This window comes from Melanerpes formicivorus, unplaced genomic scaffold, assembly GCF_026170545.1.
Source record: "Melanerpes formicivorus ecotype bairdi unplaced genomic scaffold, bMelFor1.0.p_v2 SCAF_77, whole genome shotgun sequence".
In the NCBI taxonomy this organism is placed as follows: Eukaryota; Metazoa; Chordata; class Aves; order Piciformes; family Picidae; genus Melanerpes; species Melanerpes formicivorus.
Genome location: NW_027142429.1, coordinates 59,491 through 128,869, shown reverse-complemented (window position 1 = coordinate 128,869; position 69,379 = coordinate 59,491). Strand labels below are relative to the sequence as shown.

Sequence of the window (69,379 nt, the reverse complement as noted above, 5' to 3'; positions counted from 1 at the left end):
GAGAGCTGCCTGATACTGTTGCTCTACCACTCTCCAGCATTTTTGCAAGGTCATGGCAGACAGGGGAGATGCTGAGGACTGCAGGAAAGCCAAAGTCACTCCAGGCTTCAAAAAAGGCAAGAAAGAGATTGCAGGGAACTACAGAGCAGTGAGCCTCACCTCCATCCCCTGGAAAAATGATGGAGCAGCTCCTTCTGGAGGTCATCTCTAGGCACTGGGAAGAGAAGAATATGATCAGGAGCAGTCAGCATGGATTCACCAAGGGGAAATCAGGCTTGGATAATCTGATAGCATTCTGTGATACCCTAACTGAATGGGGAGATGCAGGCAGACCAGTGGATGTAGTCTGCCTTGACCTTAGTAAGGCTTTTGACACTGTCTCCCATAACATCCTTGTGAGCAAGCTCAGGAGGTGTGGATAGAAGAGCAGACTCTGAGATGGATTAGGAACTGGTGGCACAATAGAGTCCAAAGAGTGGTGGTCAATGGTGCCAAGTCCAGCTGGAGTTCCCCCAGGGATCAGTGCTGGGTCCAGTCCTGTTCAAAATCTTCATCAATGATACTGATGAGGGGACAGACAGACAAGAGTCTGCTCAGCAAGTTTGCTGATGATACCAAACTGGGAGGCTTGGCTGAGACACCTGAAGGCTGTGTGAGACTTGGACAGACTGAGAGCTGGGGGGAGAGGAACCTAATGAGGTTCAACAAGGACAGGAGCAGAGTCCTGCGGCTGGAAAGGAAGAATCAACTGCAGCAGGACAGGCTGGGAGGGGATCTGCTGGAGAGCAACCCTGTGGAGAAGGACCTGGGAGTGCTGGTGGACAAGTTCTGCATGGGACAGCAATGTGCCCTGGTGGCCAAGAAGGCCAATGGGGTCCTGGGGTGCCTTAAGAGGAGTGTGGCCAGCAGAGCCAGGGAGATTCTCCTTCTGCTCTACTCTGCCCTGATGAGACCCCACCTAGAAGAGTGCATCCAGTTCTGGGCTCCCCAGTTCAGGAGGGACAGGGATCTGCTGGAGAGAGTCCAAGGGAAGGCTACAGGGATGATTAAGGCACATACCCTATGAGGAGAGGCTGAGAGGCCTGGGGCTATTTAGTCTGGAGAGGAGAAGGCGGAGGGGATCTGATCAATGGCTATCAACATCTGAGGGTTGGGGGTCAAGAGGGAGGGGACAGGGACAGGCTCTGCTCAGTTGCACCCTGGGACAGGACAACAGGTAATGGATTTTCCATTCCAGGAGGTTCTACCTCAACATCAGGCTCTGCCAAAGCTGTTTAAAAAACTCTGTTCTAGCTTTTTTTTTTTGCAGGAAGAGGACCATGAAGCATAAAAGGGCTTTTCTGCCCCTTAGCTAGGAAAGGCTGAGAAATGTGCCTATTGGAATGTGCTGCCTGGGGAGGTGGTGGAGTCACCATCACTGGGGGTATTTAGGAGGAGACTGGATAGGGTGCTTGGTGTCATGGGTTAGCTGATTAGATGGTATTGGGTGACAGGTTGGAGTTGATGATCTCGAAGGTCTCTTCCAACCTGGTCTATTCTATGCTATGCTATGCTATGCTGTGCTATGCTATGCTATGCTATGCTATGCTATGCTATGCTATGCTATGCTATGCTATGCTATTCTAAAGGTCTTTGTCTTTCCTTAATTTATTTTAGACTGCCTGGTAAGATTAGTTGCTTAGCTGCTGAAGACCAGCACTGGGATAAGACATCTGGAGAGGATGGAGCTGCCATGGTTAGTTTCACACTGCTGGGAGAATTAATGTCTGAGATACTCTTACTGAATTTCAGCTTTATCTGTTGGATATTTACTACACTCCTCATTTGGCTGCAGAATGGAAAATGTGCAAGCAGAAACATGTTGGTGGCTTCTTAAGCTTCCAAGGGCTAAGGTTTGCTGGTGTGTCTATGTCCTCTGCTGGATTCAAGTCTGCTGCCAAGATATCTCTTGGGTGGGGTGTGTCAATGCCAGCGACAAGCAGTGTGAGAAATCTGGCAGTGTGAGCAATCTGGCAGTGCAGGCCTAGAGCCTGACATGGTGGTAGGCCATGCTCAGCATAAATGCAGAGCCAGCTAGCAGTGGAGCAAAACAGTGCTGTGCCTGCAGCATGGAACTAAAACAAGGCACTGGTAGCTATAAACATGGACAGTGATCTTGGGAGAACAGGACATGCACCTGCATCAACAACCTCGTTGTGTCATTAGTAGTTGGACCAATAATCTGTAATAGTGCAATGTGTGGTCACTCAGAGGGAACCAATGGAGCTGTGCCAACAGGGCACTCCGAGTTTATATAAGTTGTAGCAATTGCCTTGCTACGCACTTCTGCCTTTCCTGTCTCCTGTTTCTTCTACACTTTACTGTGCTATACTTGCACTACAGGCCTGCTCCATAGGCCTGCACCATTGGGCTGCAACAATAAAGGAACAATACTCGATCACATTGGTCAGCCGTATTGATTCCTATCTCCGTCATCTACAGTGGGGGGCCACAAAGATGACCTTGTCCCTATTGTGCTGACTTGCCCAGCATGAGGATGTCTTGGTCCAGGACCACACATCTGCAGAGGTACTGGAGTGAATGTGACTGTGTGAGGGCTCAGGGTCTTCTCCTGCCTGCCAGATTGGGAAATGAGGCTGCAGAGTGCCCCAGAGGCTCCTGTAAATGATGGATCAAGAGAAGCACATCCAGAGAGCAACATGTGCCTGCAGAGTCATTGTGCTGGGTGACTGCCCCTTTGCTCCTAGGCAGCCATGGTGCACGGGCTGAGGGTATTTTGGCATGCCTCAGCCCAGGGGAAGCTTTGACCTTCCTTTTGTTCGGGATCAAGAATTATTTAAAGTTGCACTAGAGCCTCAGGAAGGCTTGGTCCATCTTGCCTGGAGACAGGGTGAGGAAGCATGAGTCAAATTTCAGCTGAATTCTGCAGTCTTTAAATTTCAGGCAGCTGATGGCTGCCTGCTTGCATGCCCATCACTGTTGATCCTGAGAGCAGCTTTTTTCCATCCTTCCAGCAGCTCTTTGGATGATTGTTTCCCTCGAACCTGCAAATGTGGAGAGGGGGGAAGTGCTCTCTTTAGGAAGGGAACTGTGGTAATGGTAGCAACGAGCAGTGTGAGCAATCTGGCAGTGTAGGCCTAGAGCCTGCCATGGTGGTAGGCCATGCTCAGCATAAGTGCAGAGCCAGCTAGCAGTGTAGCAGAATAGTGCTGTGCCTGCAGCGTGTAACCAGAGCAGGGCACTGGTAGCTATGAACACAGAGAGTTATGTTGGAGTAACAGGACGCACACCTGCATGAGCAACCTCGCCTGTCATTACTAGTTGAACCAATAATCCATAGTAGTAGGGGGTGTGGTCACTCCTGAGGGACCAATGGAGCCATGCCAGCATTGCCCTCCGAGTCTATATGAGTTGTAAAGGTTTTTTTAACACTCACTTCTTCTACGCACTTCTTACCAGCCTGTCAGCTCTACTGTCTGCTCTGTACTATGCTTGCATTATAATCAAACAACTCTGAAGCAATAAAGGAACAATACTAGATCATATTGATCAGCTGTATTGATTCCAATCTCCGTCATCCATAGGGAACAGACTGGGCAATTTCTGCATAACAGGATGGTGCTTTGTTGTTGCCTTAGATCTCATAGAGCTTGGGAAATGAAGCAGAGCCTGAGCATTGCTGATGGGGAAGGGTGGGAAGCTGTGACAGTGCAGCAAGGGAGGGATGCACAGAGAGGCTGGTATAATGCAGTGGGTTGTTCACTGGTGGGAGTCTCAGTTAGGAAAACATCGCAACCCCTCTCTGGCTTCCCGTGCATGCCAATGCTGCTGGCCTGTGGCTGGTGTGTCTGCTGAGCCTTGCAGGCAGCAACAGCAGCCTGTGCTCCCTCAACTGAGGGACTATCCTCTGCCACGGGGGGTTGGCCCTTAAAGACTGGTTTTGCTATGTCTTAATTCTCAGATTGCTTACCTTGGGTGTCTCTCAGCTACTGTTCCTCTTTTTAGATGGCTGCTGTCAGAAGAAGAGCAAGCTGAAGCCTGGAACCATGAGAGTATTTGGAGCTCAGGGTCACCTCTCACCAGGTTTGGTTGTCTGCAAGTGAAGTGCCTGGTTCAAGTGAGTGTCCATTGTGGTTTTAATAGTTGCTGGAGAAAGACCAGCACTGATCCTTCTGCAGTGTCCTCAGCACCACTGTCAGGGCATGGTGTGTATCCTACCTTGCCAACATTCTTTTGGGTGCCAGGGGTGGGTGAGCACCGTCCCTGCACGGCCCACAGCTTGCTTCCACTGCCCTGGAGATGTGGGTGCCTCTGTGGCTGCCCTCCCACCATCAGGAGCCACTGCAGGGCAGAGCAGTGTCCTCCCTCTGATGGACACATGCAGCTCTCACTCTTCTGTTGGTAGCTTTGAGCCTCCTGGCAGCCCCATGCCTAGGATCTCAGATGGCCCATGGTTTATTTCAGGTACCTTGCTTCAGGACAGCTTCTGCAGTTGTTCTCTGTGTGCTGGTTCCTACTGAATCCTCTGCTCTATCTGCACCTGCCAAAGAACAGCATGGAACAGTTGAAGGAGCTCATTCTGGTTCCTCTTTGCACTCCATGTAAAAGATGAGCAGTGCTTTGTGCTGGTGCTTGTTGCCCAGCAAGATAATTATCCCATGGTGGTACTGGTGCTCTTTGGGCAGGCCTAGACCTAAAATGAGAAGCTTTGCTCACCTGAGAATGGTGAATGGGACATGCAAGTGAAGAATGAGAGCTTTTCCTGTCTGCTGAGACAGGGGTTAATACTACTACTACTACTACTACTACTACTACTACTACTGATTAATAATAATAGACCAGGTTGGAAGAGACCTTCAAGATCATCGTGTCCAACCCATCAACCAGTCCAACCCACCTAAACAACTAAACCATGGCACCAAGCACCCCATCAAGTCTCCTCCTGAACACCTCCAGTGATGGTGACTCCTCCTCCCCAGGCAGTCCATCCCAAGGGGCAATCACTCTCTCTGTGTAGAAGTTCTTCCTAACATCCAACCTAAAGCTCCCCTGGCACAGCCTGAGACTGTGTCCTCTTGTTCTAGTGCTGGGTGCCTGGGAGAAGAGACCAACCTCTGCCTGTCTACAACTTCCCTTCAGGTAGTTGTAGAGAGCAAGAAGGTCACCCCTCAGTCTCCCCTTCTCTAGGCTAAGCAACCCCAGCTCCCTCAGCCACTCCTCACAGGGCTGTGTTCCAAACCCCTCACCAACTTTGTTGCCCTTCTCTGGACTCGTTCCAGCAAGTCAACCTCCTTCCTAAACTGAGGGGCCCAGAACTGGACACAGGACTCAAGGTGTGGCCTAACCAGTGCAGTGTACAGGGGCAGAATGACCTCCCTGTTCCTGCTGGCCACACTGTTCTTAATGCAAGCCAGGATGCCCTTGGCCCTCCTGGGTGCCTGGGCACACTGCAGGCTCATGTTCAGCCTACCATCGACCAGCACCCCCAGGTCCCTCTCTACCTGGCTGCTCTCAGCCATTCTGACCCTAGCCTGTAGCTCTGCCTGGGGTTGTTGTGGCCAATGTGCAGAACCTGGCACTTGGATGTGTTCAATCTCCTGCCCTTGGACTCTGCCCATCTGTCCAGCCTGTCCAGGTCCCTCTGCAGAGCCTCTCTACCCTCCAGCAGATTAAATCCTGCCCCCAGCTTGGTGTTGTTAGCAAATTTACTGATGATGGACTCAATGCCCTCATCCAGATCATTAATAAATATGTTAAAGAGCACAGGGCCCAGCACTGATCCTTGGGGCACACCACTGGTGCCTGGCTGCCAGCTGGCTGTGGCACCATTCACCACCACTCTCTGGGCTCAGCCTCCAGCCAGTTCCTAACCCAGCTCAGAGAGCTGCTGTCCAAGCCATGGGCTGACAGCTTGGCCAGGAGTTTGCTGTGGGGGATGGTGTCAAAGGCCTTGCTGAGGTCCAGGTAGACTACATCCACAGCCTGCCCCACATCCACCAGGCAGTCACCTGGGCATAGAAGGAGATCAGGTTGGAGAGGCAGGACCTGCCCTTCCTAAATCCATGCTGGCTGGGCCTGAGCCCTTGGCCATCCTGTAGGTGCTGTGTGATTGCACTCAGGATGACCTGTTCCATAATCTTGCCTGGCACTGAGGTCAGGCTGACAGGCCTATAATTCCCTGGCTCATCCAACCGACCCTTCTTGTGGATAGGCACCACGTTGGCAGCTTCCAGTCCTCTGGGACCTCTCCAGTGAGCCAGGACTGATGAAAAATGATGGAGAGTGGCTTAGCCAGCTCATCTGCCAGCTCTCTCAGCACGCTAGGATGGATCCCATCCAGTCCCATGGACTTGTGGGGTTCCAAGCGGCTGAGAAGAGCTCCAACTACCTGCTCCTGGAACATAGGGAAACTGTGCAGCCCCGGCTCCTTCTGCCAGCTCTGCAGGCCAGCTGTCTGGAAGACATTCTGTCCTGCTAGTAAAAATTGATGCAAAGAAGGTGTTAAGTATCTCTGCCTTTTCCTCATCCTTTGACACAACTTTTCCCTCCATGTCCACCAAGGAGTGGAGGTTGTCCTTGCCCTTCCTCTTGCTATTAATGTATTTATAGAAGGACTTTTTGTTGTCCTTCACAGCAGAGGCCAGTCTAAGCTCCAAATGTGCTTTTGCCTCCCTGATTTTCTTCCTACATGATCTAGCAATATCCTTAAACATTCCATGGGTTGCCTCCCCTTTCTTCCAAAGATGATACACCCTCTTTTTTTCCCTTAGCTTCATTAAAATTTCATTGCCCATCCAGGCTGGCCGGTTGGTTTGCTTTCCTTTAAACTGATCAAACCCTTAACATATCTGGGAAATGGTACCATGATATGTCCCAGAGGTGGTGGGAAGTGATGATTCAAGAGAGACAGGGATCTGCTGGAGAGAGTCCAGTGGAGGCTACAACTGTGGGACTCTGCTGTGGAGAAGGCTGAGAGGGGATATGATCAATGTCTATAAATACCTAAGGGGTGGGTGTCAGGATGAAGGTGCCTGGCTCTGTTTGGTGGTGCCCAGAGGTAGGATGAGGACCAACAGGCACAAGCTGGAACCCAGGAGGTTCCACCTCAACATGATAAAATTCTTCAGTGTGAGGGTGCTGGAGCCCTGGAGCAGGCTGCCCAGAGAGGCTGTGGAGTTTCCTTCTCTGGAGACTTTCAAAACCTGCCTGGATGTGTTCCTGTGTGACCTTATCCTAGTTTAGAACTGGCCATCTGCACTGAGAGCAGTCCTTGAGCTAAAAACAATCTGTTGGTTTCTGTGGACAGCACAGAATGGCTGAGATTTGAAAGGGCATGGCTTTTACCTGCTGTGAAGCACGGTTGAGTTTGCAAGGAGCACCCACCACCATGGACTACTTGACAGCGTGGCCCCCACCACACTCCCTGGTTCCTCCACAGTCCCCAGCCCTCTTCTCTGGGCTGTTACAGGAAGCAGGCTGCAGCACTGGCTCTCAGATGATGCATCAAATATCTCAGCAGTAAGGGCATGGGATCTTCTCTCATCCTAATACATTTTTCCTGATGGAGAGGGTGGGTTGTGGGTGTTCCAGCCAGCTCCAACACTTGACAGTTCCCACATGCTGAGCTTCCTTTTAAACACCCACATGCTCTGCTCTGCTTCTTCATTTGTATAGAGCCAAATGAAATATCAGAGGAGAGTGAGGTTTGTATGTGCTGGTGAAAGGACTGCCAGATGACATCAGTTAGGGGTCTTGTACCCTGAGTCTTCAGAATTAAAATACAATTCTCAGAAAATTCATGGAGAGGGAGCAGAGATAGACAGGCAGTGTGTGGAACTGGGCTTGTGACTGTTACAACTTGTTTTTCTCTGCTATTTTCTGTACCTTTGCATTTCAAAGCAATCCATGTGCCTTGTTGATCATCACCACAAGGCAAGCAGCTCGCAGCCTTCCCTGCCGCCTGCCCTCAGAGTGTTTTTGCTTGTTTCTCATTGTTGCTCTTCTTTCTCACTAATTTCCCATCTGGCAGTCAGTGCTGTGGCACTTTGTGTGTGTGTGGAGTGTTATTGAGGAGGACTCCATACAGAGACCCTGGCAGACGCTTGGGTTGGACCTGCCCAGAGGAGCGCAGAGCAGCCAAGTCCTCGGCAGACTTCAGAGCTGGAGTGCTCTTAACCCTGCTGGAGAACACTCTGCATCTTAGCTGCCTGCATGTCTTTATCAGTATTGTGAAACCCATTTCAAGTGGGAGTCAGTTCACTGGGTGTGAGCACAAGGGAACTGGAGGTCAGGGCTCACTAAATGAGGAGGGAACTAATTATATCTTCATTCCCCTGCAGTCTTGTCTTGTGGGGATGCCACAAGTCACTTGCTGGAGCAGCCAGTCCCTCCCTACTTATCTTCAGAAGTTTTCATTGCTGAAGTTACAGCCAGTTAACCTCTTACTTGAAAGCCTTGGGGAAATACTCTTTTTTTAAGAGCCAGAATATGTTCAGAGCTAGTCCTCACCTTGTAGGTAGCACCACTGATAGAGCCTTCCCTGGAAGCTTGGTGCTGTGTGGTTAGGTTGCTTTCTGAGTAGCAAGAATCTTGTTCCTAACTCAGATGTGATCAAGAGTGTGTCCTAATCAGGTTTTTCAGTGCTTAGGTCCTCTTTCAGAAACACGTGTGTGGAGACTTTTGCCTATCTCGGATTGTGGAAGAGCTTTATGTCCCGTGAGGCCTGGTTCTATGACAGACCTGTGCTTTCCTGGGTGCTTGGATCCTCTGAGTTCCCATTTGCTGGCTCTTACAATGCCCTCAGCGCTGTTGGCATCTCCCCTCAGCAAAAGGATAGGGTCTTTGCTACCTGGCAAAGGACAGATTTGAAATCAGAGCAGCTAAATCAAAGCTGGGATTGCCATCCAGAATGTGATCCTGGCCCTGTAAGCATGGTGCTGTCCCAGGGAGGCAGGGTTTTGTCCAGGCCTGTGGCTTACAGGTGTCCTTGTTGAGAGCAGCATGATAAGCACTTGAAATTGCAAAATGAAAATGATTTATCCTGGCAGCAGCTTCCCCTAGACTGGATTTATTTCATTTGGTGAAGAATGTGTCCATGCTCAACGGAGGTGCAGCTAGCCCCTATCCCTACTGCATTGTTTCCTTGACTTTGCTTCCTGTGGAGAGAGGAATTTGCCTTCTTGATTCTGTTTCATTTTTTCTCCCAACAGAAGATTGTTTTGTTCACTGGAGAGGTCCAGTGTGTTTGAGTTAGCTTGAAGGAAACAGCCAAAGCTAGACTAGATGTGCTCATGTGTATGAGGATGTCTAATTTGTGTAACAAAGGCATCCAGGGTAAGCCAGCTGGGCTCTGCTGATGCTGGTAGCTGGTGGCTGCAGGGCTGCTCCTGGCATCCTCACACTGCTAAAAGTCACTATTTTACCTGTGGTAAACCAGCCTGTCACTGAGCAGCAGGAGCTGTGGTCTGTGTTTAGCCTTCTCCCCAGGCCAGGAATATGCAGTAATTAATGGTTTCTCCTGGTTTTTTTGTGGGTCAAGAACTCAAAAATGGCAATGCCAGTTTTAGGGATCAGCAACATTGTATTGGTCAGCAAATCCATTTTGGTTTTGCTTAACTGACTGCATTTTTCATTGTGCTACAACAGGGTTTGCTGTGTCTGCCATGAAAAAACAGAATGCAAGGAAGCAGACCATTGTCCTTCAGAACCTCCTGGCACAAAGCTTGGCTCAGTGCCCTCTGTAGTGGGTTAAAAACTGTCTGATGGTTGGGCTCAAAGAGTGGTGGGGATGGAGTTAACCTGCCTGGGGCCCAGTCACCAGAGGTGTCCCCAAAGACCCAGCACTGAGGCCTGTCCCTTTAACGTCTTTATCAATGATCTGACTGAGGGCATTCATGCTCCCTCAGTCAGTTTGCAAGTGGCACCAAGCTGGGTGGCTGTGTCCATAGTGAAGCTTCACAGCAGGGTCTGGGCAGGTCAGAGCCATGGGCCAAGGCTCACTGGGTGAAGTTCGACAAGGCCAAGGGCCAGGGCCTGCCCCTGGGTCACAACCACCCCATGGGGAGCTACAGACCTGGGGATGTGTGGTTGGAAAGCTGTGACTCAGAGAGGGCCCTGGGGGTGTTGGTTGGGAGTCACTGAGCAGGAGCCAGCAGTGCCCAGGGGGCCAAGAAAGCCAAAGGCCTCCTGGCTTGGGTCAGCAACAGGGTGGGCAGCAGGAGCAGGAGGTGACCATCCCCCTGTGCTCAGCACTGGGATTTGAGGCCACAGCTGGAGTGCTGTGCTCAGCTCTGGGCCCTCCCTGCAGGAAGGACACTGAGGGGCTGAAGCCTGTCCAGAGCAGGGCAGCCAAGCTGGAGAAGGGCCTGGAGGCCCTGGGCTAGAGGAGGGCTGAGGGAGCTGGCCATTTTGGTTCACTAGCAGATCGGGACCGCTCGTTCGGAACCGCTCCACTTGAGCTGTGAGTTTCTCTCGGGGTTTTTTTTTTGCCTTCCTTTCGGGGTTTCGCGGGTTGGGAGGACTCCTGGTAGGGGGAGGAGCCGGCAGGATTGTGCTCACGCGAGCCTGCATGGGAACAGGAGCCTGATGTCAGCCCTGGCACTTTTAAATCCCACCTGGGCTGTGCACGCGGCGCCATTGTGGTTCATTAGCTGCCTAGCGGCTGTGGGAGCAGCGCCATTGTGGTTCACTAGCTGTGTAGCGGCTGTGCGCGCGGCGCCATTGTGGTTCAGTAGCTACCTAGCGGCTGTGCGCGCGGCGCCATTGTGGTTCAGTAGCTGCCTAGCGGCTGTGCGCGCGGCACCATTGTGGTTCAGTAGCTGCCTAGCGGCTGTGCGCACGGCGCCATTGTGGTTCAGTAGCTGCCTAGCGGCTGTGCGCGCGGCGCCATTGTGGTTCATTAGCTGCCTAGCGGCTGTGCGTGCGGCGCCATTGTGGTTCAGTAGCTGCCTAGCAGCTGTGCACGCGGTGCCATTGTGGTTCACTAGCTGTGTAGCGGCTGTGCGCGCGGCGCCATTGTGGTTCACTAGCTGTGTAGCGGCTGTGCGTGTGGCGCCATTGTGGTTCAGTAGCTGCCTACCGGCTGTGCGCGCGGTGCCATTGTGGTTCACTAGCTGTGTAGCGGCTGTGCGCACGGCGCCATTGTGGTTCAGTAGCTGCCTAGCAGCTGTGCGCGCGGCGCCATTGTGGTTCAGTAGCTGCCTAGCGGCTGTGGGAGCGGCGCCATTGTGGTTCAGTAGCTGCCTAGCGGCTGTGGGAGCGGTGCCATTGTGGTTCAGTAGCTGCCTAGCGGCTGTGGGAGTGGCGCCATTGTGGTTCAGTAGCTGCCTAGCGGCTGTGGGAGCGGTGCCATTGTGGTTCAGTAGCTGCCTAGTGGCCGTGGGAGCGGCGCCATTGTGGTTCACTAGCTGCCTAGTGGCTGTGCGCGCGGCGCCATTGTGGTTCACTAGCTGCCTAGTGGCTGTGCGCGCGGCGCCATTGTGGTTCAGTAGCTGCCTAGCGGCTGTGGGAGCGGCGCCATTGTGGTTCAGTAGCTGCCTAGCGGCTGTGGGAGCGGCGCCATTGTGGTTCAGTAGCTGCCTAGCGGCTGTGGGAGCGGTGCCATTGTGGTTCAGTAGCTGCCTAGCAGCTGTGGGAGTGGCGCCATTGTGGTTCAGTAGCTGCCTAGCGGCTGTGGGAGCGGTGCCATTGTGGTTCAGTAGCTGCCTAGTGGCCGTGGGAGCGGCGCCACTGTGGTTCAGTAGCTGCCTAGCGGCTGTGCGCACGGCGCCATTGTGGTTCAGTAGCTGCCTAGCGGCTGTGGGAGCAGCGCCATTGTGGTTCAGTAGCTGCCTAGTGGCCGTGGGAGCGGCGCCATTGTGGTTCAGTAGCTGCCTAGCGGCTGTGCGCACGGCGCCATTGTGGTTCAGTAGCTGCCTAGCGGCTGTGCGCACGGCGCCATTGTGGTTCAGTAGCTGCCTAGCGGCTGTGGGAGCAGCGCCATTGTGGTTCAGTAGCTGCCTAGTGGCCGTGGGAGCGGCGCCATTGTGGTTCAGTAGCTGCCTAGCGGCTGTGCGCACGGCGCCATTGTGGTTCAGTAGCTGCCTAGCGGCTGTGCGCGCGGCGCCATTGTGGTTCAGTAGCTGCCTAGCGGCTGTGCGCGCGGCGCCACTGTGGTTCAGTAGCTGCCTAGCGGCTGTGCGCGCGGCGCCATTGTGGTTCAGTAGCTGCCTAGCGGCTGTGCGCGCGGCGCCATTGTGGTTCAGTAGCTGCCTAGCGGCTGTGCGCGCGGCGCCATTGTGGTTCAGTAGCTGCCTAGTGGCCGTGGGAGCGGCGCCATTGTGGTTCAGTAGCTGCCTAGCGGCTGGTTGACAAAAGAAAAAAAACACACAAAAAAAAAACCCCAAACACAAAAACCAAACCCCAAACGTTGCACCATGGTCGTCACTCGGATGAAGGGTAAAAAAGCAGCATCTGCCCAGACAGAACTGTTTTACCAGCATGCTGGAGTCCAGGCTGCCAGCTGCAGAGAGTGCTTCAGCCTGGCACTTGGAATAGAGGGGGAGGGAGAGGACACCTGTGTCAGGTGTGAGCAGGTGAATTTTCTCCTCAGCCTGGTGGCAGAGCCGAAGGACGAAGTGGCTGAGCTGAAGGAGGAGGTAGCTAGGCTAAGGACAATAAGGGAAAGTGAAAGGGAGTTAGATTTGTGGGAGAAGGCTCTGCAGATCTCCCCTGCTGAGGGAAGGGCCCCTGGTAATGGAGAGGGATGGATACAGGTCCCTGCCAGGGATGGCAAGAGAAATCCACCCCGACCCTCTCCTCCTCCGCTGCCCTCACATAATAAGTATGATGCCCTGCAAGCTGAGGGCAGTAAGGATGAGAGGGCTGAGGCTGAGGAGCAACCATCCAGAGGGGAGCCTAAGGCCAAGCGGACCCCACCAGCTATAACGACCAGCTCCACTAAGAAAAGAAGAAGGGTTATAGTTGTTGGGGACTCTCTCCTGGGGGGTACTGAGGGACCCATATGTTGTCCCGACCCATCCCACAGGGAGGTCTGCTCCCTACCAGGGTCACGGGTTAGGGACATTGCAAAGAGACTCCCTAAATTAATCCAGCCCACTGACTATTACCCTCTGCTGGTGATACAGGTTGGGAGCGATGAGATTGACAAGAAGGGCACCAGGGCAATTAAGAAGGAATTCAGGGCCCTTGGACTATTGATTGATGGGGCAGGAGCTCAAGTGGTGTTCTGCTCAGTTCCCTCAGTGGCAGGGGTGTACACTGAGAGGAATGGGAGAACCCACACCATCAACAATTGGCTCAGGGGATGGTGCCAGAGGCAGAACTTTGGGTTCTTTGACCATGGGACAACTTTCACCGCACCTGACCTGCTGGGTCCCGATGGGATGCATCTATCTAGAAGGGGTAAGAGAGTCCTGGCACTGGAGTTGGCAGGGCTCATTAGGAGGGCTTTAAACTAGGTCTGAAGGGGGTGGGTGAGGCAATCGGTCCCTCTGCAGAGGAAAGAGTAGGGCACAAGGTAGGGTCAGTTGAGAAGTCAGGAACCCAGCTGCGATGCATGTACACCAATGCACGCAGCCTGGGCAACAAGCAAAAGGAGTTGGAGGTCCTAATCCATCAGGGCAACCATGATGTAGTCGCCATCTCAGAAACTTGGTGGGACAACACCCATGATTGGTGTGCTACACTGGGGGGTTACAGGCTCTTTAGGAGAGACAGGCGAGGGAGAAGAGGAGGAGGGGTGGCTCTGTATATTAGGGAGTCACTCTCTGCCACACAACTTGAGGTGGAAGATAAGGGAGTTGAGAGCCTGTGGGTTAAAATCAGAGGACAGCCCAACAAATCTGATGTCCTGATTGGAATCTGTTACAGACCACCCAACCAGGATGAGGAGGCTGATGAAGTGTTCTACAAGCAGCTGGAGGCCGTCTCAAGATCATCAGATCTTGTCCTTGTTGGTGACTTCAACCTCCCAGATATCTGCTGGGAACTTAATTCAGCAGGGAGGAGGCAGTCCAGAAGATTCCTGGAGCGAATGGAGGACTGCTTCCTGATACAGCTGTTAAGCGAGCCTACCAGGGGCCAGGCTCTGCTTGACCTGCTGTTCTCCAATAGGGAAGGGCTGGTGGGAGACGTGATCGTGGGAGGCTGCCTAGGGTGCAGTGACCACGAGATAGTGAAGTTTTCAATATGCAGGGAGATAGGGAGGAGCACCAACAGGACCTTCACCTTGGACTGCAGGAGGGCAAACTTCAGCCTATTTAAGACACTTGTCTGCAAAGTCCCCTGGGTACCAGCCCTCATGAACCAAGGGGTCCAGGAGGGTTGGAGCTACTTCAAACAGGAGCTCTTGAAGGCACAGGAACTGGCGGTTCCCACGTGCCGAAAGGCAAGCCGGCGGGGAAGGCGACCGGCCTGGATGAGCAAGCAGCTCCTGGAGGATTTAAGGGGGAAGAAGAGGCTTTATCACCTTTGGAAGGAGGGGAAGGCTTCTCGAGGTATGTTCAAGGAAGCTGTTAGATTATGGAGGAATAAAATTAGGGAGGCAAAGGCCCAGCTGGAACTGAAGCTGAACACCTCAGTCAAAGACAATAAAAAGCATTGTTATAAATATATTAACAATAAGAAGAAGGGCAGGAAGAACCTGCACTCCCTGTTGGACCTGGAGGGGAACACGGTGACTGAAGATGAGGAAAAGGCTGAGGTCCTGAACACCTTCTTTGCCTCAATGTTTAACAGCAAGGCAGGAGTTCAGGACGAGTGGCCTCCTGAGCTAGGCGATGGGGTCGGGGAGCAGTGTGGTGCCCTGGAAATCCATGAGGAATTAGTTTGGGACCAGCTGAGCCACTTGGACACTCATAAGTCCATGGGACCGGATGGGTGCTGAGAGAGCTGGCAGATGTGCTGGCCAGGCCACTCTCCATTATTTTCCTCCAGTCCTGGCTCACCGATGAGGTCCCAGCTGACTGAAACTGGCCAATGTGGTCCCCATCCATAAGAAAGGTCGGATGGAGGAACCTGGAAACTACAGGCCTGGCAGCCTGACCTCAGTGCCAGGGAAAGTGATGGAGCAGATTATCCTGGCGGCAATAACTGCGCACCTGAAGGATGGCCAAGGGCTCAGGTCCAGCCAGCATGGATTTAGGAAGGGCAGGTCCTGCCTCTCCAACCTGATCTCCTTCTATGATCAGGTGACCCATCTGGTGGACGTGGAGAGGCATGTGGATGTGGTCTACCTGGACTTCAGCAAGGCCTTTGACACCGTCCCCCACAGCAAACTCCTGGCTAAGCTGTCAGCTCGTGGCTTGGACCACTACACTCTGTGCTGGGTTAGGAATTGGCTGGAGGGCCGGGCCCAGAGAGTGGTAGTGAAAGGTGCCACATCCAGCTGGCGGCCAGTCACCAGTGGCGTCCCCCAGGGATCAGTGCTGGGCCCTGTCCTCTTCAACATCTTCACTGATGATCTGGATGAGGGGGTCGAGTCAGTCATCAGCAAGTTTGCACCAAGTTAGGGGCAGGTGTTAGTCAGTTAGAGGGTAGAAAGGTTCTGCAGAGGGACCTCGACCGACTGGACAGATGGGCAGAGTCCAATGGGATGGCATTCAACAAGTCCAAGTGCCAGGTGCTGCACTTTGGCTATGGCAATCCCATGCAGGGCTACAGGCTGGGGTCGGAGTGGCTGGAGAGCTCCCAAACAGAGAGGGACCTGGGGGTGCTGATCGACAGCCACCTGAATATGAGCCAGCAGTGTGCCCAGGTGGCCAAGAGGGCCAATGGCATCCTGGCCTGCATTAGGAATAGTGTGGCCAGCAGGAGCAGGGAAGTCATTCTGCCCCTGTACTCTGCTCTGGTTAGGCCGCACCTTGAGTCCTGTGTCCAGTTCTGGGCCCCTCAGTTTAAGAAGGACATCGAAACACTTGAACGTGTCCAGAGAAGGGCAACAAGGCTGGGGAGAGGCCTTGAACACAAGCCCTATGAGGAGAGGCTGAGGGAGCTGGGATTGTTTAGCCTGGATAAGAGGAGGCTCAGGGGTGACCTCATTGCCCTCTACAACTACCTGAGGGGTGGTTGTGGCTGGGAGGGGGTTGGTCTCTTCTCCCAGGCAACCAGCACCAGAACAAGGGGACACAGTCTCAAGCTGCGCCAGGGGAGGTTTAGACTCGAGGTGAGGAGGAAGTTCTTCATCAAGCGAGTCATTCATCATTGGAACGGGCTGCCCAGGGAGGTGGTGGAGTCACCATCCCAGGAGGCGTTCAAGAGGAGATTGGACGTGGCACTTGGTGCCATGGTCTAGTCATGGGGTCGGTGTTGATAGGTTGGACTCGATGATCCTCGAGGTCCTTTCCAACCTAAGTTATACTGTGATACTGTGATACTGTGGAGGTGTTCAGGCTGGAGAAGAGGAGGCTGAGGGAGACCTCACTGCTCTCTGCAGCTCCCTGCAGGGAGGTTGGAGTGAGGAGGGGGCAGCCTCTGCTCCTTAGTGCCAAGGGCCAGGAGCAGAGGCAATGGTTCCAAGCTACCCCAGGGGAGGCTCAGGCTGGAGCTCAGGAAATCTTTCTGCCCTGGAAGGGATCTCAGCCATTGTCAGAGGCTGCCCAGGGCAGTGCTGCAGTGCCCATCCCTGGGGGTGTTCCAGCAGCTGTGGAGCTGGTGCTTGGGGACATGGTTTGGTGCTGAGCCTTCAGTGCTGGGTTGAGGGTTGGATTGGATGAGCCTGGAGGCCTCTTCCAGCTGGGTGTTTTCTGTCATTCTGCTGAGAGAGAGAAATGCTGAGGGACTCTGCCAAGGTGCTTTGTTCATCTAGCTTAGACAGATGTCCCATCTGATCTTCCCATCATTCTCTGGATTCTCTGGATTTGAGCTGAGGAGCAGCATGGGCAGGGTAGGACAGCATGGGGTGCAGAGGAGCATCGCCCATACACCCCAGCACACGCTGTAGGAGCAAACCATAAAGGCCATGTATCTTAAACCATCCTGGGAGTGAACTGGCAATCAGTGCTGGCACCCTGCTGTCCTGGCGGACACTTGGTCTACAGGGTGATCCCACTCACAGGAGGCTTTTGCATGACACGTTAGTAAACACCAGAGAAGCTGGTCCAGCCATCAGGCACCGGGCTTCCGGGTCCAGCTTCCTGCTTACTGGCAGAGGAGGTAGGGGAGGTGTTCTGCTTTCCTGATGGTGGGAAGAAAAGTCCTGGAAGCAGTGACAGGGGAGGCAGGCAGGCTGGCTGGCAGGTGTATCCTTACCTTTTCAGGGAGGTTTGTGTCTTTCAGGAAAGAAGTGTTCGAAGCCTGGCGCCTGTGTCTCTGCAGCAGAGCCTGGGTGGGTACTGGGGGCTGAATGGCTGTACATGGCTGTGGGAGAGCTGGACGGTGCCACAGGTCTGCTTTCCAAAGTTGATGGTTTTAATCCTGCAAGGAGTGGGTTCCCTGCAGTGACAGCTCACAGCATCCCAGCGTTTCCCCGCCGCCCAGGAGCTGCTTCCTCAGTGTTCCTTGCTGCCCTGGCGGGCTGGGAGGTGCCTGTTGGCTGCTGTGTGCAGAGGGAGCCACTTGCTTGCTGCAGCACAGCTGACTGCTTGGGGCCATGGCCGATTTCCCCAGAGGGTGGGGGAAGCCGCTTGCTGTGTCTCTCTTCTCTGTGCTGGCAGGGCAGCCTCGAACGGCACAAACCTCCTCTTGTGCCCAAGCATGGTCTCTCCTCTGTAGGCTGAATTCGAGCTGGGGGCAGCAGCCCCAGCAGTTTGCCTGCCCAGACAACAGCATGACATTGGGTGCTCTGAATCCTGCTGGTGACACAAGGATGTGCCCTGCCCTGCCCCGCTCCTTGGGGCTGTGGGCTGTCCTCTGAGACCTTTTTGCTCCCCATCTTTCTGTTCTCTCCCATCCCTCCCTGGCTTTTGGGAAGCCTTCAAATAAATCCTGGCATTTTGAAAGGCCACTTTCTCCCCCATCCTGTGTGTCAGCACTCATCTGGGGACAAACAGCCACGTTTGTAAGAAGAAAATAAAGACTCAGCTCCCACTCAGGGGCATAATGTGAGGAACCATTCCTGGCGTGCTGGGGATGCTGCAGGGACTTCTACTGGACAAAGAGGCAATTCATGAACTGGGTCGTGGCAGGAGGTACGTGGGAAAAGCACTGAACAGAGAGGCCTCTGAAAAGGAAATCATTCCCTCTGGAAGAGGCAGCCCCAGGCAGCCTGCCTTGCCTGAGGGGACGTGTTGTGCCTGTGCCCAGATCACCCTGCAGGCAGGAGAGCATGCATGGTGGCTGGGGATGAGGGCAGCAGCAGCTCTGCTGAGGAAAGGCTCCTCTTTTGTTACCAACAGGTGCCAAAGTGCAGAGAGGCTTTCAGACCCTGCTAGGTAAGTGTGGCTCTGGTAGCCAGAGCAACATTTGGGCTTGCTCACCACCTGTGGCAGCGAGTGGCCGGCACTGTGGCGGGAGGTTACAGCTTGTGTTACTGTTTTGACATCTGAGTCAATAGGAGAGGGGAAACCTGTGCCCAGGATGGGGGCAGGAGAAGGGAAACCCTGAGAATGCACCTTTAAAGATGGGTCTGATGCTCAGGGTGACCCTTTGCCATTCCTTCTCCACGTTTTGTCAGTGGCTTGGGGTCAGTGGGATCTGTCAGACACTGCTGGCACTTCTTTATGTCCTGACAAGCTGTGCAGGCTGTGAGGAAGCTCCTCTGTGTCTCACTGCCTGAGTGTAAGCTGCAGTCTTAGCCTGGAGCTCCAGTACCTCCTGTATCTACCCTCCTGCTCTGTGACCATGAATGCAGAGCATGGCCTCAGGCAGTAAGAGCCCATTGGTACACCCTGCCACCAGCCTGTGATGGGATCTTGCCCTGCAGCAGCCATGGCCTGAGCCTTCCTGCCCTGTTTTGCACACCAGAAAGACATCCTTGCAGAATCTGGATGAACCAGCCCTGTGGGAAAGTGACATGACACAGCCAGAGTGGGATGGCTTTAGCAGTACCGAGTGTGATTGATTTGAGTTCTGTTCCCTTCTCCTGCAACAAGCCTCTCCCCTTTGGCCATGCACAGTGCCCAAGTGCAGCTGGATGGGAGGCTGCCTGGCATGGCTGTGTTTCAGATGGTGCTGGCTGTCAGGAGCAGTGACTGTAGTAAGACAAAAGCCTCAGGTCTCTGCAGCTGCATCCCATCATAGGGTATTCCTTGGTTGCCTGTCCTTGGGTCAGAGCAGTGGTAAAACTCTGGTCCCGTAACCTCTTCCATGTGCCTGACCTGAGTGCTGTCCTCTGACCATGGCAGCCATCTCCCCTGTCCAGGAGCAGTTCTGGGGCTTTGGTCCTGCACTCGTGTAGGAGCCCATGTGTCATGCTGGTTTTGCTGTGACTGGATTTCTGCAGTCTGTGTGGGACTCTCTGTGGTGGCAGCCTTGGGGTCTGGCTGATTTTAGCACTTTGTGTTTTTGCTCCTGTGTGTTGCAATTCCTGAGTCTCAGCCTGGAGCTGGCCTGCTGTTTGTGTTGAGGATCCTTGCCCTGGTCAGTGCTGTCTGCCTGCCCCAGCTCCCAGCCCTCAGCTTTGCCTCAATTGCTGCCCTGCTTAACTCTGCCACCACATCTGTCTGCCCCTGTTTGGCAGCTCTCTGGATCGTGCCTGCCTGTGGGTAGATGAGGTGTCTGTTGCAAATATTTTATGCATGTCTCAGTGCAGATTTTGCCCTGCCCTGTAGAGGCAAAGTAGGCATGAGATAATCCATGGGATCCAGGCATGCTGATACAGCTTTTTGTTTGGTGCAAGGACAGAAAATTAGGAAGGGCAAAACTTACCTTTCTGCAGTTGGAAGTGTTGAAGCTTTACCGTCTGACCATTGCAAAGCAGCAAGCTGAGCAGGTGCTGTGGGTGGAAGTGCTCAGACAGCTTTGTAACACACCAACTAACCCAGGAGCAGGTGTCTCCTGCACCTTGCTCAGGGTGCCAGAAGCATTTTTGTCACTGGATTTGCCTCCCCTGAATTTTTGGAAGTAACTAGAGGCAAGGGATGCAGAAACAGAAGACTGGCACATGGCTTTGAAGGAGTGTGAGCCTGCTGCTATAAAAAGGGAACAGAGGGAGGGGTCTGGAGGGGAAAGTGTGAGAAGGAAGTGAGAAAGGAAGAGGTACCAGAGGTTTGGAGTCAAACTTGGGGTACAGAGACAGGAGGAGAGTTGCTGGGGTGTTTCCTTGTTCGGTGATTCTTTGGGGCTTATCATGCAGTTCAGACATCTGCCAAGTGAGGATCCTTCTAAAGTTATTTCCTGCTAGCCCACCAAGCTACAAGCCTCTGTCTGCATGGGTAGCTAAGCCCTGCCTACAGCTGTGGCAATAGCGTGTGGCATGTGACCTGTACTAAAAGGTCAGGTAAGACACAGTGGTTTATAACCCAACATAAGCTGGCTGAGCATGGGCAGGTCCCCTGGGCTGCAGTGTCCTGTGCTGAAGGTGATGCATGCTGTCCAGCATGAACCTTTAGAAGGTATACATGAGAATGTTTAAAGAAGTCTGAACACAGCCTGCATAAAGCAGGCCTAAGCCCAGGATGACCTATCCAGGAGTCTGTGCCTATGGGTAGTTCTCAGTGCAATGTGTGCTGAAGAGTGCATCATCCAGGTCACAACCACCCCATGGGGAGCTACAGACCTGGGGATGTGTGGTTGGAAAACTGTGACTCAGAGAGGGCCCTGGGGGTGTTGGTTGGGAGTCACTGAGCAGGAGCCAGCAGTGCCCAGGGGGCCAAGAAAGCCAAAGGCCTCCTGGCTTGGGTCAGCAAGAGTGTGGGCAGCAGGAGCAGGAGGTGACCATCCCCCTGTGCTCAGCACTGGGATTTGAGGCCACAGCTGGAGTGCTGTGCTCAGCTCTGGGCCCTCCCTGCAGGAAGGACATTGAGGGGCTGGAGCCTGTCCAGAGCAGGGCAGCCAGGCTGGAGAAGGGCCTGGAGGCCCTGGGCTAGAGGAGGGCTGAGGGAGCTGGGGGTGTTCAGGCTGGAGGAGGCTGAGGGAGACCTCATTGCTCTCTGCAGCTCTCTGCAGGGAGGTTGGAGTGAGGAGGGGGCAGTCTCTGCTCCTTGGTGCCAAGGGCCAGGAGCAGAGGCAATGGTTCCAAGCTTCCCCAGGGGAGGCTCAGGCTGGAGCTCAGGAAATCTTTCTGCCCTGGAAGGGATCTCAGCCATTGGCAGAGGCTGGCCAGGGCAGTGCTGCAGTGCCCATCCCTGGGGGTGTTCCAGCAGCTGTGGGCCTGGTGCTCAGGGCCATGGTTTGGTGCTGAGCCTTCAATGCTGGGTGCTTGGAGGTCTCTTCCAGCTGGGTGTTTTCTGTCATTCTGTGATCTTGGTGCCTTGGCACTCTCCCTCTGCTCTTCAGGATTTGTCCAGTCCTAGTCTCTAGTGCAGGTGTGATGCCCAGATGCTGCTGATGACTCACTGTGCTCTGTCTTGTAGCTCTGCTGCCGGGATGTGCGAGGCAGAGCTGATGGCCCCGGAGCTGTGCTGCCCGCAGCAGTGTGCGGAGCCAGCCCACCCCTTCTGCCGCCCCGAGCCCTGGGGGCGGCTGCGCAGGGCCGTGCGCCGCCTGGAGTTCTGGGAGAGCTTCAGCGCAGAGCTGATCGCCAGCGGCTTCTTCTCCAAGGTCTACAAGGTAAAGTGACGTGCAGGGAGCCCGGGACCTGTGTGGGAGCAGCCAAGCAGCTTCTAGGCTGTGCAGATGGTGCCTTGCCTGAGGATTCTGTCCACAACTTTATTTCCCTGTTTTCACCCCATCCAGTTCACTCTGGTGGATTGGATGGGGTGAGGGAGGACAGGACACTCCTTTGTGCACCTAGCACATCACCTTTGGTCCACGTCTCCCCATCTGTGGTGAAAAGGGAGGTGGGAAGACTTGACTAGTCAGTGCTCACTGAGACTGTGACCTAGCCACGTGTGTCAGGGGGCTGAACTGGAGGAGCTGAGGATGCTCTCTGCAGGTTTTGTCATCAAAACTGTAGCAAAATCTACAAAGAATGTAAAATACCTGCCACCCACACCCCGGGGAGGTGCCAGAACTTGTCATCTCCACCCCTCTCCAGCTGCTCCCTTGTGTTCCAGTGGTGCTGGGGAGGAGAGTGGACCTGGGGTAGGGTCAGGCTGCGACACGCTTCTGCTTCTGCTCTCTTCGTGCTAGGAGACCCTTGGCTCTCTGCAGATGGTGTGGCACTGAAGTAAACCTGCTGCTCTCACTGGGGCTGTTGTGAATCATTCCCTGCACCAAGCTCCACTGGTGTGGGAGTTTGTTTAACCAGCTGAGAGCAAGCAGAGGATTTTGAATGCTGATAGCTTTGCTCCCCTTTCAGGGCTGCTTGTCTGGGGGAGGGCTTCTGTAGCCCTCAGTAGTCACTGCTGCATGAACACACAGCTGAAGGAGGTGCTTCATGGTTGCAATGAGACTCAGCCTTCCCCTCTTGGAGCAGATGACTCACTGTTCTGCAGTGTGGCCAGGTTTGCCCAGCTTTTCTCTCCTCCTAGCAGCCCTCAAGACTTGGGTTGTTGACATGGGTCTTGGTTGTTTGGATGTGACACAGACCCAGTGGAAACAAATTGGGCCTGACTCTACTAATGGCTTCAGCTCTTCAGCTTGACCAGCCCCATGGTAGACACCATGAGCACATGTTTCTTCTCAGCCAGCATAAAAGGGTTCTGCCAGAGGAGTGCTGTGTCATATTCTGGGTGAGATCCCTGGCTGATGTAAGCACATGTATCCAGTTGAAACTAATGGAGCCAGGCTGGCAGGATCTGGCCATGGAATTGCAGAAAATATGCAAGTTGGATAGATAACCACGGCTGCTTCTCAAGGCTCTATCTCCTCTACTGTGCCTGGACTTGGTGCTGTGATAAAGTCCTTGGGTGGTTAGGTCCAGGGACAGTTTAATAAAGCTATTCAAAGGGAATCTCCAGACAAAGGTCTGTGGCAGCTCCCTTCAGAATAGAGCAATAGGTGACAAATCCCTCTCCCCACCACTGCCTCACTCTAGCAGCTGTTTCCCCACCTCCACAGTGCTGTTGTTGCTGCTTTCTCTTCCTCCCTCTAGCAGATTTTCATAGTAACAGTTGTTGTCTCCTCCTGCATGACATTTCCCTCCTGTGCTGTCAGTGAATGAAATTTCAGCAGTAGGCAGACTGGAGGCAGATCTTGAATGAAAATGAAATAACTTCTTGAAGGAGAAACAAGCAAAAAAAAGAGTAAGAAATGCATAATAGTGGAGTGGAATGCAGGGGGGCAAGAGGAGGCAGCAGGGGGGGGACTTGGCTCAGGGACAGCCCTTGTGGGGACTTGAGCGTGACCATAACCAACTGCTCTGACTTGTTGGTCACCAGGAGCACTCCTGATGTGGAGCATCACTGGAGATGGTCCTTTGAAGCCCTTGCCAGCAGACACTGTCTGTCAGAGCCTCCCACAGCAAGGACAGAGACTCTCCAAAGTGCTGTGCTAGCTGCCTGTGCTTTTGCCATCCTTTGTCTTTCCTTCAAGCCTATACTCAGGAGCTGTTATTATGGGGGTTGCCTGAGGAAGGAAGATTCTTTTAGATCTGCTTGGTGAGTCAGACTCAAGAGGTCTGGCACAGCCTTTTGCTCTGTGGGTTATGTATTGCATGACCTAGGCAGAAGGTTACTTTCCCTCTTTCTTTGCCTTAGTGTTCTGATGTATTCTGAGGAGCTAGCTATTCCAGTGTAGGTTTCTCTTGGGGAAAGCATAAAGCTGCTTTCACTGGCAGCTCTCATATGCAGGAGTCTGAGGTGCTCAAAAGCTGGAGGAAGCTGTCAGGACATCAATGTGAGCCACACCTGAGACATGAGCCTCCTTAAAACAGGTGTTCGGTGAGGACCGAAACGTTGAGGTTCCACAGCGCGCTGTGATGTGTCCTGAAGCTGCTGTTTGCATCCCCAATGTGAGCTGCAGTGCAGGGCCCCTGGATGCTCCTGCCATGGCTGAGAGCCAGGGGACCACTGTGTGTCCTGCAGCCAGCATGAAACTCCTGCATTCAGTACTGCCCAGCCCTGGTCTCACCAAGGGAACAGCAGATTTCCTTCTGGGAAGGGATGCTGCTGCCCAGAGGGGCTGGCAGACCTCTGCAGGCTAAGAGATGTCCTTCTCCAACCTTGGCCCCAGGTGACCCAGGCTGCTGCTTGTAAAGTGATGGTGGTGAAGATCTACAAGAATGATGTGGACCAGGAGGTGATTGTGCGTGAGATCAGCCTACTGCAGAAGCTGTCCCACCCCAACATTGTCAGGTGGGCACATCCTTCAGCTATGAGCAGTGACCACTGACACAGGCTGGAGCTGGCTTAGTGTCTCTAAGGCAGCTCTGCCACAAGGGACTGAGCTGAACCTCAATGTCTTGTCTGTGTGTGTTGTTCTGCTCAGGTACCTTGGGATATGTGTGAAGGATGACAAGCTGTATCCCATTCTGGAGGTAAAGGCTTCTTGCTTGTAGGTGTGCTGTGGGCAGGCAGGGGCCCCATGGTTCTTTGGCAGGAAGGGTGGCAGATATACCCTGTGACACAAACTTCTGCCTCTCTGACTCCTGTGTCTATGAATGGCTCTGGTCTAGCAAAGCTGCCTTGCAGGGGCTTTTGATCCTTTACTGTCCCACAGCAGGTCTCAGAGCTATGAGGTTCAGGCAGGACAGCTAAAACGTGTTTCATGTTGGCTTGTTACCACCAAGGGGCCAGAAGGGGCTGTCTGGGGGGGAGAAGAGGAGCTGGGGATAGAGGTCATGAGCAGCAAGTAAAGCAGACAGAGTGGCAGGACCTCCAGGGTGGCCTTGTAATGGTGGTATGGTTTAATGTGAAAGCCTGGGCCAGCCCTGGGGAGTTCTCACCTTGTTTCTGTGCTGCTGATGGCAAAAAGCCCTCACTGAGCCCTTGCCAGGTTTCTTGCCTCCAACTGCCTGTGAGTGAGGACCACAGCTGGCTGGTACAGCTGCCCCTGCGCTGAGGCCCAGGGACCAGCAGTGGCTTGCTGTGCCATGAGGGGCATTTGCACTGCCACTCACAAGGACCCTGCCATCCTGCCATGGCATTCCCAGTCTCCATCCTGAAGGAAAGGCTCCTGGGTTGGTGAGGGAAGGTTCAGCATGCAGGAAGCTCCAGAATGGCTCCTGTGACCAGGACATGGCTGGTCACACCTCCACCTGCTTTTTGTCTCTGTTCACAGTATGTGAATGGGGGTTGCCTGGAGCAGCTCCTGGCCAGCAAAGACATTGCTTTGATGTGGAAGGAAAAAGTGGACTTAGCTTCTGACATCACCAGAGGCATGATCTACCTGCATTCCAAGAACGTCTACCACCGAGACCTCAACTCTAAGGTATGCAGCTGGAAAGGGGACATCACCCCTGCACTGCTGAAGAAAACTCTATAGGGGACTGTTAGGGACCCCCTAGGGCTGTAATCAGGAGGCCTCAGACCTCCTGCTGGTCCTCTGCTTCATGCTGATGCCTCTGGCAGGTGAGGAAGCTTTCTTGAGCAAACCTGTCATTGCTTTGTGTTCATCACTTGCCAAGCAGGAGCCCCAGACAAATAAAACCACTTTGCACCTCCTGCTATTGCCATCAGAAAAGAAAGCAGACAGAAGGGTGTGCAGCAGTGCACAGGGCTGATGTGCCTACACTTTCAAGGGAAGCTCTGCCAGGTTTAGAGGTTTCATTTCCTGCTCACAGCAAGTAGGAAGCTGTTGCTAACAGGCGCTGGGCATGGGCTCTGGGAGCAAGCGCCAAGTGAGGTGGTCCCTGTCTGTGTGCAGAGCACCAGCAGAGCTCAGGAGATGCCTCTTCAGTCAAGCACAGGCAGTTTGTTCTTCCCTGAGGCATAGAGTCTAGGTCACCAATTTTAGGATAGTCACCTCCCAGGTTTCACATCCTGGCAGCATGCCAGCTGTGAAGACTGGCATCTGGAGAGGTGCTCTGGGTGCAATACAGAAGCACATCATGTTCCTGCTGTAGTAGCCCTCTGTCTGGGGAGCTGCTCTCCTGTCTTAGCTCATGCTGCTTGATGGGAGCAAGAACAGTCCCAAGGTTTAGCCATTCCCAGGTCTGTCCATGGTGACATGCTTCAATGTGGCTCTTCCCCTGTCAGTGGTGTGGCATGGTGGAGCAGTGCCTTGCTGGTCTGTCTTGGGCAAAACCATCCAAACCTCAGGTGGATCTGCAGTGTGCCTGTGGTACCACAGGGAATGTGGGCTAAGGTCACTGGCCTGGACCTTATCTGTGCCAGCTGACACTAGAGGCTGGCTTGGTGACCCATGGAAATGGAGCCTGCAAGTCCCTGCAGCTGTTGCTGCACAGGCAGTGGTGTGTCTCTTGCATCGACTTCTGTTGGTGCTCTGTGAGCCTGTTAAGAGAAACTTGAAATGTTGCTGGAGGTTAGCAGTCAGAAAGCCAGTCAAGTGGTGCAGTCTTGAGAGACACCAGCAGAGGAATGAAGCTCACCTTTGTTATCCAGGCTGTGTGCTCACTCGCTCAACAGCAGGCAAGAGCAGGGCAAGAGCCTGGCTCACTCTGCCACAGGGGTTGCTCTCCTGTGCTGTAAGTCATTTCCTATTGGGTGCTGACTAAGCTCACAAGCTTGCCAGACCTGCTTGTGGAAAGCGCCAGAGCTCTCTGCCTGTCAGTTCCATCTCCCTGCAGCTCTTCAATGCTGACAGAGGTTCATCCTTTCCCAGGGCAACCCAGGAAATTTGCAGTGATGTCTGAAAGTTCAGGGGTGAAGTGTGGATGTGCTCACTTGAGATCTAATTGTTAGTGAGAGCCATCTGGAGAAGACTTCTGCTGGTTTCCTAGGAGCAGATGCCAAGGAGAAGATGGGCTGAAACAGCTTGGGTTTGGGAAACCCTAGGATAATTTTACAGGAATTCCTTCAGAAAGCCCTGTTGGTGGCATGTGGCTGTGAGCAGTGTGAGCAGTGTGAGCAGTGAGGGCTGTGGTCGTGATCCTGCCTGCCTCTGACTAAACCGTGGGTAAGGTCAAAGTGCCCGTGTCAATGCCTCTTTCAGAGAGAAGGTTGTGGGTTATATCATCATGTTCACTGAACATCTTCTTCAGAGGGCTTTCTCTGGCTTCAGATGTGCCTCATCTGCCCTGCCTTTCCCATGTGTGCTGGCCCCTGGCCAGGGAGGAGCCTGTACTGGCCAGGTGGGGCTGAGTGCCATCAGGGTGCTGCCTGGTGAAGTGTGAAGACCCTTCCATGCTGGGGGTCTCATGCTGTGCCCTTCCATGCTGAGGGTCTCATGCTGTGCCCTTCCATGCTGGGGGTCTCATGCTGTGCCCTTCCATGCTGGGGGTCTCATGCTGTGCCCTGTGGACTCCTTTCAGAATTGCCTCATTCGAGTGACTCCGCGGGGCCACGAGGCCTTGGTGACTGACTTTGGGCTGGCCAGGGAGGTGGTGGAGCTGCCTGTGAAGGATGTGGAGAGGAAGCTGTCTTTGGTGGGCTCTGCTTTCTGGATGGCTCCTGAGATGCTGAGGGGAGAGCCCTATGACCGGAAGGTATGGCTGGCACTCCTGCCCTGCTGCCTGCTCATCCTCAGAGCTCCCAGGTGAGCGTGGGAGATGTCTCCTGTGCTTGCTGGTGATGCCTCCCAAAGGCAGAAAAGCCCTTCCCTCCTTTTGGGGCAAACCTTGCTTTGCTACCTAGACCATTGCTCTGCTTAGGAACTTGGCATTTCTTCCTGTGGCCTGGTTAAGCTCCACTTTTAGGGAAGGGAAGCCCCTCTGAGGAGGGTGCTTGATGAGACTCTTACAGAGTTTGGGGGGTTTGCCAGAGCTGTTGTAGAAGCACCAGACAGACTGAATAAGAGCACAGGGTCAGGCTTCCTGAACTTGAGCCTGGCCACATGTGGTGTTTCTGTGGGGTTCAGGAGCTCAGAACAAGGTTAGAGAGTTGCTGCCTCCATCTCCCGTAGGCTTTTTTGAAGGACTTTGTGCTGGGTACTTCCTGTGCTCATGCCTTGCTCCTGTGCATGCCCTGTCTCACCTCTTGCTCTCCCACCTCTCCTGCAGGTGGATGTGTTCTCCTTTGGCATTGTTCTGTGTGAAATCCTGGGCAGGATCCCAGCTGACCCTGAAGTACTTCCCAGGACTCAGGTAATGATTCCTGCAGCCAGATCCAATCGTGCTTTCTCCATGGTACCAGACTGTGGCTCCAGGCAGGTCTCTAGACAGGTTTCGGTGTCCACACTTGGGTTTCTCTCTGGGGGCTTTTCTGTGAGAAAGCCTGATCTCAACATTTTCAGTGTACAAGAGTTCAATGCATCTGTATGTTCAAAACTTTTGTGGATCAACAATTTGAGATGGACACTTCTGTTTAAAGACCTCGATTCCAAGCACTTCATTTTGCTTTGGCGAGAAGGCCAAGGGCATCCTGGGGGGGATTACAAGGGGTGTGGTCGAGAGAGATTCTCCTGCTCCTCTCCTCTGCCCTGGTGAGGCCACATCTGGAATAGTGTCTAGCTCCATGCTCCTCAGTTCAAGAAGGACCTCAGGGAACTGCATAGAGGTACAGAGCTGCTGCAGGCAGTGGAACATCTCCCTGTGAGCACAGCTGAGGCAGCTGGGGCGTGGAGCTTGGTGCAGAGGAGCCTGAGTGGTGACCTTATCTCTGTTGATAAAGATGTGCAGGGCTGGAGCCACGCTCTGCTCATGGATGGCCAAGGACAGCACAAGGGGCACTGGGTGCCAGCTGGAGCAGAGGAAGTGCCATGGGAACAGAAGGGGAAACTTTGTCCCTGTGAGGGTGCTGGAGCCTGGAGCAGGCTGCCCAGAGAGGTTGTGGAGTCTGCTCTGGAGACATTCAGAGCCTGCCTGGCTGTGTTCCTGTGTGAGCTGCCCTGGGTGACCCTGGTCTTGCAGGGGCTGGGACTGGATGACCTTTCAAGGTCTCTTCCAACCCCTAACACTCTGGGGTTCTGTGTGATTCCTACTTCTCCACTGAGTAGCAGGCTAAACACAGTTTCCATCACCAGTGTTTGGTTTCAAATACACTGCAGGTGATGCACAGCTCACCTGGAAGCAGTGGGCTTCCCTAGGAACAGGAGCTTTTTTGTTTCAACATTTACAACATTTTATTTCTACCAAGTGGGAAGGAAAATTTTACCCTGAACAGGAATGACAAAATCCAGCAGGAAAACAGTGAATTGCTGCTCTCCAAGGAGCAATGCAAGAAACCTGCAGTGATCAGAGAGTATTCCATGTCTCCGTGAGACTGAATAGCAACTGACCCCTCTTGTGTTCACAAGATGAAGAATTACATATCAGAGACTCTGGAGTCTGGAGGGACAGAGATGAAGTTATGAAAACAGCTGGCTGGACCCTGTTGGCTCTCAGGTGGAAGCCCAGATCATCTGCAGTTCCTGTCCTCAGCAGCCACTGCTCAGCACCTGGGCTGTTTCCTTTCCTAGTTTCCCCTTCTGTGTCTCTGGTTGCCTTTAGGCTGTGCTTTTCCAGGAGGACACAGCAGAGACAGCACAGCACAAGCAGGAGGATGCTGCAGGCTCCCAGCTCTGTGCATGATTTCCCACCAGAGCAGCCTTGCTAGAGCTGATGTTGCCTTGGTACCTTTGCACAGCTGTCAATGAAGTACCTGTGATGGAGACTCCAAAGCTTTAAACATTGAGTGTTTTATGCTTTAACACCTTGAGAAGGATGAAGAGCTTTAAAGGACTTTGTAGCTAAGGTCTTTTCCATGTACTCTGCCCCCTTCCTCACAGGATTATGGCTTGGATGTTGCTGCCTTCCAGGGGATGATTGGCGAGTGCCCCAAGCAGGTGCTGGCCCTTGCTGCTGGCTGCTGTCAGGTGAGAGTCCTGCCTTGCCTTTTTTTTCCCCTCCTTTGGTTTTACTGAATTTGTGTCACATTTGTATGGCAGAGACCAAAACTGTTGTAAGCCATGGAGAGCTTGAACTTGCTGCTGTCAGTGCTGTTACACAGGGTCCTGCCACTTGAGCTGTGAGGTGAGTCAGTAGGATGCTTTCACCCGTGGTGCAGTCTTGTCCCTAGGAGAAGTGTTCAGTTTGTGTATTACAGCCCCAAACCAACAAGGGTCCTGCCTGTTCCCTTGCCTGTCAGCCTCAGAGAGGGAAGGAAGTTGGTGGTGATGTCCAGTCCTTCCTTAAGCCAGGCTGCAGGCAGCGGCAAGCAGCTGATGGTCTGGTGGGCACTACCTCACTGTAACCAAGCCTGGTGTTCCAGATGTCATCAGAGTATTGTCCTCCAGCCTTTCTTGCTTTAACATAAAAGGTAATGGTGAAAATTGAGAGGCCTCCCTATGCTGCCCAACACCTCAGGAGGCTAAGCAGAAAAAGCCAGGATTGAAGTTCATGTAGGAAAGGAAGAGAAAACCAAAGGCAACTGCTCTTTGTGCTCTTTGTTTTTCTCTTCAGGCAGAGGATGAAGAAGCTGGGTGATCCAATGCACCCAACTGCTAGAAGTTCAGGGCAGCAAATGGAAATAAACCCTTGCATGGGTACCAAGAAACATGAATGGCTTGCCCTGAATCAGTGCTTCATGTCAGAGGCTGGTTCAGATGTGTGCTCAGAGCTTGCACCTCTGACAGGCAGCTTCCTAATGCAGGCCGATACAGTAAGGAGCTTCTGCCAAAGATGGCTCTTGGGGCTGTTTGTCTCTGCCCCTGTGTGGTGTGCAGGTTTGGGGAGATTCTGCTGCAGCTCTCCAGGCTGACTCCATGGGGTCAGGCACAAAGGACAGTCCCATGGTGCATATGTGGGATGGAGATGCCCTGGGCCATATCCCTCACTTCAGGACAATGGCTCTGGGGGGATAAAGGGAATGCAACCAACTGAGGATGATCTGCATGAGGGAGATAAGGCAGCTGGATCCTGACTGTTGTGAAAAAGCTGAGGGACCCTGCTGACACCTCCCTGCACTCTTTCTCTGCCCCTGTACCATGGGCTTTGGGATGAGCTGTTCCCATACTCTGCCCAGCTGGGGGGTGTCACACTGGTGTTCAGCATCTCCCTGTCTTTGCCTAAGCTGAACTGCACCATGACACCTGCCCTACAGCTGCTAGTTGGCATCATCCTGGGCCTACATCACCAAGTGGTGATGCCAGAAGTCTCTACCAGCAGGTGAGTGACACAGAGTAGTGCTAATGATGGATGGATGGATGGCCAGTCTTGATGGAGCTACCAGAGCTGCTGCAGAGCACCAGCCTCCTGTCCAGCTCCTGTCCTCTTCAGCTTTCCCTTCTAATTCCAGGTGGAACCATTTAAAAGGCCATCTTTCTCTGAGATCCTGGATGAGTTGGAGGATGTTGCAGAGAGCCTGGAGCCTAGGAGGGACAATCAGTTTTCAGACTGAGCTGCCTCCAGTAAGGCTTGTCAAGAGGATCAACCCAAACTATAAATTAACTCTCTGGTAGGGTGTGTGGGTGTGTGTCAGGAATGAAGAAGGAAAATGGAGAAGGGAAAACAAAGTGATGGAGTGATGTTTATTCAATCATGGCTTTGGTCTCTAATTTCTTGGATGGAAAACAAGGTTAAAACTGAAGAAGGGACTTGCCAAGAGTTTCTTCTAGTTAAGGATTTTAGAAGATATAATCAGGACATTGAGCAGCCTTTGTCTGTTTGCTTGTTAAAAGCAAATGACCCTGGAGAGACCTGAGTTCCCCTGAGGATGCTTTCCAAATCCACAACAGAAACATCATCCTCTCCTGCTTCCCCATGCCCCTCAACCCAGGATCTTCCCTTTCTCCATTCCCATGCCTTGGAGAATCACCTCTTGTGGGGCTGGGGTGCATGCACTGTGAGGAAGAGGGGCTTTGGGATGCTGGGGAAGCCTCAGAGTCACCTTATGTTTCAAAGCCTTAAAGCACCTGTTCATCCTGTTCCAGCCATGTAGGAACAAGCGTGCTCTCTAAGGTGTGGGTCTCCTGGCATCATGCTTGAGGTGCAGCCAGCCACATAGGCATCTGGCAAGGTTGTGGAGAGTCAGCCAGGGCCACCCAGAGAATGCTGAGCTGTGCTGGCCAGGGCAATGGAGAGGCTGTGCCTTAATGAGACACCAAATGACTGACTGATGTCTGCTCTCAAAAGATCTTTGTCAGACACATGGCTCATCATCATGGTGGTCTGGATTTCTCCCTGCTTGCCTTCAAATGAGGCTCAAAAATGGAGGGACCTGCTTACCCCCTTCACCTCCTGCTTCAAACATGGCAATGAGCATAGTGTCAACAGCTAGTGGCACCAGAACAGCAGAAAGCATCCAGTATCTCACCCATTTTTCTGCCTGGCCCAGCACCCATTGCCTGCTCCACAACATGGAGCACACTTGTGGGAAGCCAGGGAAAGACTTAATTTTCTTCCATGGGTCAGAGAAGCATTCTGGGGCTATGGATCCCAACCAGAGATGGAAAGAAGAATTGATAGAAATGGGCTGCCAGAGGAAGAGGTGAGCAGTTGATTCCCTGCCCCCAGGTCAGCTGATTGCTGGACCACTACTCTGAAAATGTGTTCTCTTGGGACCAAAATATTTGTGGGTTTAAATAGGTGTAATGACTGTGCAGTGGTGGAGCTGTGACTCTGCTCTTGTAGACTGCAAGCTCCTGGAGCAGCAACCATTCACCTGTCCACTAAAAAATATTTGTACAGTGTTTAGCCCAGTGGGCCTTCAACTGCCTGAAAGCTTGAAGAGCTGGAAGGCTGTTCTCCCCCATAGATCACTGTGGGATCCCACATAGATCCTACTTGGGAGCATCATCTCAAGCTCTTGGAGCTGGATTGGGTGTCACAGATAGCCCCAGGTCTCTGTGCCCTGGTGCCTGTACAAGGACCATGTTGTATTTTCACCACGGATAATCCCTCAAATGACCTCTTATGGGATGAAAGTGTCTTGTTCCAGGGGCAGCTCTGTGCAGAGCTACTTGCTGGCTGTCCATGTCCTTCACAGGACCAGCAAAGCTTGGTGCTGCCCACTGCAGATGGGGCTGATCTTTCCTCCAGTTGTACTTCTGCCTCTGGTCCTGCAGAGCTGTGGGGCTGGGAAATGGCAGAAAGGGCCTGTGGAGCTGTGCACACTTTGTGATGCTGTGGCAGGAAAGGAGGTCTTGTGGTTTTTCTGCCTGGGGGTAAGAAGCCTGCTCAAGAATTAAACAGATCTGGGGGCATGGGACATTTTCTGCAGGGAGCACATACAGGACAGCATTAGCCAGCATGGTCTAAGCTGTGATGGATCAGAACTGTGTTTCTTCTGGGCTTGCTGTGTGCCCCATCTGCTGTCATAGTGTGGCCACATCTTGGATCTCATGTGACTGAAGAATATCAGTGCCTTGCTAGAAGGACCTTTGGTGCCTAGTGCTGGAGCAGAAGAGGCTAAGGCTGTTTGCAGGTACCATGTGGACTAGGAAAGGTGATGTTGGGAATTTGTCTGATGCATCTCATGGGCCAAGAGTTTCTCCTCACTGATGAGGCTCAGGCCATGAATTGCAAGGCATCAGCATCATCACCAGCAAGCTCTGTGGCTGTGTGGTGGTTTTCAGAGAACAAGGGGTTCCCAGAGACAGGGAGCCCAAGAGAGAGAGGAGAGACCTGTGTGTGCCCGAGAGGGCAGCAGGGCTGGTGGCATCACCAGGGAAACCATGGGAGATTAAATGCAGCAAAATCTTTGCACAGGGCTCCTTGAAAGGCTGAAAGGGAAGGGGATAAAACCAGGCTCACTAGAGTAGAGCCTTCAATCTGCTGTCCCACTGGAGGTGGATAATGGTGGTATATGCGACAATAAAAATGCAGGGCTGACAGGAGAGCAGCCAGGGAGTGACCAGGAATGGACAGGGAGCACGAGTGAAAACTGATGGCTTCACTCCCTCTCTGGAATGCTCAAATACCAATGCACAGAGTATGGGGAATGAATGGGAGGAATCAGAAACACCCAGGGAATCATGGCAGAATTGCCATTGTGGAAACGTGGTGGGATGACTCATGTGGTTGGAGTGCTGCAGTGGATGGCTACAGGCTCTTTAGAAGGGATAGGCGAGGAAAGAGAGGTGGAGGGGGAGCATTCTGTGTGCTTTGACTGCCTCACATTTAATGTTAGACACACCAAGGAGGAATGTCTATGGATAAGGATAAAGGGGAAGACCAATGAGGCTGATATCCTGGTGGGAGTCTGCTACAGACCACCCAGCCAGGATAAAAACACCAGTGAGACATTCTGTCAATGACTTGGAGATGTCTCATGTTTCCTAGACCTTGTTCTCTTGGTGGACTTCAACTTACAACACAGCAGAAAGGGGGCAGTCCAGGAGGTTTCTGGAATGTGTGGATGCCAAGTTCCTGTTGCAGCTGGTAAGCAAGTTGGCATAATGCTCAGCTAGACCTACTGTTTACAAACAGGGGAGGGCTGGTGGAAGATGTGGTGGCTGGAGGTCAGCTGGGGCACAGCAACCATGATATGACAGAATGTTCAACATGTGGTGAAGTTAGGAGGGCTGTCAGCAAAACCTTTACCTTGAACTTCTGGAGGGATGGCTTTGATCTACTCAGGATGCTGGCTCAGAGTTCCTTGGGAAGCAGCCCTTAAAAACAAAGGGGCCTGGGCAGGCTGGGTCAGAGTGATCAGCTACTTTGTGCTAAGTCTCTACTGGGGAGGGTGATATCACAACCTAGAAGGTTGGCAAAGGGCTCCTTTTGAGTCAGCTTAGTAGTTGACACGGGCAGGCTGTGTGGGCAGGATCGGAGGTGCTACAGTTTACTGAAGGAGTGATGGTGGCTACTTGGAGGAGGAAGACTATGCTGCCAGCACCCACCACAGTGTTTATTGGTATCCAGGTCACAGGCTGTGAGGAATGCCACAGCCTTTCGCGGGCAACAGGGCCAACACTGGCTATGGTTGTGTGTGTTGTGAGCAGGTTTTTGACCACTCCAGGATGAAGTAAGGAGCTCAGGGAAGAGGTGAGTAGGTTGAGAAACATCAGGGAGAGTGAGAGGGAAATTGATTACTTCCACAAAATGATCTCTACAAAAACAGAACAGGAGTTAACTCTTAGTGGAGCAGAGGATTTGATGTTCTCTCTGCAGTCACTCAGACGTGCAGGGTCAGTGGCTCTGCCTGACGGAACAAGCGAATTCCTTTCAGAAGCACACCACCCACAGTGCCCTTGCAGAACAGCTATGGGGTTCTGCAGGAGGAACTGCTTGTGGGCAAGGACAGAGGCTCACAAAGGCCAGAAGTGCCACCAAGGCTGACTTGCCTCGGGCTGGCCGTCAAAACTGACCCTGAAAAGAAAAATGGAAGGGTCACTGTTGTAGGAGACTCCCTGCTGAGGGGAGCAGAGAGCCCAGCATGCAGACCCAACCTGCTCTATAGAGAGCTCTGCTTTCTCCCTGGTGCCTGGGTAAAGGACATCATAGGTAAAATTCCCACCCTTGTGAGTCCTTCAAATTATTACCCACTGGTCTTTCAGGTGGGTAGTGATGATGCAACAATGAAAGGCTCACAATCAATTGAAAGAAATTTCAGGGCCTTGGGGCAACTGGTAAAGGGATCAGGAGCTCAAGTTGTGTTCTTCTCCGTCCCTCTGACATCAGTAAAGGATAAGGAAAAATATAGGAAGAGCAACAGGTCAATGCATGGCTCTGGGACTGGTGTGGTCAAGAGAGGTTTGAGTTTTATGATCATGGCTTGGCTTATAAGGCTCCAAAGCTGTGAGCTACTAATGGGATGCACCTGTCCCAGAGGGGGAAAGGGATTCTAGGGCAGGAGTTGGCAGGGCTCACTGATAGGGCTTTGAACTACATTCGAAGAGGGAAGGGGTTATTAATCTCATGCTTGCCTGTGACACACAGTGGGGCAGCACACCAGAAGCAGAGGGGTGGAGTGCTAGCAAGGGCTCTCCACTTGTTGCCCTGAGGCAAAGCACAGGGACACCCCAAGGGAATCAAGGGGGATTCGCACAAGAGAGTGACAGGGCCAGCCCAGCAGAAGAGGTGTGTGTGGGTGCACAGAGCTTGGGCAATAAACAGGATGAATTAAGGGCACTGTGCTGCTGGAATGCCACGACACAGTGGCTATTACTGAAACTTGGTGGGATGATTCTCATGACTGCCCTGGGAGGTGGTGGAGTCACCCTCCCTGGAGGTGTTTAAGGAAAGATTGGATGTGGCACTTAGTGAACTGGTCTGGTTGATGTGATGGTGTTAGCTCACAGGCTGGACTTGAGGATCTCAGAGGTCTATTCCAGCCTCAATAATTGTTTTTCTATGAGAGCTGGAGGAAGCGGTGAGCATATGAAACCCGTGGAGATGCTCTCTAGGTACGAGAGCCCCTGTGCTTGGTAGTGCAGGACCTGGCTTCTCCATGCCAGTTTGACACAGCTCAGGTCAGTGCTTGAATTTCATGTCTTGAGTCCTGCTACTGAACTGAAGCAGCTGTGATGGTGGAGGGTCTGGGTGGTACAGCAGGCTTGCCTCTGCTGGACCTGGCCAGTGGCTGCCTCCTCTGCCTCTCTTCCCTCTGTTGGCTGCTTGCTCAGGAGGTGCTGATGGCACAGACCTGGCCATGCTGCCTAGCATGGGAAATGCTTTCCAGCATCCTCCATTGTGTCTTTGCTGGGTTTAAGAAACACCATTTGAGAATGAAGTCCAGGCCCATGCACACAGGAAGGTGTCCAGGCCCCCAGCTGGGAGCACTGGAGCCTTGCACTTGCAATGACAGCTTCAGAGAGAGCAGTTGCATTTGGTGTGAGCAGACAAATTACCTCCTCAGCCTTGTGCCAGACCTGAAAGAGGAGGTTGAAAGGCTGAGCACTATAAGGGAGTGTGAGAGGGAGTTGGATTGGTAGAGCCAGACTCAACCTTCCCTGAAACAGTGCCAACACCTACCCAAAAATGAGGACACTGAGGGCTCCCCATCCCCTTGCCATCCTGCTGAAGAGGATGACTTAGAAAGTAGAGATCAGTGGAGACAAATTCCTGGCAGGCATGGCACTCAGTAGTCACTGAACCTTGCTAGGTGCCCCTGAAAAACAGATTCACTGCTGTGGGTGAACTTGATTTCAACAAGAACAATACTCTGCAGGGGGAACCAAACACTGACAGCTCCAATAGCTTGCCTAGTTTGTAAGATTCACAGAGGCTAGGACAAAGCAAGCCTAACATCAAAACATCTGCAGTTAAGGTCATTGGGGGCTTGCTTCTGAAGGGTGTAGAAGGTTCTATATGCACACCTTCTTAAAGAAGTCTGCTGCCTCCCTGGGGCTTGGGTTAGAGATGTTTAAAGGAATCTCCTTGGTCTAGTTCAGCCCTCTGATTATTGCCCTTTGTTGGTTATTCAGGTGGGCAATGATGAAGTTGCCCAAAGGCAATTATAAAAGACTTCAAGGCAGTGGGGTGAGTGGTTGAAGGCTTGTGTGCACAGGTGGTGTTTTCACCAATCCCTCAAGTGGTAGGGAAAAATACTGAAAGAGGAAGGAACCCACACCTGATTAATGTGTGTCTCAGAGGCTGGTGCCACTGTTGGAATTTTGGGTTCTTTGATCATGGGGAAGTTCATATGGCACTGGGTCTGCTGGTCACAGATGGAGGATGTCTGTCTCAGAACTGTCTGTGACAAGTGGCAGGAAGACGCCTAGGGTTGGAAAGATGGGGTGACAGTAAGGGCCTTCAACCTGTTACCCTGAAGCAAGATGTGAATACTGCAGCAAATCAAGGTCTTACAGAGGTGAGCCAGGGGCCTCTGAGGCAATAGGAGACAGGAAGGTAGCTTCCATGAAGTACCTTCAGGGAGCCTCTCTAACAAGGTGACATGGCCAGCAGCCCAGCTGAAGCCTCTATACCCAATGCACAAAGCATGGGCAGCAAACAGGAGGAGCTGGAAGCTGCTGTGCTAAAGGAAAGCTATGACATAGTGGCCATTATGGAAATTTGGTGGGCTGAATCCTGTGACTGGAGTGTCACTATGGATGGCTACAAGCTGTTCAGAAGGGACAGGAGAGGAGGAAGGGGTGGAGGTGTTGCCCTTTATGTAAAGAATTAGATAGAGAGTGAAGAGTTGTTGCTAAGGAATAGCCATGAGCAGGTTGAAAGCCAATGGGTAGGTATTAGGAATCAAGACAACAAGGTGAGCCTTGTGCTAGGAGTCTACTCCAGGCTGCCCAATCAATGGAGCCTATCGATGAAGCCTTCTTACTCCAGCTCAAAGAGACATTGCCAGCACAGGCTCCTCCTGCTGGGGGATCTTAACCACCCCCACAGCTGCTGGAAAAGCAGCACAGCTGGCTGCAGGCAATCCAGGAGGCTGCTAGAGTGCCTGGATGACAACTTCTTAAGACAAGAAATTAACAGCTCTGCCCGAGGGGCTGCGTGGTTGGATCTGTTGGTCACAAATGCAAGGGAAGTCATCAGGGATGTCAAAGTCAAAGGCAGCCTGGGCTACAGCAACCATGTGCCAGGGCAGTTCACTGCTCTAAGGAGTATGAAGCCCATGAGAAGCACAGTTAGGACTCTAAATTTTAGGAAAGCAAACTTCCAGCTCTTCAGGGAGTTAGTAAAAAGGACCCCATGGGAAATAGCCCTCAGGGACAAGGGAGCAGAGCAGAGCTGGCAGATCCTTAAGGATGCTTTCTGTAGAGCACAAACAATCTCAATCCCCACATGTAAGAAATGGGGCAAGGAAGGCAGGAGACCACCATGCCTGAGTCCAGACCTGCTGGTCAAACTAAAGGGCAAGTTGGGGCTACACAGGAAATGGAAGCAGGGACAGGCATCCTGGGAAGAATATAGGGACATTGCCTGGCTGTGTAAGGATGAGGTCAGGAAGGCCAAGCCACATCTGACATTGAACTTGGCAAGGGGTGCCTTTAAAAAACAAGCAAAGCTTCTACAGGTACAGAAGCCAGAAAGGAGGCTTGAAGAAAGCATGTGCCCCCCTGCCCTGATGACAACAGTGGGGAACTAGGAACAATGGACCAGGAGAAAGCTGAGGTTCTCAACAACTTTTCTGCCTTGGTCTCATGTTGATGGACCGAGACCAGGGTGATGTTGGAGACCAGGGTGACACGGTCCCTGCCACTGTAAGAGAAGACAAGGTCAGCTGAGGAACCTGAAGATATACAAGTCCTGAGGGAATTAACTGATGTAGTTGCCAAGCCACTCTGCATGATATCTGAACAGTCCTAGGGGCAGGTCCTGCCTGACTAACCTTGTGGCATTCTAATACAAAGTGACAGTCTGTGCACAAGGGACCACCTCTGGATGTGATCTATCTGGAGTGCTGCAAGGCCATTGACACTGTTCCCCACAACATCCTGCTGGCCAAGTGGAGAGATATGGATTTGCTGGGTGGATTTGCACAGTGGGTAAGCAATTGGCTGGGTGGTCACATCCAGAGGGTGGTGCTCAATTGCTTGAAGTCCACGTAGAGAGCAGTGACAGTGGTGTCCCTCAAGGCTCCCTGCAGAGAAGGACTTGATGATGCTGGTGGTGAGAAGCTGGGCAGGAGCCAGCAATGGGCACTGGCAGCCCAGAAGGCCAAGGGCAGCCTGGGCTGGCTGCATCCAAAGCAGAGTGGCCAGAGGTGGAGAGAGAGGATCCTGCCCCTTGTGGTGGTTCAGGCTGGGTGCCGGCCCCTGATGCCACCACACAAGCCACACCTGGGATGTCCCAAAAGGGGTCCACCCCAGTGGGTGGGCACAGGAATCCAGGTATTTCATCCCATAATGCCCTGCTCCCCTATAAAACATCAGCAGGGGGTCCTCACTTCCTCTTCCTTCCCTCACCGCTGCCTAGGTGATGAGGTGAGCCTGCCTGGCTAGGCCCAAGGCCAGGCTGGGGGGGGGAAGGGAGAAAGAGCCCTGGGGGGTTTTGTGTGTAACCCCAGGTGGGGGTGGAATGTTCTTGGGTATGCTTTGGGATCTCTCTTTTGTCATAGTGCTTGTGGTTCTCTGTAAAACTTTCATTGTTTTTCCATTTAAACTTTCCCCCAATTTTGCACTCCCTTTGTCTGAGTCTTTCTTTGCCTGTGGTGGGAGAATTGGTCTCTCAACCTACCACACCCCTTTGCTCTGGGGAGACCTCACCTGCAGTACTGTGTCCAGCTCTGGAGCCCCCAACACAGAAAGGACATGGACCTGTTGGAGAGGGTCCAGAGGAGGCCACCAAGATGATCAGGGGTTTGGAGCACCTCTGCTGTGGGGACAGGCTGAGGGAGCTGGGGGTATTCAGCCTGGAGAAGAGAAGGCTCCAGGGAGACCTAAGAGCAGCCTGCCAGTACCTGAAGGGGCTACAAGAAGGCTGCAGAGAGACTGCTCCCAAAGGCCTGCAGGGACTGCACCAGGGACAATGGCATCAAACTAGAGAGGAGCAGATTTAGATTGCATGTGAGGAACAAGTTCTGACCATGAGGGTGCTGCAACACTGGAATAGGTTGCTCAGGGAGGTGGCTGAGGCCCCATCCCTGGAGTTGTTCAAGGTGAGGCTGGACAGGGCTCTGGGCAACTGGAGCTGGTGGAGAATGTCCCTGCTGCCTGCAGGGGGTTGGGACTGGATGAACTCTGGAGCTCCCTTCCAACCCAAACTGTTCTATGATTCTATGCTGCATCCAAGCACAAATTACAGAGCACTGCTGAAGCTCAATTTTCTGAGCTCCTCACATGACTGTCATCAGCTTTGGGTAGGAAGAAGTTCAGTTTCTTGAGTCCTTCACCTGGGGAGGAACAGTAGCAGGCACCAGCACAGGTTAGGGGTTGAGCTGCTGGAAAACAGTTCCATGGAGAAGGACCTTGGAGTCCTGGGCCTTGGAGTCATCCATAGGACAGCAATGTGGCCTTGTGGCCAAGAAGGCCAATGGCATCCTGGGGTGCATTAAGAATTGTGGCCAACAGGTCAAGGGCGGTTCGCCTCCCACTCTACTTTACCTTGGTGAGACCACATCTGGGCTATTGTGTCCAGTTCTGGGCTTCCCCGTTCAAGAGAGACAGGGAACTGCTGGAGAGAGTCCAACAGGATGCTGAAGGAACTGGAACATATGTGAGGAGAGGCTGAGAGCTGTGTGGCTGTTTAACCTGGAGAAGAGAAGGCTGAGAGAATACCTGATCAATACTTACAAGTATCTGAAGGGTGGGTGTCAAGAAGGGTCAGGCTCTTTTCAGTCATGCCCAGTGAGAGGATGAGGGGCAATGGACACAAACTGGAACCCAGGAGTTCCACCTCAACATGAGGAAAACCTTCCATGGTGAGAGGGTGCTGGAGTCCTGGAGCAGGGGTTAAGCCACAAAGTCATTTTGGGGGCTAAAAGGGTCGAGCTAAGGACAGGCCTGAGCAGTGTGGTTAAAGCAACTCTGTTACACACATTGCATTTTAAACAGTCCCTGGTCACGGTGTCCATGTTCCCATGGTGGTGTTCTGTACTCCCCTGTGCTCTGCACTCCCCAGGCTGTTGTTCATCCCCTCAGGAGAACAGTCCAGCTCTGTTGTGTGCAGTACAGGATTGCTGTCAGCATGATGCCATTATAGCTCTGGGCATGGGCTGAAGCTGGCATTTGGATTTGGTGTGGTCAACTATTAGTTCTCTCTCCCAATCTGTGGGTGAGACAGGGAGAAGACTTGAACTTTTGAGGGTTTTTAATAACCTTGGGATGTCCAAACCAGCATTGTCTTGTTGCTCTGTCTTCTGAACATGTCTCAGAGCTTGTTTATGGTTACACATTTTTTTCCCAAAGATCCTCCCTGAGGCTGGATAGCTGTGAGTGGCAGGGTGTGTGGGGAGTGTGGGCAAGTGTCTAGGACAATTGTCACCTGCAGTGTTTTGGTGTTTCACCCTTGAACAAGTGCAGAATCCTGATGACTAGCAAAATGTTTGGAAGAAGTCTGTTCTCAGCCTGGCAATGCCAAAGCAGCACAAATTACTGAGTCCTTTTCAACACCACTCAGTGCCCTCAAGGAGAGGAGAAAGTCTCTGAACCAGACCAGGCAGCAGGTGCTGCAGCTCCACCAGAGAGCCAACCTGTGCCAGTGTCAGTCACCTCTGTTCACCTCCTGAGGGCTGGTGATGAACCACGGTCATCAGAAGAGGAGGCAGAGTCAGAGGTAATCACCTGATCCCTAATGCTGACTGAGCTGTAAGGCATGCAAGGACTTCAGCTGCCCTCCAGGTAAGCACTTTGTCACCTGCTCCCATGCTGGGGTAACAGGACCAACAGTTTGGAGTTAGAGGGCAAGGAAGCCAAGGAACTGGGATCCCTGTCTGGGGAAGGGGGCATTCGCAAGGTGGTTGGAAACCAACCTCAGGCTCTGGAGGCAGCTCCTGTCAGGTGTGATAGTCTCCCTGCGGGGAAGGTGCTAGCTGTCATCCAGGCTAGTGGGCCACCATGAAGAGAGGAATCTGGTACCTGAGGGAAGCAGATGTGCTGCAGGTAATTGAGAATGATCTGAATGAGGAGCAGTCAGAGCCAGATGAAATTTCAGTGCACACCATGTGTGTGTCACACCACAGTCATCTGCCAGCTCACTGGCAGCAGTGTCCTGGAAAGATGGCCAGGGTCAAGTGCTGGGTTAATCCTAATGGGCCCAGAGGCCCTGTTTGTCCCTGGCACACAGACTACCTCAGAAGAGGATATTTTAAGGACCTGAAAGGGTACCAGTGGGGCTTTGGTATAGCTGCTTTGGTGGAGATCACATGATCACAGGATGCTAGGGGTTGGAAGGGACCTCCAAAGATCATTGAGTCCAATCCCAATCATGGAGTGCTGCAATGCTGAACATGCTGGAGCTTCCTTATGGACTGGAGCCCAAGGCAGCTGAACAGCCCTCCATGGGTGATCCCTAATGCATTTTTCTCAGTCCCTTTGGCAGAAGTGTGCAGGCCATGGTTTGCTTTCACTTGGAGGGGTGTCCAGTACACCCAGAACTGACTTCCTCAGAGTGGAGACACAGCCCCACCATTTGCCATGGACTTATCCAGACCACACAGGCACAGGGTGGGCTCTGGAATCCCTGCAGTACCTGTGGGGTGACACAGCAGAAGAAGTTTTTGAGAAGGGGAAATAAATAATTCCAATCCTTTTGGAGGAGTTTTTGCCATCAAATGAAGCCAGGAGGACTGCACAGGAGATTCAATTTTTAGAGACAACAAAGGCAAGATTCCAGTGGACATCACTAACAAGATAGCAGCCATGCCTCCACCCACCAATAAAAACCACACCCAGGCTTTCTTGAGTGGTGTGGGTTACTGGAGGATACACATCCCACACTGCACCAAGTAGCTTGAAAGAAGCCCAATTTTAAATGGGGACTTGAACAGTGACAGGCCTTTGAACCAATTAAAGGGGAGGCTGTGCATGCAGTAGTCCCCAGGCCAGTCTGGGCAGGACAAGATGTTACCAATGAAGAACATCAAACCAACCAACAGGCAGATCAGGCTGCTAAGACTGAAGTGGTTTGGATTTGGATTGGCAGTGTAAGGGTGAGTTAGTTATATCTTGGTGACCCCAAGGTACCTCAGGTCACCAGGGGAGAAATGCAATATATGGATGGGCTGTTGACTGAGGAGAGAACCTGACATAGCAAGTGCCATGTGCTCACAGTGCAAGCCAACACTGGATGTCTGGAAACAGTCTGTGTCCCATGCCAGCATGCAGAACAGTATTTGCAATACTTTTGCCTTGAAACACCCTTGCCTGGGTGCCTTGTGGTGGCAGGGCACCCAGAAATGACTGAGCTGAACAAGAAAATTAATTTCTGATGCAGCCTCCTAGATGCCTGGGCCAAGGAGCATGGCATTGGGGGGGTGGGGTGGGGTGTTGCACCCCCATTCATGTACCAGACACTAGGAAAATGCTCCAAGGAACTGCCAGCACTACACTGAGAGCAGTGGCAGGTGGGACCTGAGCACTGGGACACACATTTAGCACAAGCCACCTGGTTAGTTAACATGAGAGGCTCAGCAAATCCCTCTGGCCCTGCCCAGTCCACACTCCCAGATACTGTAGAAGGGGATAAAGTCCCTGTAGCATGTGTAAAGAATAGATAAGAGAAGAGGGTTTGGGTTAGTCCTTCTGCAGAGAAAGGCAAACCCAGTCAAGGGACAGCTTTTGCTCAGGGAGCTGGGTAGCTGCGGGGGCTGATGTGGGGGGACAGAGCAGTCCAAGGCACCTTAAAGCCACCAGGCAACTTAGTGTGGGTAAGAGCAGCCAGTGATTGAAATGTTTGATGTTAAATAACTCTGATGGACATGGTGTGGATGGTAGAGAATAAGCATTGGATAATGTCCTGATTTATCTAGGGTAGGGTTAATTTTCACAAGAACCTGGGAAGGCCACATCCAAGATAGCAGCTGGATGAACCAGTGGTCTTTTCCATACCATCCTAGTGAGAACATCTTCTGGGCAGTGAAGAGCTGCTTTGCACATCATTCACTTTATCTGCTGGCTCAGGGGTGGTGGTGTTACTCCTGTTGTTTCATCTGTCTTTTTGTTGTTCTATTAAATTGTTCTTATCTCAGTCCAGGGGTTTTACCTTTTTCTTTCAATTCTCCTCCCCATCCCATTGGAAGGTGGTGGGACAATGAGCAAATGGCTGCTTGGTGCCTATTTGCCAGCTGGTCCTGGAGCATAAGAGAAGTTCAGCACTTTTAGCTAGGTTGAAGTGAGGATGTCAGCACCATCTTGTGTGTTACAGAACCAGAGTGTTGCAGGGTGGAAGGGACCTCTGGAGAGCATGCAGTCCAACAACCCTGCCAGAGCAGGGTCACCCCAGGGCAGCTCACACAGGAACACATCCAGGTAGGTTTTGAAAGTCTCCAGAGCAGGAGACTCCACAACCTCTCTGGGCAGCCTGCTCCAGGCTCCAGCACCCTCACAGAGACAAAGTTTCCCCTTCTGTTCCCATGCCACGTTGTGGTGAAGAGGTTATTTAATTTATGAATATGAAATATGAATTATGAAAATATTCTTTTTATTAATCATCAAACTATTAATAACTGATGAATCAACAACTTATATACATGTTCTAGTGCACGTTCATGAAATACATTCCACAAGTGGCTTAGTGTTATGATTAGGACTTAATTGCACTAGTTGCAGACTATCTCTATATTTATATAATGAAGGGCGCAGTTCCACCGCTTGGCCACTAGATGGCGACTCGGCGGGACGCGGGCGGCTCCTGGCTATACACGGCAATATTACAATCTTTCTATGCGTCAGCGCTTACTCTGCTAGACGCGGATACTTTGAACTGAGTGCTAGTGGATGGAAAGCACGTGGAAGATATTCCATTCCCTCCAGACAACAGGGATCGGTCCTGGTCGGGGTCAGTCCGTGGCCCTCAAAGTCGGCTCACACGGCAGGGCGGGATGATGGTGGCCGGTAGGTGGGCTCGGACAATGCGGCAGCAGGCAAAGCTACGGGGTTTGGCCCAACCTCGGCGATTCTCGGGGCTGATGCAAACAGCCTCAGGGAGAGAATGCGGCTGCGTTAGGTGGCGGATTCTCATTTACTGAGCTTAAAGGAGCAGCGGGACTCTCGGAGTGGTCCTGGGTTCGGTGCAGTATAGGCACGAACAATGCCTTAGTCTTCCCTGAGATTCACAGGGCTCAGAGCGGCACACGTGGAGGCTCCTCTCCTGCTACAGCGGGGCTAGGCATACGTGGACTTGGTATCGATCAAGTCCCTTCTCCCTGGCAACTGGGCAGATCTTACCCTCGGGGGTTGGTCCAATCCACACTAGGCTCTCCTGGTCAGTACGACTGGCTGTAGCAACGCTGAGCTCAGGCGTTGCTAAGGTACTCCCTCTGGGCTTCTTCACAATGCAGAGGCTTCCAGTATGCATGCATGTATAACAGAAGCTAACAACAATAAGCTCAATGGCAAAGGCTGTTGCTCGGGAGTTGCTGTCTTGAGCAAGCACAGAGACAAAGTGAATGAGGGGGCAACTTGTTTACCAACTGGGGCGATACTTATAGATTCCTCGAGGCTGGGCTTGACCAATGGGCACTCTCATAAACAACTGGCTTCAGCCTATAGGAAGCGGGAAGCTAGAATTATACCCATACTTGGTGTCAACACGAGCACTGCATGCGCTGGGTGCGTGCTGGCCTGGCTAATGCCTTGGCTTTTGTCTTCCTCCTGGAGGAGGGGGAACTTGTCCACATGCTGGGACAAGATTCAGTATCTGGGCATAATATGCCTTCACCACACACGTCCTCTGCTCCAGCTTGCCCCCAGTGCCCCTTGTGCTGTACTTGGACAGCCCTGAGCCTGGCTCCAGCCCTGCACATCTTTATCAACAGAAATCAGGTCAGGCTCCTCTGCTTCAAGCCCCAGAGCTCCCTCAGGCTGTCCTCACAGGGAGATGTTCCACTGCCTGCAGCAGCTCTGTGCCAGACTCTTTCAGCAGTTCCCTGAGGTCCTTCTTCATTTTGGGAACGCAGAACTGAACACAATCTTCCAATGTGGCCTCACCAGGGCAGAGGAGAGGGAGGAGAACCTCTCTTGCCCTACTAACCACACCCCGTGTGTAATGGGTTGGGGCAAAGCCCCTCCCCACCACAGGGCAGAAACAACGACTCAGACAAACAGATTGCAAAAGTGATGGAAAGCCACAATGAAAGCTTTACAGAGAACCACAAGCACTGTGACAAAGAGAGAGATCCCAGAACATGCCCAAGAACATCCCATCCCCACCTGGGGGTACACCCAAACCCCCCCAGGGCTCTTTCCTCCCCCACAACCCAGCCTTGGGCCTGGGCAGGCCCAAGGGAGGCGGCTCACGCCATTTTACCTAAGCTGCAGCTGGGGACGAAAGAGGAAGTGAAGACCCCGCATGGGCATTTTATAGGGGAGCAGGACATTATGGGAAATGGAATACCTGGTCTCCTGTGACCACCCCCTGGGCTGGGCCCACCCCTTGGGACCTCCCAGGTGTGGTCTATGCAGTGGCATCCGGGCCAGCACACAGCCTAAACCACCACACCTTGTAATCCACCCCAGGATTTCCCCTAGCAATTGCTTGAAGAGGCCAAAGTTGGCCCTGCTGAAGTTCAGGGTTGTGATCCTGCTTGGTGTTCTGTTCCTACCCCACAAGAGCCTGAACTCCACCATCTCATGGCTGCTGCAGCCAAGGCTGCTCTCAACCTTCATTGCTTCAACCAGACCCTCCTTAGTGAGTATGAGACCCAGCAGCACTCCTCTCCTAGTTGGCTCATCCACCATTTGCATCAAGAAGTTACCATCAATGCATTGGAGGAACCTCCTGGACTGTGGCTGGATGCCTGAAGAGGCCTTCCAGCAAACATCTGGGGAGTTAAAATCCCCTTTGAGAGCCAGGGCCTGGAATTGTGAAGCTGCCATCAGCTGCTGTGAGGCCTTATCAACTTCCTTGTCCTGATCAGGTGGCTTGTAACAGACACCCACAACAGCATCACCCATGCTGACACCCACAAACTCTGACCCTTCACTTGCCCCTGGATACTCAGCACATTCTGGCTGCTCTCTTCATGTAAAGAGCAGCTCCACCACCTCTCCTTCTTGATCTGTCTTTCCTACAAAGGACGCAGCCCTCCATGACCACATTCCAGCCATGTGAGCTGTCCCACCAACAAAACACTTGAACATGTCCAGTGAAGGGCAACAAGGCTGGTGAGAGGCCTTGAACACAAGCCCTATGAGGAGAGGCTGAGGGAGCTGGGATTGTTTAGCCTGGAGAAGAGGAGGTTCAGGGGTGACCTCATTGCCCTCTACAACTACCTGAAAGGTGGTTGTAGCCAGGAAGGGGTTGGTCTCTTCTCCCAGGCAACCAGCACCAGAACAAGGGGACACAGTCTCAAGCTGCGCCAGGGGAGGTTTAGACTCGAGGTGAGGAGGAAGTTCTTCACCAGGCGAGTCATTTGTCATTGGAATGGGTTGCCCAGGGAGGTGGTTGAGTCATCGACCCTGGAGGCGTTCAAGAGGAGACTGGACGTGGCACTTGGTGCCATGGTCTAGTCATGGGGTCTGTGTTGATAGGTTGGACTCGATGATCCTCGGGGTCCTTTCCAACCTAAGTTATACTGTGATACTGTGATACCATGTTTGTCATTGCCCCCAGATCACAACCCCTTGATGGCACACAGACCTCTGACTGCCTCTGTTCATTCCCCATGGAATGCACAAGTCCATGGGGCCCAATGAGATCTATCCACAGGTCCTGAGGGAACTGGTGGATGAAGTTGCCAAGCTACTGTCCATCCTATTTGGCAGTCTGCTAAAGTCCCAGCTGAGTGGATGTGGCATGGTGGAGTTGGGATGGGTGTGGAGATCAGAAGCACGGGAAAAGGGGTAAGGAAGGACACCCCCTCCCCCATCTTTTAAGACTGTGTCTGCTGACACCTGGTTCCCTTCCCCCAAGCCACATGTCAGGGGCAAACCCTTGGGGCCAGCACAAGCCTGAACAATGTAGAACCTGATGCTGATCAGTTTCTTGCCCTTTTTTTGGCATGTGGAATATGATCTGTGGCCTCTGGGACACAGGACACAGGGCCATGAATTGGTGTACAGAGAGTCTGGGAGAGAGCCGGAGAGCTCTGCCTGGGCCTTTCTCTCTGGCACTGTGGATCACACTGCGCTTCCAGAAGGATTTCTTGAGAAATGGAGACACCAAGAGGACTTCTGACAACTGGGACCAGCATTGTCAGGATGTCTGGACAATGCCTAAGCCTCTGGGGAATGCCTTCTCTTGTTAGCGGGGCAAGATACTGCTGGTGGATTCCACCATTTTCCAAATACTGATCTCTAAGCTCTCTGTAGCTGGTGCTGGGTGCTGGCAGGCACTGTGAACCTGAGCAGCTGGCCTGCAAGGAATATTTTACTATTCTTGTGGATAAGTTACAGGGGGTGGGGGGTTAAAATTAATAAATAATTAGTATTTGTATTAATTCTCCACCCCTTTGTTTTTTACACTGGAAAAGGGGAAACATCACCTCCATATTCAACTAGGGAACAGAGTCTGGAAACTCCAGGCCAGTCAGTCTGACCTCTGTGCCTGGCAAGGTCCTCCTGAAGGCTTTGCTGAGGCCTATGGAAAATGAAGGAGAGGTGACTGGGAGTAACTAGCATGGCTTCACCAAGGGCAAATCCTGCCTGGTGAACTTGGTGGCCTTTTATGATGGAATTACAGCATCAGTGGGTAGGGAAGAGCAACTGATGGCATCTCCTGGGCTTGTGTAAAGCATTTGACACTGTCCCCATGACATCCTGATCACCAAACTGGAAAAGCATGGACTGGCCACTGTCTGGATAAGGAATTGGCAGGATGGCTGCACCCAGAGAGTTGGGGTCTACAGCTTGATGTCCAAATGGAGACCAATGACAAGTGATGTCCCTTAGGAGTCTGAATATTTGTTGTCCATATTTGTTGGTGACAAGGGCAGTGAGAGCAAGGCAACCTCAGCAAATGTGAGATGACACCAAGCTGTGTGGTGTGGTCAACATGCTGGAAGGAAGCAATCCATTCAGAGGGACTTGGACAGACTGGAGAGTTGGGTTCAGGCCACCTTCATGAAGTTCAACAAGGCCAAGTGCAAGGTCCTGCACCTGGATCAGGGTGAAGAGTGACTGAGAGCAGCCTGGAGAAGAAGGCCTTGGGGGTGTCAGCTGGTGACAAACTCCGCAGGAGCCAGCAATGGTCCCTGGCAGCCCAGAGCCAGCTGAGTGCTGAGCTGCAGCCAGAGCAGGGAGAGTAGCAGCACAGGGAGGGGATTCTGCCCCTCTGCTCTGCTCAGACCCCACCTGCAGCACTGCCTGCAGCTCTGGGGCCCTCAGCACAGGAAGGACCTGGAGCTGCTGGAGAGGCTCCAGAGAAGGCCACAGAGATGATCAGAGGCTGCAGACCCTCCCCTGTTGTGACCATTTGAGGCTATGCCTTTAAGAAAGGGACACTGTGACTGAATGTTTTATAAACAATGGACAGGTCTAAACTAATTTCATTGGTGGATTGGTAGAGTACTGCCTTAAGTTTTGATTCCAGCTGAGACTCTTCTCAGTCTTGCACTTTTCCCTCCTCCTTTCGCAGCTTGTGGCTTCTGGGCTTTCTGCCAGACTGACCTTGGACTGATAAGCCTGAGGCCTACAAAACCTACTAACATTTGGCTCTAATTTATAACTGCTTTTACTTAACAACTGATCCTTTCCTCTCTTTCTAACCCTCTCTGGGGAAAAAGGGGAGAGAAGGGGATACAGGGTGAGGGGAACCCTCCTCCAGGGGAGGGGAATCTCATTCCTGTGTTACTTTGCTGTATATTTCTGTGTATATATTGTAAATACTGTAAATTGTGTGTATACCCTGCATTTCCTAAACTGCTTGTGAATATAGCACATTCCTTTGCTCATCCAGCTGTGGGTAGCTGTGTTTTTTTTTCCCCTTTCACTTTGTGGTGGGGGGAGAAGGCTGAGTCCTTCCCCTCAACCCGTGACATTTTCTTGGCACCCAACGTGGGGCAGATAATTAGCTTGATTTATTGCCGGATTAGCAAAACATTAAGGTGCTGTGGATTTTGGAGCATGTGTTTTTTTCAATTTTTGGGGCTCTGGTCTACAGATATTGTTTGGGTTTGATCCTGGATTACCTGGGTAAATATTTGATGCAGACAATTTATTTGTGGTTTATGTATCGGGTCAGGCTTCTGTATGCACTCTGCATCAATTTTTTCTGGCCAGTGAGATACAGGAATGTGACCTCTAGCACTCTCCTGATTGAGATAAAAGAGTTTAAGATCCCAGTAGGGGAAAGAGTAACTTTAAGTGATGACTGGGATCCAAAGGTGATTTATTTTATGTGTGTAATCCTGCTGCTGGTGATAACTAATGTGTATTTGCTGTATTCTTGGCATCGGGAGAGGAAGGTGTTGAATGCGTGTTTTGTTATTAAGCCTAGATCAAAGAGAAGGCGGCGTGGCTCTGGGTCAGTCCCAGAGGCGTCTAGTGATGAGGAGTGTGGAGAATCTGTGTCAGTTAAAAAGAAAGCTAGAAAATCTATTGGAAAAGCTGCTTTGAACAGTTTTGCCGCTGATTCTGGCAAGCTGCCAGGGGTAGCGGCAACTGCCAACATGGAGTCTCTTCCTTTTCCTCATCCTTCTTCTTCTTCGGCCATTAACGGGGCAAGGTCACTTCCGCCTTCTTGCACGGTGGGACCGGAAGCCACTGCCCCAGCAGCTGATTTGTCTCAGAACCTGTCAGCTTCTGTTAAAGTTTTAAAGACTAGAAGTGGAAAGACCAAAGATGATCCAGGAGCTAATGGAGGAGAAGAGCAGGAGACTGATCCTGGTGAGGGACCCTCTACTAGAAAAGATCCTGCTGAGGAGGAAGAGAGGGTTTGTTTTAAAAATCTAGCTGAGTTAGTGAGATCAAAACAGGATAAAGATGCAGCTAGGACAGGAGCTAGCAGTGGTGGTTCTCAGTTTAAAGAGATCCTTAAGAGAGTGGCAGCAGGATTATTTGGAAAACAAGTTGAGGAAGATGTGGTAGATGGACAGGGGGATGATATTTCTGACTGTTCTTCACCACGCGAATAGTTATGAAATGTCCGTAAGGATTACACCGGGGCAGATAAGGACCCAGTTCTAGTTTGGCTTAGTAGGTGTTATGATACAGGTGCTCCAGCTCTAATGGTTGGAGACAAGTCAGCAGCTCAGTTAGGAACTCTATCAAGGGATAATGGAATAGATAGACATCTAGTCAAAGTTCTCGGTAAGGTTAATCTGTGGATACGCCTTTTAATGGCGGTTGCCCTGAGATACCCTTCCCGAGATGATCTTCCATGGAAACCTAAACCCTGGACTACCATAGATGAGGGAATTAAGCGCTTGAGAGAATTTGCTGTTAGAGAGATACTCTATAGTGAACATGAAGTTCTGAATCCTGATGACATTCTGTGGGTACTGGTCTTGCTAAAAAGCTCATCAAGCTTGCTCCTTCTAATTATGCAAACATTCTGGCAAGCAGAATTGTGTCAAGAAATTATGGTGGAGCTCCTCCTACGGTTGGCCAATTCAGTGATCAAATGAGACAATTGGAGGATAGCATGACACATGGTTCTTTGGTTTCGGCCATTGAAACTCTGTCTGGAAAAATTGAGAATTGCATGAAGCATCTGAAAGATTTCATATCCCAATTGGCACAGAAGGATAATTATAATTCTTCCTCCAGGTGGATACAAGTTTCATCTGTGAGGAATACACGTCCTCCAAGGAGGTCATTCCAAAACAGATCAAATCAAAAGAGACCACCAAGGCAGTCACGTAGGACTATTTGGATAACTCTGCGTGATCAGTTTGGTGAGAACATGAACCGCTGGGATGGCCAACCAACTTCTAATCATTTCAGGAGACTGAGGGAACTGCAAAGTGGCAGAACCCGAGGTAGCAATACCAGAAGGGTAGCTGTTACTTCCACAGTTCCCCAGAACAACTATAATAGCTCCAACAGTGGCTCCAGCTATAACACTGCACACTGTGCTCAATGCACATGTGGGCATGTTCCCCATAACTAGGGGTGCCCTGCCTCCCGCCAGGGGGAGGAGAGGGATAACAGAAATAACAGAATCTATTGGGATGTACATCCAGTGGCCAGGCACTTCACAATTTCGGAAGTACAGGGCCTTGGTTGACACAGGAGCTCAGTGCACCATAATGTCATCAAATTATCAGGGATCAGAGTCTATAACTATTCTGGGAGTCACTGGTGGATCTCAAGAGTTGAGTAAGGTGGAGGTTAATACTAGCTTAACTGGTAAACAATGGAAGAAGCATACAGTTGTGACCGGACCTGATGCACCTTGTATTTTGGGAATTGAGTTTCTGAGAGAAGGGCGTTTCAAGGACCCTAGAGGTTACAAATGGGCTTTTGGAGTAGCTTCTGTAGAAATTGATGGACAAAAACTTTCTGTCAGACCTGAGCTTTCTGATGAATCTGCAGTTGTGGGACAACATAAGATACAGGACATTAAATTGCTGGTTGCTTCTCAGACTGTGCATCACAGACAATGCAGAACCAACCCTGACTCTTTGTTGCCCATTCAGAATCTGATTCATCAGTTGGAGAGTCAGAAAGTTGTCAGCAAAACTCATTCACCTTTCAACAGTCCAGTGTGGCCTGTGCAAAACCAGAATGGAGACTGGCGTCTGACGGTAGACTACCGAGCCCTGAATGAAGTAACACCACCCATGAGTGCAGCAGTACCAGACATGATGGAACTCCAGTATGAGCTTGAATCCAAAGAGGCCAAATGGTATGCTACCATAGACATTGCTAATGCATTTTTCTCTATTCCCAAAGCAGAGGAATGCAGGCCTCAATTTGCTTTCACCTGGAGAGGAATCCAGTACACTTTCAACAGACTCCCAGTGGGCTGGATCCACAGCTCAAGCATCTGTCATGCAGTGATCCACGATGCTCTGGAGAAAGGCGGTGCTCCAGAACACATCCAGTTCATCGATGATATCATCGTCTGGGGTAAAACTGCTGAAGAAGTCTTTGAGAAAGGTAACAAAATCATTGACATTCTTCTGAAGGCAGGTTTTGCCATCAAGCGAGACAAGGTGAAAGGACCTACCACAGAGATTCAGTTTCTGGGAGTGCGGTGGCAGGATGGACGCCGATACATTCCAGTGGATGTGGTAAATAGAGTCTCTACCATGGCAAATCCCACAAACAAGCAAGAGACCCTACGTTTCTTGGGGATAGTGGGATTTTGGAGGCTGCACATTCCTGGATACAGTCAGATTGTGAAACCTCTGTATGATGTGACTCGAAAGAGAAACAATTTCCACCGGGGACCTGAACAACAGGCAGCCTTTGACCAGATAAAGCAAGAGGTAGTTCAAGCAATGGGTCTGGGACCTGTTCAAGATGGTCCAGACATTAAAAACATTTTGTACACGGCTGCAAGTGACAATGGTCCAACCTGGTGCTTGTGGCAAAAAGCTCCAGGTGAGACACGTGGACGACCTCTTGGTTTCTGGAGTCGAGGTTACAGAGGTTCAGAGGCAAATTATACTCCAACAGAGAAAGAAATTTTAGCTGCCTATGAAGGAGTAAAAGCATCTTCTGAAGTGATTGGAACTGAATCACAACTTCTCTTAGCTCCCAGATTACCAGTTTTGAATTGGATGTTCAAAGGCAAAGGCTCCACACCACATCACGCTGCAGACTCAACATGGTCTAAGTGGATGGCTCTGATAACACAGAGAGCTCAAATGGGAAATCTTGAGAGACCTGGTCTAGTGGAGGTTATTTCAAGTTGGCCTGAAGGTACCAACTGTGTTAAACCTCCAGAGGAGAAAGTAACTCATGCTGAGGAAGCTCCTCCTTACAATGACCTTTCTGATGATGAAAAGAAACACATGCTTTGTTCACAGACGGTTCCTGTCGTCTTGTTGGGAACAAGCGAAGGTGGAAGTCTGCAGTGTGGAGTCCAACATGCCGAGTTGCAGAGGCGAAGGATGGAGAAGGAGAATCCAGTCAGTTCGCAGAGGTAAAAGCTGTCCAGCTAGCTCTCGACGTAGCTGAACGTGAGAGATGGCCAAAGCTTTAGCTCTACACTGTCATGGATGGTTGCCAATGCTCTATGGGGTTGGCTAAAGAACTGGAAGAAGAATGGTTGGCAGAGGAAAGGAAAACCCATTTGGGCAGCCAACCTATGGCAGGACATTGCTGATCGAATCGAGAGAATTCCAGAGAAGGTGAGACACATTGATGCTCACATTCCTAAGAGCAAAGCAACAAAACCATCAGGCAGATCAAGCTGCAAGTGTTTCTCAAGTAGACATGGACTCTTATCTTGATCTTGACTGGAAACACCGAGGTGAGATATTCTTAGCTCGGTGGGCTCACGATTCGTCAGGACATCAAGGCAGAGATGCAACATACCAATGGGCTCGTGACAGATCCATAGACATTTCCATGGATGCTATCACACAAGTCATCCATGACTGTGACATTTGTGCTGCTATTAAGCAGGCAAAGCAAATTAAGCCCTTGTGGTATGGTGACAGATGGTCCAAGCACAGGTATGGTGAAGCTTGGCAGATTAACTACATCACTCTACCACGTTCTCGTTCTGGTAAGCAATATGTGCTTACTATGGTAGAGGCAAACACTGGATGGTTGGAAACTTATCCAGTTCCACATGCAACTGCACGCAACACCATTCTCGGTCTGGAGAGACAGATCCTGTGGAGACACAGAACTCCAGAGAGGATTGAGACAGACAATGGAACTCATTTCAAGAACAACCGTATAAAGAATTGGGCAAAAGAGCACGGTATTGAGTGGATATTCCACATTCCCTACTATGCACCAGCTGCAGGGAAGATTGAACGCTACAACGGTTTGTTGAAGACCACTCTCAAAGCCATGGGGGGTGGATCTTTGAAAATCTGGGAGAAACATTTAGCACAAGCAACCTGGCTGGTAAATAGTAGAGGTTCAGTGAACCGAGCTGGACCTGCACATTCAGATTTACTACGGAAAGTAGAAGGTGATAGAGTTCCTGTTGTTAGAGAAAAGAATCTGTTAGGTAAAACTGTTTGGGTATTTTCTCCCTCAGGAGAGGCTAAACCTGTCCGAGGGGTGGTTTCAGCTGAAGGTCCGGGTCACACTTATTGGGTAATGCAAGAGAATGGTGAAATTCAGTGTATTCCACAAAGAAATTTAACTTTAGCTGAAAGAGGTTAATTTCGAACTGTTGTACAGCTACATCACATCCAAAGGAAGGATCGAGGAAATCTACGGTGCACGAACCCTGAGATCCCTGAGAGCCCTGAGTCAACTAAGAGACCCTGAGATTCCCTGTTTCCCTTTTCTTTGCTTCATCGGCGAAGAAATGAACTGTTTTCCATTTTTCTCATTTTCTGATTTTCTTGGACTTTTGAATCATCTACATCTGAGCATAGCCGGAATGGACTATGAACTTTACTCACGAATTGTAAATATTGTTTTGGATTGGATGGACAGTATGAACAGCCAGTGAAATTGTTTAGAAGGGGTGGACTGACACCGGTTGGGGCTGTCCCCTTAAGAAAGGGAATATGGTGGACAGAAGTTGGTAAATGAAAAGAACGATCTAAACTAATTTCATTGGTAGAGTGGGAGGAAGCACCTTCTGAACTGGGAGTGCAGGAGGGTATCCTGGGCACTCCGGCACTTTTATCTTTAGTCTTGCTTCCGCTTCTCCTTCGGGCAGCAGCTTGCAGCTCCTGGGCTTTCTGCCAAGGCTTTGGCCTTGAAACTGATAAGCTACCAGGCCTGTATTAACTGCTTTCCAATTAACACATAACTGTTTCTAATTTTTTTTTTCTCTCTCTTTCTAACCCGCTCTGGGCAAAGCGGGGAGAGAGGGGAGAGCGGAGGTGGGGAACCCCCTCAGCAGAGGGGGGAACTCTCATTTCTGTGCTACTTTATTGTATATCTTTGTATATATTGTAAATATTGTAAATTTGTATATATTTCCCAGCATATCCTATATTGCTTTGTAAATATACAGCTCCACTGCTTTGCTAATTCAGCTGTGAGGTTTTTTTTTTTCCCTTTCCCTTAAATTTTCTTTCCCTTTACTTTACAGGGGGAAGGGAGGAGGCTTCTTGGCCTTACCCTTCCAACCCTACGACAGGTCCCTTCCAACTCAACCCATTCTATGAATCTATGGTCACAACCTGCAGGAGGAGAAGCATGGGTCAGGAATTCAATGACTTTCAGCTGGCTCTTGGTTCCACTGAAAGCTTCATATGTGTGAATTAGACTGAAAATCACCAGTGATTACCATTTAGGGTACTAATAACTGAGAGCTTTACTGAGCTGCAGTGGCCTCACTATCACTGGATCTTTCAATCAAGGTGAAGCACTTTTCAGAAGAAGATGCTGGCTAAGCAAGGATCTGTGGGGCTGCTGAAGATACTCCAGGGTTTTTACAGGCCCTCAGATCAACACCAATCTCCCCTTGACTGTAAAAGTCTGCTTTGGGCTGAAGATACAACCCATAATATCCTTCCTGGTCCACTTTTATCCTCAGACATTTTATTTGTGTCTTCTCTTGGCTGAGTGGACCTTCCTGCAGTGTCAGGCTGGCCTGAACTTCATTTCTGCTCTCTGCAGGGAGTAATGGTAGTCCTTGCCTGTCTTCCAGTTTATGCCATCAGCGTAGCTGCTGTGGGTGCCCAGCCAGTACATCCCATTCAGGTTGGAGTAGTGGCAGTCATTGTACCACCAGGCTCCTTTGTATTCTGTGGCACAGTTCAGGGAGCTCAGGTCGTTGTCCTGGTCTGTGGTTGAGAATGGCATGTCCTTATGGTACGAGAAGGAGTCTCCTGCAGGGAGCACATGGGCACAGTTACTGCAATAGGGAGCACAGAAGGGACCCTCAGATGTCTGTGGAGCACTGCAGGGCAGTAGTGGGCCTTATAACTTTATAAATCCTCCTCTTCTCTTCATTGCCCAGGTTTTCTCCTTGGTCCTGGAGAGGACAAATATCCTAAGCTCTACCAGGACTGCTAAAACACACTGAGAACTTATCTGTGCCTGTGAATCAAATGGGCCAGGTTCAGTTGCATGGGTCTCACTTCTCTGTCACCAATATAACAATGGTGTCATATTCTCTGCAGCCATGCTGAGGTCTGCACCATCAGACACAGCTGAAGCATAAAAAAACCACACAAACCCAGAGCACTGCTCTATCAGGTCTTGGTTGGAATAATTCCTTCATGAAGGGGATTGAATTCTGCAGGGGTCTTGTTTGCTTTCTAAATAAACCCAAGCCATCAGGCAGTGAGGATGCAGTGCTGGTGCTGCAAGTATGGAACAACATCCAGCCCTGAAGTGGCAAACTTCATGAGCAGATGTTTCCTTCCAGCATAACTGAAGGCAGAATGTGGCCCAGCAGCTGCAGGGCTGTTGGGAAGGTTACTCTGGATTAGGTGCTGCCCAGGACAAGGCTCTATGTTTGCTGCTAAACCATGCGCTGGTTTTTAAGGTAATGCTCTGGGTCACACTTCTGTGAATGTCTCTGTCCTGACTGGCACCCAGAGGTCCCTTGGCAGCTGGCATGCCATGGCCATTTAGAAAACAAAATAGAGAAGGTACAGGGAGTTTGCATGAACACTTCTGAAATCCTCTAGAAAATGGCCTTTCCCAGAGAGCTGCTGCCAACTTACCAGCATTTCCACCAAGGAAGTCTCCTAGAACCAGTTTGTACTTCTCAGACTCTCCCAACACTCTAAAGGAGGCGTACTTGGCAAAGTAGTAATTGTTCTCAAAGTCCCTCAGGTCAACACGGAGTTCACAGGGTTCTGGAAGAGAAGGTGGACAGCAGTGGTGCAGCACTGGTAAGTGCACACCTAGATTTCAGGGTGGAGAGTTAACCTGAGAGAGGCTTCTACTATTTGAGAGACTGGTTTGAAAGTCTCGCAGAACGTCCTGGACCTTCAATGGCTTTCCTGCGTGAAACAACTTTTCTGATCTGACCTTGGGTACTCAAAGCTACACACCCAGGAGCCCTGCAAGGGTGTGTGTGAATGCTGTAGGAAACTGCATTGGCCTATTTCCGGGAGAGGTTGTGGAGACCTCATTCTCTTCCTTATTTCTAGTTTTCCTCTCTCCAGAGTACAGTTTCCTGTGTGCTGAGGGCTGCAAGAGCTTGCATACTGTTTAGGATTAGCTGTTGGGACCTCTGACAGAAGCAAGAAGTTCATGGTCCTGTAGTGACCAAGTGAGTGCTCTCAGGACACCATCTAGGCACAGAAGCAGCCCTTACTGTAGTGAAGAGTGCTTATGCCCAGAATTATGTCTCAAGTATTGCCAAAACTTGTCCCTACATGTTTTGCTCAAACCCCCTTTCCCCTTCTTCTTTGGAGTGGGTACTCAGCCAGAGCTGAGTAAACAAAGGGACAGGTGTTAACAAGCCAGGGTAAACAACCCAACCTACCTTGCTGGGGTAAACGAGCACCATCTCACCCTGTGGGATGCTTGTGCTTCTTCCAAGTTTGGGCATATTCTTGGCCACGTGCTTTGCCATTGGTTAATAATATTTAACAAGCTAATCCAAGCCTCAAACAAATCAGAAAGATTACCCAAACTGTAAAGGACTTTGTGCTCTTTGTGCTCTCTGCTCTTTTGCTATTAGGCTTCTGCTACTACTCTTGCTCCTCGCACGTGCTCTGCTCTTGGGCACGTGTTCTGCCTGGGTCTGCAGTCCGGGGAGAAGCCTGCTACCCGGGAAGTGCTGTCGTGCCTCAGTTTACCCAGAATCCAGCAAAGAGTCCATTTCATAAGCTTCATTGAAAGCTTAGTGTTGTACCTGCAGTCCTGCCGGTAGGAACAAGCTGCCACCACGCCCCACTCGCAAAGCACGGACCGTAGCTAGCAGCCCCTGCGCGCTGGCTGGCAAGTCACGGGAGAAGGGAGCCGCCCACCGCTCTGCACGATTCAGAGCACTGCCAGGACCGCCCTGCCTGCGAGTGTTCCGGATGCTCATCATTTCCAAGCTGAACCAGGGAGAAGCCGTTCCGTTCCGCGCCGTGCCCCCCCACCCGAGAGCCTGTTCCAGGTGAATCAGCCTCCACACCGCACCCGCCGCAGCAGTCGGAGAAAGCTGCAGCTTTCCAGCGTTCACACGTTGAACACCACTTTTGGTTCTGTTAAAAATCCCCACGCTTCAGCTCGAGTGGTACTGTAGCATTAACTCTCTGAAAGGCTCCTTTAAAATTGCCTGTGCCTGACACAGCCCCACCGTACACAGCTGCCAGGAGTCTTGTCGAGTCGCCACCTGGTGGACAAGCGGCAAAACGGCACCTTTGGGTCTTGCTGCATTGCTGTTTTGTGTGTTTCTAATTTAGTTTAAAATTGTTAAACTCTTGCTTTTATGGCGAATACACGAACGACCGTGCACTAGAATCTGCAGATATACACTGCTGAAAAGTTATTAATTTTTATATTAGTAATACTATTAATTGTCACATAAATAAATAACCATAATTGTAACTATCACACTTACCCAGTGAGGTGAGGAAGTGGATGTTGTCGTTGCCCAGCCAAAACTCCGTCAACTGGCTGCCAAAGCCTCTTCTGTATGAATCCCAGCCTCGCAAGAAGTTCACGGACCCGTCCCAGCGCCTCTGGAATACCTGCAGGAAAGGAGAGCTCAGCTCCACCAAGCCAAACCTCCTCTGACAGCATCTGCACTTCTTGGGAGGCACAGTGCCCCCACAGCAAATACTCCCCCTGTATGAGGACAGTTCTGTGGATCTCTGGGGATCCAGCCCCACGGGAATCCCTCTCTCACAGATCTCCTCCATCTGCATTGGAATTGATGAGGAAATGATTTGTTGATTTAAGCAGGGAGTGGGTCTGTGGTGCTTGGCCAGCTCCTAACAATCTCTCCTGGAATAATCCTCTACATCCACAGGAATTCACCCAACCTTGCTGCTGTGAGCCTCAGTTATCCCCTCAGTGTGTTTTCCTTCCCTTCTGTTTCTGTTTTGTTGCCATTCGTTGTAGCATCAATAACAAATCACTGTAAAGACATAAAAGCCTCCTCCTTGTCCTACTCACAATCCATCCTCCACCATCTGTGTCCATGTCGCAGAAGACAGTGGTGGCATTGCAGCCCTGGGGGTAGATGGTGTACCAGCCACTCAGGATCTTCCCTTTACCCAAGAGGTCTTGGCAGTTCCTGGCTTCTGTGCAAATTAGGAAAGGAGCTTAAGTGGGAAGAGGGTCCACTGCAGCCAGGGAGCTCCCCAAGCTCCTGCCCCTGCTGGCTCCTTGCTCTGCAGGGATCTGGTGTGCATCTACAGGGACCCAAATTCTGCTGCAGCTTCTGAGTTCATGTTATAGGGGAGAGGGGCATCTTCTAAGAGGTGTTCTAAGGTGCTCAGACACCTCTCATCTCTGACTCTTTTGAGGGTCTGGATGATGGAACTGCTCTGACCAATATGACAAACTCATGATCCAGGAATTTGTTCAGACTCAGAAATGGGTGCAAGGCACAGAGAGTGTGTGAGCAGGAGTGGTGACAGAAAACCACCTGCCTGTAAATGCAGAGCACAGTGTTCAGGTTATCCTCTGTGGAATCAACTGATGGCACTTCTGAACACACACACAAACATATTATGGGTAAATATTTTTCCCCTGAAAAAAACCCCTCACGCCTGAGGACAGAAGGTTCAGATTCCCAGATCTCCAAGGACTGACTGGAATGGTCCCTATCACACTTGCTATCTTACAGCTGCATCTGTGGTTTGTAAATGACAAAACCTTGGGAGATGAGGAGGTAGTGGGGCTGGTGGTGCAGGTGTCTGATTGTGCAGTGTTTGATGAATGAACGCACAGCTGTACCAGGCTATCTTGTGGGCATGGATGTACTTCCTAATGGAAGGCCTGTTCCTTCTTATACAAGTGTTTTTACATGCCCAGGAAACACAGAATGGGGAACGAGTGTCTGGGGCAGCAAGGGGGCACTTCAATGGCACCCCAGTCTCTCAGGTGAGAGAGACTGATCTGCCAGAGCAGGTTGTAGCTTTGTTGCTACAATGGCCTTTGAAGTAGCAGCAGGTCTGTAGAAATGTTTCTAGTGGTTTCATCTTGGAAACCAGGAACCCAAGGTCCTCAACCACTCAGACCTCCTCCAGGCCACATGGAGGGCAGGTGACTCCAGTAGTGCTCAGAGGAGCTGACTTTCCTGGACTGGCTGGATTACAGAAGCTGCATGTCAGCATCAGAAGCAAATGGCCTCACTGTGAGATATCCTCACTCTGTCCTTCAGTGTCATTGTTTTTATGTCTGCCCTGCCCTGATTTCTGGTACAGGGCATTTCATAGTATCATAGGATCAGTCAGGGTTGGAAGGGACCACAAGGATCATCTAGTTCCAGCCCCCCGGCCATGGGCAGGGACACCCCACACTAGATCAGCCTGGCCAGAGCCTCATCCAGCCTGGGCTTAAACACCTCCAGGGATGGGGCCCCAACCACCTCCCTGGACAACCCATTCCAGGGCTTCACCACTCTCATGGGGAACAAATTCCCCCCCACCTCCAGCTTCATTCCATTCCCCTGAGTCCTATCACTACCTGAGATCCCGAGCAGTCCCTCCCCAGCCCTTCTTGTAGCCCCCTTCAGATACTGAAAGGCCACAATGAGGTCTCCTCAGAGCCTTCTTTTCTCCAGACTGAACAGTCACAACTCTTTCAGTCTGTCCTCATAGGAGGTGCTCTATTTTTAACTGATTCAGATTCTCTACTCTCCTCATCACTAGAAATTTCTGGGGTCAAGTTAGAACTATGTTTTCCTCCTTGGCTTATGCTTAATAATGAAGCAAGTTTTAGATATCTTCTTCTCCTGAATCAGAGCTACTAACAATGAGACATTAATTATCACCGACAGCAGGATTACACACACCAAATAAATCACCTTTGGACCCCAGCCATCACTTAAAATTACTCTTTCACCTACTGGAATCTTAAACTCCTCTATCTCAATGGGCAGAGTGGTGGCAATTACATTTTTGTATTTACTAAGCCAAAAGAATCCCAGGCACCGGTCACAGAGAAGCCAAATCGTATACTTAGACCATAAGTATATTACATTACATTAAGTACCTGCCTAAACCATCACAAATCAGTCTTGCAAATATTTATAAATCAATACGAAGATCAGACGCTCTAAAACCCAAACCACTTTCAAGTTTGCAACTCCGATCCAAGCAGACAATAAATCAAGCCAATTTTGCCCTACTTCTGGAAAGCAATTAGGTGAGCCCCACGCTGAGCGCCAGTTAGTTATGTGCTGGTGAGAGAAAGTTCAGTTCCCCCCCACAAACAAAACCCACGGCTAACTCAGTCAGAGAAGCAACAATGGATAAGAGCTATATTTTACAAGCAGGATGACATGCAGTGAATCTATACTCAATATACAGTACATACAAAAATACACAACGAAGAATGTAACACAGGAAACCTGCCCTCCTCCAGTGAGGAGGGTCTCCCCAAAACCCCCTTCTTCCCCCTCCTCCCTTTTTCCCCAAAAAGGGTTAGAGAGAGAGAAGTAATTATTAAGGAGGAAATTCTGTTTGCTCAAAGCATATGTTAAGGGAAGAAAGGAATTAGTTTGTTATCTCGTTAACACAAGGTCCACCCCAGCCAGCACAGAAGAAAGACAGCAGCTGCTCAGGCAGACTGAAACACAAACTACCAATGAAATTCCTTTAGAATTATCTTTGTTTTCCTTTTCACACCAAAACATTCAGCCAGAGTGTTTCAGTAACTGTCCCCTTCTTAAAGGTGTAGCCTAAAACGGTCACAAGATGCTCCAGCCTTCTGCTCATCCTCTTGGCCCTTCTCTGGACAAGTTCCAGCACCTCCAGATCCCTCTTGTCATAGGGGCTCCAGAACTGGAGGCAGTACTCCAGGTGGGATCTCCCCAGAGCTGAGCAGAGCGGGAGAATCACCTCCCTTGCCCTGCTGGCCACCCTTCTCCTGCTGCAGCCCAGGATCTGATTGGCTTTCTGGGCTGCAAGTGCACACTGAGAGCTCCTGGTGAACTTCTCCCCCAGCACCCCCAAGGCTCTCTCCTCAGGGCTGCTTTCCAGCCAGTCACTGCCCAGCCTGTATTTGTGCCTGGGATTGCCTTGACCCAGCTGCAGGACCCTGCCCTTGGTCTTGTTGAACCTCCTGAAGTTGGCTTGTGCCCACCTCTCCAGCCTGTCCAGGTCCCTCTGGATGGCCTCCCTTCTCCAGCCTGTCTGCTGCACCACACAGCTTGGTGTCATCAGCAACCCTGCTGAGGGTTGAACATGTTGAACAGCCCTGGTCCCAGGACTGATCCCTGAGGGACTTTGCTTGTCCCTGGCCTCCACTGGGCCCTGGAGCCATCGACAGCCACTCTTTGGGTGCAGCCATCAAGCCAGTTCCTTATCCATCCAGTGGTCCACCCATCAAACCCATGTGTCACCAGCCTGGAGACCAGGATGTGCGGGACAGTGTTGAAGGCTTTGCTCAGGTCCACCATTTACCACCATCTGCAAAGCCAATGGTGGCATGAAGGACCTAGGATGAAACTCACCCCATGTTTCTGGAAATCCAGGCTCTCCTTTTGTTCCTGTTGGACAAACAACATCATCAACTGTTTTTCACCTTTCATGTCCTGCCCTCCTCCAATAATTGGCATAATTTGCTCTCCAAGTCAGATCCTGCTGCACTGGTAAACAGTTACTTGGCTCATCTGCGTGCACAAGAGGCACAGAGAAACCAGGCAGGAGGACAAACTCAGTCCATGTTCAGCCCTGGCCATTTGTGGGCCCTTCATATGAGAGGCACCAACCCATCAAAGGCCCATCTGCACAGACCCAGAAAATGGCAGGTGGAAACACAAGTCACAGACTCATGGAATTAATGGTACCCTCATTCACTGGGAGTAGCTCTCCAGGTTGCCTTGCAGGCATGCAAGGTAGCTGCCATAGCTGGGGGGGTACACTACAGATGCACAAGGAGCAGCAGCCTGGCCCTTTCTGGGACATTGGACCCAGGATGTTGTGTTTTCATTTGACATCTGCTTTGGGGCTTGGATGTGCAAATGGCAAGAATGACACAAGAGTTTTCTCTGTAGGGCCTGTCTGCTCTGCCTGCTGCTGGCCAGCCAGGGTATTATGTACCGATATTTGTACCACTGAGGTGGCCAGAAGCAGGTGGGTGTGGGAAGGAGCAGGAAATACATCCCTGCAGAAAGGCAAAGTCTGAGAGGGGCATGGCTGCTGCTGGTAGAAGGCTGTAGGCAGTGACTAGGGAGCACTGTGACACCTGGATCAGCTGTGCTGAGCTAGCCACCAGATCAGCAGCCCCTGGCCCCAGCTATCACAAGCCAAGCTCCAGTGAGGGAAGTCACAGTTCAGTGCTCAGCAGTGGAGATCAGTAGCCTTCACATGCAGGACAAAGGAATCAGGATGAAGAGTGCGGTTTACTGTTGGTAGGGAGGCTTGGTCCTCTGGAAGCCTCTACCTTTTGCCATCACATGAGGAGGTCAGAAGTCTGCCCAAACCTGGCTGGTCCCTCAGGCTGTGGCATGTGAAACTGATGCTGCTGGGAAACAGCATCTGGCACTCAAGCTGGGGACAGCCCCTGTTGCTGAACAGTTTGGGAGCAGGGCTGCTTACATCAGCCAGGCCAGAGCTGATCCTACAGTGGGACACAGCTGTCACCAAACAGCTCCATCCAGTACCTGCCAGAATACTTTTCCTTCTCTATAGTTGCTCCCACCTGTTGTTGTTTCAGGACAGCAGAGGACAGAAGTTTACCTAAACCAGCCCACAGGATGAACTCAAGGCATCAGGGTTTACCTTTTGGTCCTGGGAAGCCAGGCTCTCCAACTGCTCCTGCAAAAGACAAGAAGAAAATGCTCAGCATGGATGTGACTGAATTCCTGTGGTTCCCCAAAAGCCCCTCCCTATCTCCCAGATGTACAGGAGAGGCTGCCAAGCAGTGCAAAGCCAGGCTGCGGTGCTGAGTGTCTCTGCTCGGTGCTGCCACCCGGGCCTGGCTGGCCCTAGGGTGCAGCATCTCTTGGGAACAGCAGGAAGGGTAGGACACAGAGGACAGAGCTGCTGCTCCACCTGCTGCACTATAGGGGGGCTTTACAGCTTCATCTCAGTGACCTGTGCAGGATTTCTGCTTGCAGACAGACGCTTGTGATATTTTTGGGCAACAGCTGCTTTTTTTCCCCAAGGGTTCATTCACCTCCTGCTGTGGTTTCAGCTGAAGCCTTTCGTGCTTTTGGCAAGGAAATAGCTGCATGTTCAGCATCCAAAGGGGCTGTTTTCCCAGTTCCTGGGTGCCACCTTGTGCTGGGAACTGGTTTCTTTACAAGATACTTTTCCAATGCCTAAAGCACACAGACCCTGCCGAATACCTTAAGACAGCCTGCATGGACTGAAAGCTGTTTTCTCAGCAGACATCTTCTTCTTTTCGGGAGCTCATGCCATTGTAAAAAAAAAAAAAGTCCATTCCTTCCTTGCTTGACTGCATGCCAGCTGTTTCCTGGTACTTTGGTCTCATCCTCCTGAGCAAGTGGGCTCCAGTGGCATCAAAGGCTGCATCCAGGACTGGAGGCTGCTGGATCACTCAGTACTGGGGCACTGCATCAGTTTTCCTGGCTGAAACAATGCCAGGCCTCTCAGAGCAGGGGAGCATTTGGACATGTTTGTCATGGTGCAGGCAGGTCAGGGCAAGAGGGGGGAATGGGGAGAGGTCTGGTTTGAAAAGGAACTGGTAAGTAGAAAGTTTGAGATGAGTGGCATCTTCTGCTGTAATGTGGTCCCACTGGAGAATGGGTTTTACTACTCACCCCGAGCAAGGTTCACACCCCCCAGTCCGGCTTTGCCTGCACTACTTCAGGGCTGTCTCACAGTGTCTGTCCTTGGGCAGACTTATGGATTGGAGCTCCGTATCACACTTTACCTTTTGCACCAGGTGGTCCTGCTTTCCCAGGGAGGCCCAGGGCTCCCATTTCACCTGCAAGGAAAGACTCAGTTTGCATGTGCACAATGCTAACTGACCAGAGAACAGTTCAGTCAAGCCCAGGCAGATGAGCCTTGGCTTGCAGAAACAAGGAGGTTGGGTTTGCTTAATTGGATTCAATACTACAGCACATCTTACTCCTTTTCGTCTGCTGGTCCTGTCAGATAAATCCTAATTTGCAGGTCACCTATGAATTCCTATGAGCATCTTGGATTCAGTCCATGGATTTTGCTTGTCATGGATCTGTTCCCTCTGCTAATGTGACTTACTTTCTCTATGAGTTTTCTATGAAAGTCCTGAAGGATCCCTCATTTCCTATGCTTCCTGGGGTGGGAGGGTGCCAGTACAGTTCTGAGTTGCTCCCTGATAGCCTTGCAGAACCATCACAGCCTCCCTCTCACCCAAACTATTCAGTAAAGTAGATGAAAAACAAATGAGTTGTGGCACTTCACATCCCAGGACCACTTCAGACTTGCAATGGGAATCAAAGACAAAAAGACACCTCCAGGTGTACCAGCAGTGGAGTATTTCCCCACTCCTATTCAACTCCCCAGCTGCTCACAGAAGCCAGTACCAGGCCAACCACTGCTCCACCCTCAGTTTGCTTCCCATACCCAAAGCAGCAAAGCCACCTCCTATCACAAGTTCATTGCTGACTTTTGGGGCCTCACCTTTTGTTCCTGGGACACCTGGTTCTCCTTTTGAGCCAGAAGCACCTGGGATTCCTGGGCATCCTTGGAGAAGGGCAAGCTTTCCAGCATCACCCAGTCCCACTATTCTCACTTCTGAGGAAATGAAACAGTCTTCATGGAGATTATTAGGGCTCTGAAATGTCTTGGAGAAGAAACTAAGCCCTCTAGAGTTGAAGAGCATTTCAAGCAAAAAGGTGGGAGTTTGGAGATGTGCATGGATTAAAGAGGATTTTGAGGGTCTCATGTACTAGAGGAGCTAGAAACTGACTCTGGCTTCAGTGGGAGAGGTGGCTGTTGGGGATGACATGAGGTGGCTGTTGGGGATGACACGGCAAATACACTGTGCCTTAAAACAAAAGCCGCGGGACATGCCAAAGAGGTGTTGACAGCAGAGTGTGATACTGACAGGCCTGCACAGTAATGATTGAACTCAAATTCCTGCCAGCAGGTCAGTTTGAAACCACCCCTATCATCTCCATAAGAAATATCAGACATCATCCTGTGCTGTGCAGTGTCCCCAAGCTGCTGCCACAGTGCTTGGCACCCAGAAAGTACTTATCAGTCCTTTGCCTTGCTGTGCACCATTTAGTAGCTGAGCCAAGGCACCACAACCACCCTTAACCAGGATGGTTACAGACTGTTCCTGGAGCTCCCACTGCTGCACGGGCAGCAGTTTGATAAAGTGGCTGCTGAGACTTCAGCTTCCCCCTTACGCTCCTCTTAGTTGCAGCTGAATTTTATAAACAGCATAGAAGGAAAAAAAAATCATCACCCCCCTCACCCAAGTGCCTTCTGCTGTGGGGGAGATGGAACAGGCTGCCTCAGTGGGGTTTGTGCCCTACTCACCTGGACAGGTGTCCTGGGCATCACAGGTAGTTGCTGTCAGGCTGAGCAATGCCAGGAGGGTTGGGGCTGACCTCTCCATGGCCAGCAGTGCTCTCCGCTCTCTGCACAGCTCCTCTCATCCACTTCCCAGGCACCGTGGTTAGCATTGATTTATTTCAGCCTTTTATAATTAACAACCCCACCAGGATAAGCTCCACCTCCATGCCTGCCTGCTGCCTGCTCTCAGATCTGGGGCTCTGGCTGCCCCTCAAGCTGTTTCCCAGTTCTGACTGGAGAATTCTTGCCTGGCTGCCTTGCCTGCCTCGCCTCCATCTTCTGCAGATTTTGGATGCCCTTCCCCTCCCACATTATATTTCTAGAGGAGGTGAACCAGAAAACAGAGGGTTAGCTAAGTGCAGCTAACTCCTCTCACCCTGCAGGCTAGTGGCCCTCTGCAAAGAGCAGAGCTTACTGTGCAGTTGGGGCAACTGAGGCATTGAGAGACAAAAAGCCCAAGGCCAGCTGAGACCACTGGCAGAAAAGCTGCACAGCTTGGTTCATGCACCAATGCTTTGCCTGCCAGATAGACCAGCACCATTTCTCCAAACAGAGCTTTCAGTCTGTGAGCTGTGACTGCTGTGGAGTTCACAGTGTGTGTGCCCAGGCAGCTTTAGGTGGGCAGGGCCTGGTAGGTTTCACCCCCAGTCCCTGTTCGCTGCAGCAGTGAGCAGGATTTCTGGTTTGCTTTGCTGTTGCTCTCTCCTGCGCTCTGCTCATCTGTGGCACCACTGCTAGCGGTTCAAACTGCCTCATTGAGTTTGACTCACATGGTACAGACAGAGCTGTAATTATTGACTTTAGCTGAGGGCAGAATTGAAGTTTTGGTGTTTTTTATTTGTTTGCTTTGTGTTTGGTAGGGTTTTTGTTTGTTTGGTTGGTTGGTTGATGGTGTATGGGACACGATGGAGATTGGGAATCAATACGGCTGACCAATATGATCGAGTATTGTTCCTTTATTGTTCCAGTGTTGCAGGACGATGGTGCAGGCCTGAGGTGCAGGCCTGTAGTGCAGGCCTGTAGTGCAAGTATAGCACAGTAAAGTGAAGAAGAAACAGGAGACAGGAAAGACAGAAGTGTGTACCAAGGGAACTGCTACAACTTATATAAACTCGGAGTGCCCTGTTGGCAGAGCTCCATTGGTTCCCTCTGAGTGACCACACATTGCACTATTACAGATTATTGGTCCAACTACTAATGCCACAACGAGGTTTGTTGATGCTGTTATATATTTCTATGTTGATGTTGTTATATATTTCTATGTTTAAATTTTTTCTTTGCACATGTTACCTTTT

The 69,379-nt window shown here is 51.4% G+C and overlaps 2 protein-coding genes across 6 annotated transcripts; one reads left to right on the top strand and one right to left on the bottom strand.

Annotated features, from left to right (window-relative positions):
* Nucleotides 1-12,413: 12,413 nt before the first annotated feature.
* Nucleotides 12,414-39,958, top strand: LOC137454153 (dual specificity testis-specific protein kinase 1-like). Its single transcript, XM_068164083.1, has 10 exons — nt 12,414-12,635; nt 18,241-18,368; nt 21,450-21,645; nt 24,151-24,272; nt 24,406-24,454; nt 25,198-25,347; nt 27,350-27,523; nt 28,037-28,120; nt 29,743-29,829; nt 31,251-39,958. Exons 1-10 carry the CDS (start codon nt 12,414-12,416, stop codon nt 31,350-31,352), a joined length of 1,314 nt encoding a protein of 437 aa, XP_068020184.1. The 3' UTR covers nt 31,353-39,958.
* A 16,836-nt stretch (nt 39,959-56,794) lies between these two features.
* Nucleotides 56,795-68,170, bottom strand: LOC137454162 (ficolin-1-like). Of its 5 annotated transcripts, none has more exons than XM_068164101.1 (9): nt 68,049-68,170; nt 67,182-67,295; nt 66,451-66,504; nt 65,334-65,369; nt 64,064-64,099; nt 60,556-60,683; nt 59,999-60,128; nt 58,161-58,328; nt 56,795-57,317 (listed from the first exon to the last, which is right to left on the bottom strand). In XM_068164101.1, the coding sequence occupies exons 1-9, from the start codon at nt 68,125-68,127 to the stop codon at nt 57,070-57,072; spliced, it is 993 nt and encodes a 330-aa protein (XP_068020202.1). In that variant the 5' UTR covers nt 68,128-68,170; the 3' UTR covers nt 56,795-57,069. The 5 variants fall into 5 exon arrangements, with proteins under 5 accessions (XP_068020202.1, XP_068020204.1, XP_068020203.1 ...); XM_068164103.1 differs by having other exon boundaries at nt 58,161-58,295; XM_068164102.1 differs by having other exon boundaries at nt 60,556-60,680.
* Between the last annotated feature and the right edge of the window lie 1,209 nt (nt 68,171-69,379).

Excerpts from the sequence above, each read along its gene's own strand:
- LOC137454153 (XM_068164083.1), top strand. The coding sequence starts at position 12,414 with ATGGTCGTCACTCGGATGAAGGGTAAAAAAGCAGCATCTGCCCAGACA. Across the intron at positions 24,273-24,405 it reads TCCCACCCCAACATTGTCAG|GTACCTTGGGATATGTGTGA; the intron begins GTGGGCACATCC and ends TGTTCTGCTCAG. Across the intron at positions 25,348-27,349 it reads ACCGAGACCTCAACTCTAAG|AATTGCCTCATTCGAGTGAC; the intron begins GTATGCAGCTGG and ends GACTCCTTTCAG.
- LOC137454162 (XM_068164101.1), bottom strand. The coding sequence starts at position 68,127 with ATGGAGAGGTCAGCCCCAACCCTCCTGGCATTGCTCAGCCTGACAGCA. Across the intron at positions 67,296-68,048 it reads TGCCCAGGACACCTGTCCAG|AAGTGAGAATAGTGGGACTG; the intron begins GTGAGTAGGGCA and ends TCATTTCCTCAG. Across the intron at positions 57,318-58,160 it reads CTTCCTTGGTGGAAATGCTG|GAGACTCCTTCTCGTACCAT; the intron begins GTAAGTTGGCAG and ends TGCTCCCTGCAG.